Source organism: Coffea eugenioides, chromosome 10, assembly GCF_003713205.1.
Source record: "Coffea eugenioides isolate CCC68of chromosome 10, Ceug_1.0, whole genome shotgun sequence".
Taxonomy (NCBI): Eukaryota; Viridiplantae; Streptophyta; class Magnoliopsida; order Gentianales; family Rubiaceae; genus Coffea; species Coffea eugenioides.
In genome coordinates this window covers 36,400,559-36,465,934 of record NC_040044.1, presented here as the reverse complement: position 1 = coordinate 36,465,934, position 65,376 = coordinate 36,400,559, and the positions used below count along the sequence as shown (strand labels likewise).

Here is a 65,376-nt window from a genome sequence, read left to right as displayed (position 1 = left end):
AATAGAGCCAGCATAATCAGAGCTGAATTCACGAAAGGGAAGGCTTAGAACAAAATAATGGCAAACCAAACATGACAAAACAACGGAAACAAATCAGTTTGATTCTGCTATCTAATCTATATAGCATACATATGATAGTAAATAATTTTTCTGTGAATGGGTACATAAATTTGAGGTTTTACCTCGCAAGTCAGGCTTATAAATCGTGCAGGGTACTGGAGTTGGAGGAGCGAAGAGGAAATAGGATCAACCACAAAAGCAAACTAGACAACTTAGCTGAAGAAGAAGAATCCTTGTTCAGGGGACCAACACATCAGTCGAGCCCCAAAGGCAACCAATCCTTAATGTCACAGGAGAACAAATCGCGTCTCAGATGCCCAAAAATATATTGCTGCCATGTTAATCTAATTGCAAGCTATGCGTTACGAGACATCTAACAACATTCTACTAGGAAAATTGCTGCAACAGGAAATCGAAGACCAAAAGAATACTATCTGACTTTTCACCCCAAAAAGACAGGTGTGTGTTATTTCTTTCAAAAGTAGGCTTCTGTAATACAGTCAACCATCAATTTTTACCTACATGCATGTGTAGGACTGACATAAGGACTAACATTTTCTTTAAAATTTTGGACAGAGTTCAAAAAAAGTGTGTTGATCAATGTGTTAGCAATAGACACTAACTTAGCAAATGTAAATATTTGAAACAATAAATATACACATCAAGACGACAACCTACAAAGATATAATAACTTTTGCGTCTATTATAAGTTCCACAATAAATTTTAGGGATAATTGCAGAAACATCCCTTAAGGTTTCTGACAGTTGTATTTACCTCTCCTCAGATTTGGAAAATAGCACTAATCTCCCATGAACTTAAGATTTTGATAGCAATTTCAGCCCATGTTAGAGAAAGTGCCATTAAAAAAGTCTTTTGGAAAGTGAGATAATAATTTTGTTCCATTTGTACCCTTTTTGCCTCTTATGAGGTAGTATTAGTAAAAGAATGAAAAATATTAGGAGATGGAAACAATTAGTGAGACTCAAAAATATATGTGTAAAGAGAACAAGGGCAATAGTAAAATTTGGAAGAAACAACAAACATATGTTCAAAAATATGAGATTCTAAAGCATATAAAGAGATTGTTGATCAAGCAAGAAAATTCTCTCATGATCGACATAGCAATTTCATCATACTATAACTAACACCACAATTTTGTGTATTGAGTTGAGATGTTAAAAAATTGTTTACCCATCATCTTTTGATTGTCACAGATTTTAAAAAAAAACTTAAATTTTGAATTAATTTCTGCTTTCTTTCTCATTTTGTTTCATAAATGCATAAGATAAAATAAATTCAACCAAAACCACCAAAACTTATTTTTCTATGAAAGTTTACTTGGAGGTTTCTTTCTTCTACATTTTCTTGCTTCTACTTCTATTCTATGTAGAAAATATATGCTTTGCATTGTCCTCTCAAATGTTGTCAATCACAAAATGGCATCATGTTGGAGCATCAAAATGACACCATTTTCTAAGTGCACTTATAGTGCCTAATAAAATAAAAAATAACTGTTCATCTTGTTTGATTATTTATTTTAGACTTGTTTATTGCCCTAATTTTTTTTTTGCCCCAAATTTGTTTACTAACAACCTTAAACTCTTAAGGTATAGAAGTAAATTTATCCTATCTTATGTCAACTATAGGACCCAAATTCATGCTAGGGGAGGTTAGTGCCATTTTTCAAACTTCAAGGAAGATGAGTGCAATTGTCAGAAAACTCAGGGGATGTTTCTGCAATTATCCCTAAATTTAATTCATTCGATTTCAATTTAAACCATTCCTCACTATTAATCATAAACTACAATTATCTCTTGATCCGAATTTTAAAGGTCCATTCTCTATCTTCCCTCCTCCCCCCACCCCTTCCCTCCCCCGCGGCCCCCGTCTTCTTTCCTTTGTGGTATTGCTCCTCGAACTGTATCCCTCTTTGGATATCTCCACCTAGTCGATTAAAACAACTCTTCAACTAATCATTTCCTCTTTGCTAAGTTGAAGTAGCTCTTTGACGAAGGAGCGAAATTTTAATGCTTCAAATTATAAGGTAAAAATTCAATTACTGCAACCTTCAAATCGCCCTTTAGGCCTCCATTAACAATTTTGTTTTGTTTCTTTCGATGCTTAGTCCAGTAGTTCAGCCCATGTATTTAATGTTCCTTCAGCAGTGAAAATAACATGGATCCTAATTGATGGGTCCTTAGTAATTGATTCAGTGGGCTTAACTTGTTCTGATTGGAGATTAGAAGCAAGGTACACACCAGCTAGATGGAGAGCATTTTCTCTTCCTTTTCTCCTCAATCTCTCTTTCTGGGTACCGAGGAAAGAAAAAGATAGTAAATAATTAGAAGGAAAAATTAGAAAGAGGAGAAGTAATACAAAATGCCAAAATGGTAGATGTTGGAGAAAAAACAGATTAAAAGTTTTCAACCCATAATTGGAGAAAAAAAATATGCTAAATGAACTGGAAACGTGGAATTTTCTGAAAATCAGCTACAAAATCATCTTAAAATCTGTGTAAGAAAACAGTGAATAATACTATCTAACTTCAAGATGCTTCTTGTACGAAGGTCATCTTATTGCAATTCTGTTATTCCAATGCTTAGCTGCTTGTATTTACTGACGTCCTTAGCATGATTAATCCTTAACAAATCAGTCAATCAAACATCCTTCTTCTACCAAAGGGCATCTCCTTATAAAAATAAGGTCAATCCTCGACAAATCCTTGAATTTGTGTAATTTCAACAATTTTATTCTTGCTATAAGTACCTTGGATCCTCTCTCCAAACCCCCCTCCAAAACTGACCTTGTGGCTTTATGGACTCGGATTACCCTTTCCTTTTTTTTTTTTAACTATACTATTTGGTTAATACATCAACTATGTATACAATATCACTATTGAATGTTTAATAACTAATCTGAATTTTAAATTGAAATTCAAATTTTGTATAATTATCAAATGTCTAATCGTGATAGTATATAAATGTAAGTGTATATAAGATTAACTCTTAGTTAAAATATCAAAAATATATTGCTATTCTTTTCCACTAATTCGTTTTGTCAATCTCTTATGAAAATTTCATCAACTGAAAGAGAAACATGTATGTCTCTATAAAAATTCACTCTTGGGTTTGTTGCTGTTTTTTCTTATATGAAATATTTGACTTAACATCATTTATACTCCCCTCTATTCACAAAATTTACAATTTCTGGAAAATTCCAAGCACAAGTTTTAATTTTCAAAGGTTTAGGGGAGCAATGGCCCACCCTCATGACAATGTAGCTTTGCTACTTGTAATAAGGATGAAAATTTTAGGAATATTTTCACATGATATGGAGATTTAATCATACTGTCTTGTCTTGTTCCTTACATCCCTACATACGGGTGATTTTTATAAGACCAATTTGTCTTCAAAAATCTTCTTATTGTCCTTTTCAACCAATTTTTGTTAATTTTATTTAAAAGAAAAAAGAAACTTGAAATGAAAGCTCATACTTTTTTTTTTTTTTACTTTTTATAATAGTAATTAAACTTGCTCAACTTTTATAAGCATTTTATTATGCCTTTAACGGTTTGATGTCCCGCCCCCCTCCCCCTCTTTCTTTTTTTTTTTTTTTTCTTGTTTTTGCTCTGCTTCCTGACTGTTGAACATGAAATGATTAGGATGGCAACGGGGGGGGGGGCGGGGACCCCTCCCCATCCCCCCGCCCGTTGCCTATTAGTTCCCCCGTCCCCCGCCCCGCCCCCGCCTCTTGCTCCCCCGCCCCGCCCCGCCCCCGCCCCGCTTCCCCCGCGGGTGCCCCCGCGGGGTTAATAAAATTTTATTATATAATTTTATTATAATTAAATTTTAATAAATAATCAAGTACTAAAATATCAACACATCACCAAATTATTATTCATTGTAATTTTGCAATTGAAACTCATAAAAACAATCAAACAGAAGTTATTTGAATACAATCCAATATGATGAAATAAATATAACTAAAATAGTCAAGTTTTCACTTTTAGTACAAATGCAATCACTAATTCATTATTGTGTTTGTGGTTTTTTTTGAGAAAAAAGTGTTATTCTATTAAGTGTAATTAGAAATTTAGTATAAATATATTAGTAAATTTAGTATAACTAATTAATAAATTCTATTAGTAGACATGTAGAATTATTCATATAATTGATAATATCAATTATATTACATAAACTAATATACATTATATAATACATCTAACTAATAATATCATTATCATAAGTTTATAACTAATTAACTTACATGTTATATATAATTATATATATACTTTTTTTTGTTTTGCGGGGGGCGGGGCGGGGGATGGGGCGGGGGTATACTCCCCCGCCCCCCGCCCCGTTTCTAAGCGGGGGGAAAAAATTCCCCCCCGCCCCCGCCCCACCCCGCCCCCCATCCCCCCCCCGAGAGCCCCCCGCGGGGCGTTGCCCGCGGGCACCCCCGCCCATTGCCATCCTAGAAATGATGTATAATCTCCGTTTTGGATTGAAGATGCAAATTAATTATAACTTATAAGGTTGGCCATTATTTTGCTGCATTTGTGCAAGGGAATGTACATATGATCAAAGGTCTTATTTTCGCACCAAGAAATTAATTTAGGGCTTGGTTTTCACATTTCCTTTTGAAGATAGAAAAAAATTGGAAGAAAATTAAATCGGTTACAAAAGTATCTAGAAAACCATTTTGATTTTATTAGAATTAATAAAGTATTCTGTCACACAAAAATTGTCTTGGTCTAAACTCTAAATTTCTACAAATAAACTTTCTTTCTTGATTGTCTGGCCAATGAGGAGAAAGAAACTGCCTTTGATTGACCGTTTCAGAGCTCCTTGAAATTCCGGTAGTACCAACCCAAATTCAGTTGTTTTTACTGACTTCCGTGGGCTCGTCATAATCATAGCTATATTCCTCATCTTTGAAGAAAATCACCCTGGCTCTTGCTTTTATCTCGTCCACCAACAATATTACATTTATTCTCACCCTTTAGGCCTTTACAGGCCTTGTAACGTATGCAACCTTGAAGCCTCCTGAGGGCATTAATGAGATTGATTTAGATGAAGCAAGGGAAACTATACTGTGGTCAAAGGCATGAAAATCCAGAATTTTGTTGTACAATTTTCAACATTAGCTATGAAAACTGGAAAAATGATCTTGGACATATTCTACTCAGTCAGCATTTAGAAATTTTTTTATTTTTGAGACAGTCAACAAGAGTTGGATTAGGTTGCGAGGAACATCCATATAAACCCAACTAAAACAACCCAAATTCAGATCATCCAACCATATACATCTTGTCATTTCTAGCGTCATTCATTTAATTCGAATACAGGAGAAAGAAAAAAGAAAAAATAGAGATGGCCATCAGTTTTGGTAAAGGATTACTTGTTCTCCTCCTAACCTTAATAGCCCCATTGGCAATTAGCAAAGCTGAAACAGTTGTTGTTGGGGAGTCCGAGGGATGGCGCTATGGCTACAAATATACTGATTGGGCATTGAATCACGGTGCCTTTTTTCTCAAGGACACACTAGGTTAGCCTTGTATTAGTATTCAAAACTTTTATACGTCCGAATTAAGGCTAGAGCACTAACTTCTCAGTTGAGTCACAATATATGATTCAATTCAATTTTGCTAAGCACTTTTTTCCTCATTCTAGGCTATGCAACCTAATTCGATAATTTGGAACGAACATTCCAAATATATTAGCGCCCTTCCTGGGTAGCTCAACCAGTGACCACATGCGGTAGTATCCCGTAGGTCACCGGTTCGAGTCCCAGTAACGAAAATGGGGTAACCCAACAACCCGAATAAGGGTTGGGGCCTGAAGTGGGGCCAGGTCCTTTATTTTGACAAAAAAAAAAAAAAAAATTCCAAATATATTAGCAAACTGGTGCACATTAATATGCTTGGAACCTTCTTTAGGGCTTGTTCTTGATTAATTATTTTACCTGATTATAGATTTTAATTTTAAATAATCATTTTTTAAAGAATTTCTTAAAGGGTAGTTTTAACCGATTCTCATTATTTTGATAATCATTTTTCATAATTGGCTTTTACTAAATTAAAATAGACGAGAACAAGCCCTAACTTATCAAAATTAATGTTAATTTAATATGGTCTAACGTTTATTGTCGTGCTGGTGTACCAGTGTTCAAGTATCCTCCTCCTAGCGACACCGTGCAGCCTCATAGCGTGTACCTGCTGCCAAACCTGTACAGCTTCTTGACATGTGACTTCAGCGGCGCAACCCTGTTGGCAGGCCCGAATCAAGGAGGTGGAGATGGCTTTTCATACCAGCTAACTCAAGTCAGACCTAACTACTTTGCTAGCGGAGAGGGAAGCGGTGATGACTGCAACAAAGGACTGATGAAATTCGTTGTCATTCCTCTGTATCGTCCTCCTTTCCCCTGAAAGCAACAATCTGCAGCATGCGTAATGAAACAGTTATCTCGCATCTGCAACATGCTCAATCGAACAGTTATCTCGCTTGAGTTTTAATTTTTTGTATGTAATGGCATGAATACATGCTACTATAATAATGTGGCAGAATACAATGGAAAAGAGTGGATACACTTATTAATTCAATTTTTATAATCGTGTGATATTGTAATAAACTAGAAAGATTTACACATAAATGCAATAGATTGCCTGTGGTCTTTCTTTTAAGTAAGCCTGTTACATGCATTTGTTGTTATTCACAGATATGGCCACGGAATTTCAGTTTTCATTTTTTCCCCATCCCCTCGAACCGGTAATCACTGGGACTCGATCTTTGGTGGGGAAGAATGGACAACGGTTCCTAAGAAGGTTCCCGTGACCAACCGAGCTGTCCAGGAGGGGCAGTTTTCATTCTTTCTTTACGTTACATGCTTTTCACACTTGAGATCCTATTCTTGGATGTATCTAAAGTATTCTGTTTAATACTAGTGTCATCGTTTGATTGCTTATTGGCTATATAATTGAAAGATAGGGACAGTAATATGTCATCAATGGCGGAGTCAAAATTTTAATTTGGGGGAAAAATTAAGTACATAAGTTTAGAGAGCACGGACTAAATATCAAACCAATTGTTTATATTATTTGCAAATAGGTCTGTCGGATGAATCAAGCTACTTAAAGCTCGAACTGATATTGGATTTTCAAGAACTCTTTTGAGCTTAGTTGCTCAACTAATCAATCAAGTTTGGCTCGATAAAAGTTCCTTTAAATTCAACTTGATAAATAAATAAGTCAAATTTGAATAAAATTGGATGAAAGCACAATCATTCCTGTCCCACATTCCAATTTTCAAATAAAAACATCTCAACCATAAATAGTTTGGATGCAATTGCACCTTATAATTTTTGAAACAAGGACATTAAGAAAGGGACTCATGCATCTATAAGCATTTTTATCTCTTAGATATTTTGCGAATTTTACAGTGTAGTATTCTTTGAATTTTCAAATTTGTACCATTTAACTTTGTTCTTTAGATTTGTTTGTATTTCTATATGGTTGATGCAATTTCTACCATTATTACAGATTTAATGAATGATGATATATTTTTTTTTTTAAAAAGTAGGGATGCGTTTCGAGGGCAGGCTTCAAAACCTTCTCACTAGGATTTAGGCACCGTTTGGATTGAAGAAAAGAGAAGGAAAGGAAAGAATCAGCTCACAGATTTTGGTGCAAAAACTAAAAAATCAAACCAATATCACCACCCAAGTCTGGTTGAAAGTGTAGAAGATATTTTCTTGTCCTTGTCTGCCGAGGCCATTTGTTAGACCAAGATGGAAACAAAGCCAGTGCAGTTGGATTGTTGTTCAAACAATTTGGTTCGATTGTTGTACTTTTTATATTATTGGATATACAATTATATCCCATTATCGTACTTATGAAAAAATTGATATATATGAATAAAATATTCAATATAATATTATGATGTAATTGTACATTACAAATTTGAATATGTACAATAACTGCACCGAATTGTATTAATCACAATAGCACTGAGTCCTAGTCCGACGAAGACTACTAGCTAATAGTATTGGTTTCCAAGGGCACATTAAACTGCCAAGAACGCTTTAGTTTATAGTTAAGGTTAAAATTCCAGAACTTAGAAGTCTCGTATTAAATCTCCCCTATCTTCTTCCTGCTTCTCAAATTCCAACTTTCCCTTATTCGAAAAAAAATTAAAAAAGCACATTAAATCAACTTTTTGTAGGCGACGCATGATATTTTTGAAGTAATCAAATATCAAATACTGGGGTGAGATGGAAATTGAAGCTCGGGGTTCATTGGGACATCAGAATTCCCTGGATAATTTCGCTTCTAAAGATACAGTAACATTGATGAAAAGAAGTTGTTAAGTGCTGAGCTCCCCGAGATTCAAAAAATTAAATCTCTGTACTCTAAAAAATTTTCTTCTAAATTCTATTGCAAAATGATATTCTCCCCAGAAGTTTGTATAACATTTTTTATCAAATTTTAATACACCGGTAAATATATTTGGTCTCACGTCTATTATCTTTATAGCACAGCATCAGTCGCCTATGTCAAATTAGACATACTTTGAAGGGAAATTTTTTATAAGTAAGATTGGTTCGGTATGGAATTTCAACGTTGATCCAGGTAGTATTTTATTTGGGAGATATTTAGTTTTGGACTTCCCTAATGTTACCATCAAAACAAATTTGATCCTCAAAATTTTTAATTTTAAGTAAATTTAGGATAATTGATAGAATAGTTTTGACTTTACATTTTGTTCCACAATATGAGTTTCAATTATTATGGTCCTTTAAATATTAAATAGCGACGTTAAAAGTACAATGCAAATTGAATTGGAATTACGTTAGACTCTGTACTTAGCATTGAATTGGCTTCCTAGGAATGTAAATGTGCCTGCACATTTATTAGCTAGAAATGCTAGTTCTATTTCAGATATTTGTAGTTGGAGATATTCTCCATCACCTTTTCTTTCTTCTGCAATTTCTACGGACCTATCCTCACCTTAATGAAATTTTCTAGTTTTTCTATCAAAAAAAAAAAGAGCATAGTCTTAATTTTTTTAAAAAAAGTCTTCATTAAGACCATCAAAAGTTGTAACATGACAACAATGTACCATTGAAAGCAAACACATAAAATATCAAACGATTAAGAAGGAAATCAAACTTCACTTAGATTGGGGGAGGGATGGGTTGGGTGGCACGATGGGAGAAAGTGTGAGATTTTTTGATTCAAAACTTTCCATTTACGCTGAAAAAAAATTAAACAAAAATCCGACTTCACCTAGAGATTTACAAATCATGATAACAAGGATGGAGTTGCGACTCGTGAGTACCTTAGTTAACCATCATCGTTTTCTGCATCAGGCATCATAAAATTAAGCCAATCAGAGTTCCAATTCTCAACCTCTTGGACAAATTGAAGTCTGCATAACTTCCATTTGGGAGAGTAGAAATCAATTACAGTTTCCTACTTTCCTGTAACCAGGAAAACTGCAAGTATTTAAATTTAAATTGAGATGATGTAATATACATCCAAATCCGTACTGACAATATAACAAAGATTAATTCTTTATTAATTACCTCGCACAACTTGAGATAGGGTTTTTGGGTTGGAGGGGACTAATTTTGGGTGGCAATGGCTTACTAGAGGACACGGGGATTCCGATTGGACTGAATGGTTTTGTTTGTTTAACTCGCCGGTCTTGATTTAAATAAGATATGTGTCCCACACTAAAAAGAGCAAATTATTAATAACTCTCATGTGGTTTCATTTTTTGCCACATAACTCCCTTAACGTTTCAAAATATTCATTTCACCTTTTATGGTTTAATGTAAACTGCAAATTTAATGAAAAATAATTTATGAGAAAAATGCAGTTTCGGTACCCAAACTTTGACACATGAGCAGTTTTAGTCCCCAAATTTTGGGCAAAAAAAATTTGGTACCCAAAATTTCAAATTTCAAGCACATTTAGTACCCTTGACTATTTTTTCCCAAATTGCTACCGGAAAAAGTCATGTGACAGTCACATGTCCGGCCACTATTGTATAAAAAAATGTCAAAAAAAATGTCAAATGCCATTCTAATACTAAGTATTAAGTTTAAGGACTAATAATGTAATTAAAAAAAACCTAAGGGCTAAATAACATCACATGAGTCATTTAAAAAATAAAAGAAGAAGAAAACGATGTAAAACTCTGCCAAACTCATTTCTATCTGTGCTCCATCTCTCTCTCTCTCACTCTCTCCAAAAGGAAACCTATGAAATGAGTTTGGCAGAGTTTTACATCATTTTCTTCTTCTTTTATTTTTTAAATGACTCATGTGATGTTATTTAGTCCTTAGTTTTTTTAATTACATTATTAGTCCTTAAAATACTTAGTATTAGAATGGCATTTGACATTTTTTTGGCATTTTTTTATACAATAATGGCCGGACATGTGACTGTCACATGACTTTTTCCGGTAGCAATTTGGGAAAAAATCGTCAAGGGTACTAAATGTGCTCAAAATTTGAAAGTTTGGGCACCAAATTTGTTTTTGCCCAAAATTTGGAGACTAAAACAGCTCATGTGTCAAAGTTTGGGTATCAAAACTGCATTTTTCTCATAATTTATATAACGTCATTAGCTGAAATACCACTAGTGCTCTTATATAAATGTTAAATCAAACAACAACTTACCACCATGTACAAAACCATAGGAGGATTACGTGAATAAATGAAATAATCACAGGAGAATAAAATGGATATTTATGCAAACCATAGGGGAGGTTAAGTGGATGTTATTATTTCATCACACGTACTTTTAGACTGCTTCTAGTCTAATTCCACTAAATGGGAGTTATGTGGCTGTTTTGAAACTTTAGAGCAGCATCTGGCATTGTGCAAAACTATAGGATGGTTATATGTAATTTACCCATGGATAATTTATGTTAGGATAAAATACAAAAAAATCCCCTGTGGTAAATCTAATACACAGAAAAGCCCCTCATGGTTTCAAAATATACAACATGACACCCCGTACTTTGAACTAAATTGTAAAGGTGACGGAATCCGTTAAACTTAATAGAAATGACTTATTCGAACCTAAAAAAAAATTTTATACTTAATTTTTAACAAATATACATGTTCTACCCCTTAACCCTCAATTCTCTCTATCTAAAGAATAAAACAAATAATTTTTTTGAGCTGTCTTTTGCTTAATTATATCAGGGCATTTTGGTAATTTCATCCAATTCCTTTAACTTTAACGGATTTCGTCACCTTTACAATTTAGTTCAAAGTACGGGGTGTCGTGTTGTATATTTTGAAATCACGGAGGGCTTTTATGTATATTAGATTTATCACAGGAGTTTTTTTATTTTTTACCCTTTATGTTAAAATGGGACTACAAAATGGGTTTTGGGCTTTCATTAAGATGCCAATGTTACTTGATCCCAAAGTCCGCTTGGTTGAGAACATTGAAAGATTCCTTTTTTTCGGAAAAATTCAAAATTCTTAGGCAGAACAAATAATACATCCTAGCTAGGCTTCTTCTTCTTCTTCAGAAATGCAAAATATTCCTATTCGAGAAGTCGGCGGTAATTTCTTGAGATAAATTTTCACCACATGCCCAAACGTATAGGATTCACCACACATGAGTCATGCATCAACAATTAAAAGACCAATGTTTATTCAAAATCTTCTTATATTGTACCTCTTCAATCAATCCTTTTTCACTTCTTAATTCAAGATATAAAAAGAATCTTGAAAATGGAAACTCATACCCATTTTCTTTTGCATAACAGTAGTGGACTTGCTCAACTTCTATAATCATTAATATCATGTCCTTTACGAGTGGTATTACTATTTTCCTCCCATCACGTCTTTTTTGCATTAATTTATGCAAGCAAGAGAGATGAACATAGACCATCATCAAAGGTCTTATTTTCTCACCAAGAAATTAATTTAGCGGCTTGCTGTCACATTTTCCTCCTTCTATATCTTTCTTACTTTTCAAAATAAAAGAGAATTGGAGGCAAGTAAACCAAATTGTCAACATAAGTTAACAGAAAGCCATTTTGATTTTTTTATTTTTTGTTATAAAGTTTTCTAGATGCACTTCCTTTCTCCATTGTCTGACCAATGAGAAAGAAACTGCCTTTGCTATACCGTTTCAAAACTTCGTTGAAATTCACGTATCTATCAACCCAAATTCAGTTGCTTTTACTGACTTCCAGAGCTCCTCATAAAGTCATAATTGGATGGCCATTTTTTATATAATTTTTTTTGTAACATCATAAACATATTCTTTTAATCTTTATTAAATTTCTTAATCACCTTTTTATATCACATCCTACATCATGATTCCAAAAAAGTTTTTCAAATAATCTTCTTTCCCAACAGACATAGTCTTCATCTTTGAAAAAACTTAATCATGCATCCTGGCTCTTAAATTTTCCTCGTCAACCAACAACATTACATTTATGCCCAGCCTTTAGGCCTTCACAATTCTTGTAACGTATGCAACCTTAATTTGCTAGAATTTCAACCGAGGGTGCAACTCAATCGAGTAGTTCGACTCTTGTTCGTGAGTGCTCGGTCAATAGTTCGACTCAAGTTCGGTCAATAATTCGAGTCAAACTCGGTTAATGTCGAGCTCGAGTCGAGGCCGAGTTACTTGATTGAGTCTTCAAGTCAAGCTCGAGTATGTATATCATACACTCAAGAGCTCATCAAGCTCTATCGAGTACTTGGTGTAATATTAATTAATATATTATAAATAATTAAATTACTCTTTTAAATGGATTATTTGTAATATTTACGACCATAACCATATATTGAGTTTGGGGACTCGAACTCGATATTGAGCTCACCAACTTCTCGAGTTTTATCGATTTGAGTTTGAGCCCTCCAAATATTACGTCAAGTCGAGTTTGAACTTTGTTCAAACAACTTGCTCAAACTTGAGTTCAAATTCAAATTCTGCTATTAGGCATAAAGTTTGTGCTTTGAGTATGGCAATACTGGAGTTCGATACGATTCAATAACACCCCTAATATCAACCTTGAAGCCTCCTCACGGTATTAATGAGTTGTAGACGAATTAAACCATACTGCGGTCAAGGGCATGAAAATCTAGAAATTCTGCTGTATAATTTTCAACATAGCCTAAGAAAACCGGCAACATGATGACCTTACACATTCTATCAAGTCGACATCTGGATATTTTTTGATCTTGAGAACCAGTCAACAAGAGTTGGATCTGGTTGCCAGGAACATCTATATAAACCCAGAAATGGCATCCCAAATTCATATCATCCGTCTGCCTATACATCTTATCATTTCTAGCTTCATTTGATTCGATTACAAACAATAGAGATGGCCGTCAGCTTCGGTAAAGGATTGCTTGTCCTCCTCCTAACCTTAGTAGCCACCTTAGCAATTAGCCAAGCTGAAACAGTTGTTGTTGGAGGGTCTCAGGGATGGCGCTACGGCTACAATTACAATAATTGGGCATCGAATCACGGTGCCTTTTTCCTCGGCGACACACTAGGTTGGCCTTGTATTTATTGTCCGAAATTTTTATAGCTACAAAGGCTAGACTGGCGTCTCAGTTGAATTAGAAAATCTGATTCGATTCAATTTTGATATATACTTGTTGATTATCGTACTTTGATTATATATATTCTAATTTTTAATAATCATTTTTTAATGATTTTGTTTGCTTTTACATCTAAATTTTAGATTTTTTTTAATAGCTAAAAAAGTTAAAATACAGAATCTATCAAAGAATAGCTTTAACTAATTAATTTTGATTATTCTTTATAATTATTTTGTATAATCAGCTTTTGCAAAATATAAAGCGCACGAGAACAATAAGTAGAAAAGTTTATGAGTATTAGTGTTAACTTGGTTTGGTCTAACCTTAGTTGTTTTGCTGGTGCATCAGTGTTCAAGTATGGTCCTCCTAGCAAAATCTCGAGGCCTCACAGCGTGTACCTGCTGCCAAACCTGTACAGCTTCTTGACATGCGATTTTAGGGGCGCAACCCGGTTGGCAGGTCTGAATCAAGGACGTGGAAATGGCTTCTCGTACGTGCTAAATCAGGTCAGACCTAACTACTTTGCCAGCGGAGAGGGCGACGACTGCAAGAAAGGATTGATGAAATTCGTTGCCATACCTCTGTATCGTCCTCCATTCCCCTGATGTGTTTCGCCAAAGCCACAATCGATCTGCAACATGCTTCTTGCTCAAGTATTGATTTTATGTGCGTAGCATGATTACGTGCTACTATTCAAAAATAAAAAAAAATTATATTGCAGATGAAAATTAAGATTGGATACGCTTCATTATTTGGTTGTTTCATGTGATATTGTAATAAACTGGAAAAAGTAACAAATAAATGCAATTTATTTAGTTGTGGTTTTTCTTCTACGTAAGCCTGTTACATGCACTTGTTACTCATAAATTCGTGGTCATGGGTTTTCAGTTTTCACTCGTTATTTTATTTTACATAATTTTTTCTTTTGGAGAAATGATTTTGCATAGTTTGCACACTTGAGATCCTATTCTTGGATGCATCTTGTATTCCGGGTAATACCAGTGTCTCGTTCAGTTGCTCACTGGCTAAATAAATGAGAGATAGGGAGACCATAATGTCCAATGGCGGGGACAATGATGTCCAATTTGGGTTGGGGGCAAAATAAGTACAAGTTTAGATGGAACAGACTTAATATCTGTCCAGTTGTTTATATTAAAATCTTATTTGCAAAATCGAGTTGTAAAATGAGTTAAACTATTTAAAATTCAAACTGAGATCGGATTGCTAAAAGCTTATTTGAGCTTGGTTGCTCAACTATCAATGTATCAAAATCAAGCACGAATAAGCCAGTCTCGAGTTTGGCTGAATAAAAGTTCATTTATATTCAACTTGACGAATAAATCATTCAAATTTGAATACAACTTTAAACTCGTTAAAATAATAGACTTATGTTGGTTCAGTTTGTTGCGTGAATTGGTTCGCTAGTTTTTTGACACCATTCAGCATACACTAATAGCCAAGATTATTTGTAAATCAACGTTTTATAAGTATGGAATAGCTTTAGACTCGAACACCGGAAAGCCGGCAATTGTAATTGATTTCTACTCTCCCAAATGCTAGCTATGCAGTTCTTTACCTAATTTTGTCCAGGAAGTCGAGAACAGGAACTCTGATTGGCTTAATATATAATGGCTGTTGCAGAAAATGATGATGGTTACTTGAGGTAGGGGCAGCTGCAAGCGCTCTCTGCTCAGCCTCCCCTTGCTCTTGCGAAGTCAAAATCTTCTTCTTTTCGATACCCTTTACGTTGGTTCCAGCCTATATCTGGAAAGGGATTTTAATCATTGGATTTGGCGTTTGTGATATGTTATTGACGAAATCAAATGCCGCGAAGCCAAGATTGTGCACTACAATGGAGAATAAAAGGAGGTACCTTGAATTACCAAATTAAGTCGTCCGGAAAACAAGAAGTAACAGAAAGAAGAAAATATACATTCAACATTGAAATATCCTAAACATAAAGTTGCTAAGTTCAACTGATTATGATTACCAAGAAAATCTCTACCTAATTGCCTATCATCTTAAATTTAAAAAATTCTAGGAAGTAATATATTTGGATTAAGCATGTAGAACACTTCAATGAATTGATTTTTCCAAAAAAAAAAATGCAATTTATTAATTACCTAGCACAATCTAAGATAGGGTTGTTGGGGTGGAGGAGATTAATTTTGGCAATGTTTCGAAAACTCAACTAGACCGGCCGGTTCCCGACCGGCCATGACACTGGTTTGGTTTTATATTAAAGTTGACCTTGTCAAAAAATTGGTCAAGAACCGGTAAATCCGAGCTTCAGTTTTTCGATTTTTTCCTCAATATTTTTTTAAGTTTTGCAAAATGTGGCTACCAAGGATCAAATTCAGGACCTCTGTGATACGAAGCCAGCATAGTAGCCATTGCACTATCACATCCGATTACTATCTTTTGATAACACATTTATATAAGATAAACGTCTATCTTTCTTTCCTCCATTTTCTCTACAAAATCTCATTCTCTCATGACTCTTTTTTTATAATCTTCAACTCTCTCTCTCTCTCTCTCTCTCTCCTCTTTTCTTTAGTCACCTTCTTTTTAATCAAATCTCTTTAGTTTTAATTTATTGATATTTTCTTCTCTCTTTTAATTTTATTTTCGTCTATTAAATTGAAAAAAATTAAAAAAGAATTTTTTTTCTATAACCCTAAAGATTAATTATTAAATGCCACCATCACTCACTTTCATCTCATTTTTTGCTTCTTATCAAGTTTGCATCTCTATTTTCGATTCTCCTGACTTTCTTCAAACTCCAAACTTTATTTTTTTTTAAGTTGCAATCTCTAAATCCCAAAAACGTGAATTAAAATTTAAACTCACAATGTCTAATTCCCATAGACATGAATTTTGTATAATTTCAAAATATAGTGATATTTTTGGGTTGGATCTAAGATTATTTTTTGGTAGATATAATTGAAATTGAGATGAACTTTATTTGTTTCAACTTATAATTTAAAAAATTTATTTTTGAAAATCCAAGTTCGTCGAAAATATTAAACTTTTCATCATATAAAGTTTTAAATTAGTACATTGCATGTCTTATTTTGTGCATATATATATATATTATTTTTAAAAAAATTCATTGAACCAGGGTTGAATCGGTCCAAACGGTTGAATCTTGACTCGAACACCTCATCGATTCAATTAACTATCCGAGTTTTAAAACATTGAATTTTGGGTGGCAATGGCTTACTAGAGGAGATGGGGATTCCAATTGAGCTGGATGGTTTTGTTTGTTTTAACTCACCAGTATTGATTTAAATAGAGCAAATTACCTGAACACCTACTAAACTTTTCAAAGAGTAGAGTTTTAACCATTCAACTTTTATGTGTATATGCTTACCCACTAAATAATCAAAAGTATAAATTTTGGATCATTCTATCTATTTCCACAGTTAAGTTTGTCATATCTAAGGATTGCACGATAGTTTAGTGAATAAATAAATAAATATATATTTGTACGATAGTTTAGTGGGTAAGTACATACTCGCGCAATAATTTAATAGGTAGATACATTTTGTGCTTCCTAAATTGCCCCTCGACTATGTCTCATGAGTTGTGCGAGTCCATGGTAGAAATAAACTAAATGGCCCAAACATTATATTTTTGATAGTTTAGCGGGTAAATGCATACTTTTAAAAATTGAATGACCAAAACTCTATTATTCGAAAAGTTTAGTGGGTAGCCAAGTAATTTGCTCATTTAAGTAAAATACGTGTCCCAAACTAAAATGGGTAATTTATGTCAAAATGGGATTACAAAATGGGTTTTGGGCTAATTAAGAGGCCAAGGTTCCTTGATCGCAAAGTCTGCTTGGTTGAGAACATTGAAAGATTCTTCTTCTTTTTTTTTTTTTTGGGAAATATTCAAAAGTCTTAAGTAGAAAAAAAATACATCCTAGATAGGCTACTTCTTCTTCTTCAAATAGGCAAAATATTCTTATTTGAGAAGTTGGCGGTAATTTCTTGAGATAAAATTTCACAACATGTCCAAACCAAACGTATAGGATTCACCAAACATGAGTCCTGCATCAACAATTAAAAGACCAATATTTATTCAAAATCTTCTTCAACCAATTCTTTTTCACTTCTTAATTCAAGAAATAAAAAGAAACTTGAAAATGGAAACTCATACCCATTTTCTTTTTCATAACAGTAGTCAACTTGATCAACTTCAATGATCATTAATAATCATGTCCTTTAAGAGTGGTAATTCTATTTTCCTGCCATCATGTCTTTGTTGCATTAATTTTTGCAAGCAAGAGAGATGCGCATAGCCCATCATCAAAGGTCTTATTTTCTCACAGAGAAATTGATTTAGCGGCTTGCTGTCACATTTTCCTTCGTCTATGCCTTTATCCTTCCTTTTCAAGATGGAAGAAAATTGGAGGCAAGCAAACGAAATCGTCAATATAGGTTTACAGAAACCCATTTTGACTTGTTTGTTATAAAGTTTTCTGCATGCACATCCTTTCTCGATTGTCAGACCAATGAGAAAGAAAATGTCTTCGATGGAGCGTCTTAAAACTTCGTTGACATTCCCGTGCCTGTCAACACAAGTGCAGTTGCTTTTACTGACTTCCGGAGCTCCTCATAAAGTCATAATTGAATAGCCATTTTTATATAATTTTTTTTTTACATCATAAACACATTTTTAATATTTTTTCTTATTTTTTTCTAATCATCTTTTTATACCCCATCCCAAAAACGTAATATATCATCATTCCAAAAAAATATTTCTTCCAAACAGACATATATATATATGTGTTTGGACAGCCAATTATTTGGCCAAATATATTTGCTGACATCACCATTACAATTTCCAATACACCTTTTTATCTTCCCAATTACTTTTTTATCTCACATACATCACATCACAAAAAGTGCTACAGTAAAAATATCTCAAATAACTTACAATCCAAACACACTATTTTAGGGATGGCAACGGGGGCAGGCATCCGCGGGGGGGTCATTGGGGCGGGGGGAATTTTTCCCCCCGTTTAGAAATGGGGCGGGGGGTGGGGGTATACTCCCCCGCCCCGCCACCCGTTTGAAATATATATATATACACATAATTATATATATAATGATATTATCAATTATACTACTAATTATACATGTCTATTAATAAAAATTATTAATTATTTATACTAAATTTATTAATAATACATTTATGTTAAATTCCTAACTACACTTAATACAATAACACTTTTTTCTAAAAAAAACACAATAATAATTTAGTGATTATATTTGTATCAAAAGTGAAAACTTTATTATTTTAGTTATATTTGTTTTATCATATTAGATTGTATTCAAATAACCTTTGTTTAACTATTTTTATGAGTTTCAATTGTGAAATTACAATGAATAATAATTTGGTGATGTGTTGATATTTTAGTACTTGATTACTTGCTCAAATTTAATTATAATGAAATTATATAATAAATTTTTTTTAATCCCACGGGGGAAGCGAGGCGGGGCGGGGGAAGTCGGGGGCGTGGGGAATTAAAATGCAACGGGGCGGTGGTTGGGGGAGGTATCCCCTGCCCCATTGCCATCCCTAATAATATTCTTCATCTTTGAGAAAAACTAAATCATGCACCCTGGCCCTTAAATTTTCCTTGCCAACCAACAACATTACATTTATGCCCACCCTTCCGGCCTTCACAATTCTTGTAACTATGCAACCTAATTTGCTAGAATTTCAACCTTGAAGCCTCCTCAGGGCATTAATGAGATTTAGACGAATTAAAGTAGACCATATTGCTGTCAAAGGCATGAAAATCTAGAAATTCTGTTGTGCAATTCTCTCAACGTTACGTAAGAAAACCGGCAAAATGATGATCTTACACATTCTATCCTCCGGTCAACAGCTGGGTTTTTTTTTTTTTAATCTTGAGAAACAGTCAACAAGAGTTGGATCAGATTACCAGGAACATCTATATAAACCGAACTAAAGCATCCCAAATTCATATCATCCATCTGCCTATACATCTTATCACTTCTAGCCAGGGACGGAGCCAGAAATTTATTTTTGGGGGGCTGAAGTGTATTAAAAAATTTTTTTTGTGACGAAATAAATATATTTAATAAGTAAAATTTAGAATCAATAATTATAAAAATAATAAAAACATATAATTATACATATCCAAAAATTTGTTCTGAATTTTTGGGTATGTAACTTACCCAAATCTACAAAAGAAACAACGAAAACAGAAGGCCTATCAAGATATGTATAGTACTCGGAGGCATAAACCGCTCAAAAAAATAGTTTAAGAATTGCCCATCGCATACTAAAATAGTTTAAAAATTGCCCCTTTCATATGAATTTGATAAGTTCTTGGAAATCTCAAAATGCTCCAAAAAAATACTCTAAACTATCAATAATCTATCACTCACCCTGCTTATTGATTTCATGATCAGAATTCGAAATAAAATAAAAAACTAAGGCGGTCAAAAAGCGAAATAGCAGGAAAACTTTGATAGTAATTGCAAATTTAATTCTTCTTGAAGTGCAAGGGATGTCATAAGCGTTAAATCAAGAACTTTTCTAAATTCCAGGAAATACATTTACAGCATTCTTTGTTCCAGAACATACATTTAAAACAGCACCAACAACTATTGTTGGCAAGCTTCTTGATCAACAAAAGAAAGCCCACTCCACCATATAGTTCATGACAGCGATGCACAAAAAATACTTTGCCAACAACCAAACATCTGAAATAAAAAAAAAAGGCTATGTTTCCCAGGCTCTATGTTTCCGAGTCTCACAGGCTCTAACAAAGTCCAGAATATATGATGAATAACTACAGAGTTCAGACCTGCTCAAAACATTTTAGGAAAATCCAAGTTATTACATCACCAGCAGGTGAAAACATAAATAACTATTGAAAATTTCAGACAATAATACCAGTATCCTAAGAGACACATAGGAAGAGAAAGGTAGTACCTACCTACCTACCTAGTTACCTACTGCATTTTAGAAGCAAGCATTTGGAATCCCCTATATATAGGGGGTTTTCCGGCGGCTTGGGGGGGGGCTTAAGCCCCCACCAGCCCCCCCTTAAATCCGTGCCTGCTTCTAGCTTCATTTGATTCGATTACAAACAATAGAGATGGCCGTCAGCTTTGGCAAAGGATTGCTTGTCCTCCTCCTAACCTTAGTAGCCACCTTGGCAATTAGCCAAGCTGAAACAGTTGTTGTTGGAGGGTCTCAGGGATGGCGCTACGGCTACAATTACAATAATTGGGCAAAGAATCACGGTGCCTTTTTCCTCGGCGACACACTAGGTTAGCCTTGTATTTATTGTCCGAAATTTTTATAGCTACAAAGGCTAGACTGGCGTCTCAGTTGAATTAGAAAATCTGATTCGATTCAATTTTGATATATACTTGTTTTTTCATTCTAGCATAGGCAAGATAAATTGGATATACTTTTGATTGGACATTCCAAATCTACTAACAAACTGGTTAATATTATTAATCTGCTGGAAACCTTTTCTAAGGCTTGTTCTCGGTTGATTATCTTACTTTGATTATATATTCTAATTTTTAATAATCAATTTTTAATGCTTTTGTTTGCTTTTACATCTAAACTTTAGATTTTTTTAATGGCTAAAAAAGTTAAAACACAGAATCTACCAAAGAGTAGCTTTAACTAATTTTGATTATTAGAAAAATTTATGAGTATTAGTGTTGGTTTGGTCTAACCTTAGTTGTTTTGCTGGTGAATCAGTGTTCAAGTATGGTCCTCCTAGCAAAATCTCGAGGCCTCACAGCGTGTACCTGCTGCCAAACCTGTACAGCTTCTTGACATGCGATTTTAGGGGCGCAACCCGGTTGGCAGGTCTGAATCAAGGACGTGGAAATGGCTTCTCCTACGTGCTAAATCAGGTCAGACCTAACTACTTTGCTAGCGGAGAGGGCGACGACTGCGAGAAAGGATTGATGAAATTCGTTGCCATACCTCTGTATCGTCCTCCATTCCCCTGATGTGTTTCGCCAAAGCCACAATCGATCTGCAACATGCTTCTGAAAAATAAGATTGGATACGCTTCATTATTTGGTTTTTCGTGTGATATGTATTGTAATAAACTGGAAACAGTAACAAATAAATGCTTGTGATTTTTCTTGTACGTAAGCCTGTTGCAAAATAATTATAGCCTCCTTTTGGGCACCAATGATTCTCTCTATCTCTCACTCAGTTTCTTTCTCTCTTGTGTTCTTTAAAGTAAACTATGTAATCAATTAGAAGACCAAGTCAAATTGTGAGAAGCTCTTCTATCAAATAGTGAATCCGACATACAAAACAAATGTAATCTCCACTTGTCTAAATTGTTCATTTAAAGTTCCTTCCAAAATTGTGAAATTTACATAAGGAATGCTATACAATTTCACAGAAAATCTATTTTAAAGGATAGGGATAAAAACAAAAAAGTCTCATCTAGTATACCTAATACACAGAAAAATCCCCTGTGGTTTCAAAATATACAAAATAACACCTTATGTTTTGAACTAAATTGTAAACTAACAGAATTCGTTAAACTTAACGAAAATGATGGTCTCGGCCGTTAAACTTATCGGATTCCGTTAAGTTTACCGTTAAATTTACTGGATTCTATTAAATTTTCCGTTAAATTTACCGGATTCCGTTAAGTTTAACGAATTTTGTTAGTTTACAATTTAGTTCAAAACATGAGGTATATATGTTTTGAAATCACGGGAGGCTTTTCTATGTATTAGACATACCATAAGGGGCTTTTTTTTTTTAACCCTAAAGGATAGGACCTTTAATATAGATGTCAGTATTTCCCACCAAATTTTGAGACTTTGCCATCATAGCCAGTGATGCAAGTATATCAGTTTTGTACTCCAATAACAAAAGAGAGATTTATAAAAAAATTTTAAGATTTCTTTTTATTTTTCTATTAAAACACCCCTTTTATTAGCAATTAGCAATAAGGTCGTTACAATGAGCAAGAACTCAAAAAAATATGCAAGAAACTGCCAATCAAGCTGCTGACGAATACAAAAACGCTAAAAACAAAGGCAATGTTAGATTTCGCTTTTTTTACTATTGGTTTCTTTTCTTTTGAGCCAAAAAAAATAAAAAGCCAATAATAAAAAAAAGAGAAATCTAACATTGCCTTTGTTATTAGTTTCCGCATTTCTAGTTACTCATTAGAATTACAAAATCATTACTGAGATTCAGAGGATTTTAATCACCAAAAAAAGTTAAATAATGTGCACGTACTTATGCATTTGAAAATATACAGTACCATTATATATATATATATTTTTTTTGTCGACATAGGGGGTGTCTGGATCAATCCTTACGGGGCCCGACTAATCCCCCTGTGCTCCGGGAGAGGAGGCCCCACTCCACACCGAAGATGTAAGCCACGGGACTCGAACCCTGGTTGCCAGGTAAGTGGCCATACCCTAAAGAAGGGGAGCACACCGTCCAAGTTACCCCGTGGGGGCTTACAGTACCAGTATACAACTTAGAATCTTCTGATATAATTTGTCCTTATCGACCATGATAACAGATAAGACGTAAAGACTTTTGGTGAAGACCTATGAAAGGACGACTAAGATTTAATTAATGGTGGAGAATTTAGTACCCATGCAATTGACTTTAAAACTAGTTGAAAACAATAGAGTAACGATTGATGCATAAAGTATATTCATCAAGTGTGCTTCATAATCCCCGGTTTAGTACTGTAACTAAGTGCTAAAATCTAAATAGAAAAAATAATTTATCTTGATTTTTCTGGAAAGGACCAAAACGAAGTTCAAGTTTTAAAAAAAAAAGTTGCAATATTATTGTATAGCAGTATTTTAATCAAATTGAGTTTTTCATAGTTTTATTTAAATCAAATTATGGTAGTTTTATTGTTTAAAAATTAGTATTTTATTAAGTAATTTCTTATAGCTGTCAAACAACACATATAATCTACAAATGAGGAGTCTTATTATTATGGTCAGTTAAAAAGTGAAAGGTTGAGGGTATTATTAATTATTCTGTGTGATTAATGATATGTGATTGATTTATTTATCTTTTCTCACACATATTTTATTAATTACGGCGTACATTTGTCTCCCCCTTATATATTTGTGAGTGTTTTAACATGAACAAATTGTATTAAATATCAGTTTAGAAAGAGATGGTCATGTTTTTCATTTCTTTATCGACCTCTTTATTCCTCTTGCAGAAAATGGTGGCTTCTCCTCTTGATGTTGATGAATGTTACATACTCATCATTTCGGTTAATTTTATCGGTGGAGGAGACCAAGTTGGTGGTCCTCTAAAATTATGTGAACAAAATCACTAGTTATATGGATGTTAATTAATAAGAAGGAATGACTTAAGAAACCTCTCCTGTGGGTTTTTGAGAATTACAGCCACTTCTTTGAGGTTTAAAAGATTACATAAACCTTTCTTAAAAATTATATTTTTGTAATAATTGATGATGTAAGCACAAAAAAACTAACGAAATTGGATAAAAGAATTTAAATGCCATCGTTACCCGTTTAGATAAAGAATTTCGTGGTACACAAATTGGAGCCATGCTTTGAAGCATCCTTTTCGATCGGCTGCTTGAGCATCATTTTTCTTTTTAAAGTAATTTGTAAAGCAACTCCTTTAAACAAATGCATCCGTAGTGGATGGTTAGCTCTTTATTGAACTGATCAAGAATTCCATGTACTGTGTGAGACGAGTTTAGAATTTTCGGATAAAAAGGTATTAGTGTGAAAGAGTTTTATTTATTATTTTTTAAACCGAATTTTCATTTAGGGTTTGTAGATTGTGTGAAGGCCAGAAATAGTCTTTTCATAATATCAAAGAAAATAAATTTATAATTTTTCAAACATCAAAGGAGGTGCCCCCAATTGTCAGAATAATAAGAAAGTAATTTAATTAGGTAATTTGGTTAGCTCTAGTGTCTCACAATTCCTAGTTTTGAATATAGTCTATGCTTTGATTAGAGAATTTTTAGAATATAGGTTTTTATTTTTGAAATCTAAAGTAACACAATCTAAAAACACTCCAAATACAAACAATTTCAAATATACCTAACAAAAAATACAAATATAATTAATAAATTCTATCACCTCTTTCTTTTTCTACCCACCACCCACCATCCCTCCTCCACCGCCACCTCTGCCTCTCCCTCCTCCTCTGTCCTCCCTTTTTCCCTTTCTCTCTTTCCTTCCTTCCTCCTTTTTCTCCTTCTTCCTCTTCCTTCTTTTCCCTCCGTCTCCCTTGGCAGCCTCCCTCCTCTCACTCCTCCTTTTTCAACAACCCCCTTACCTTTCCCTTCTGTAGAAGAGGAAGAAAGTAAGTGATATTTTGAAAATCTCAAAAATATTAAAAGTGTTATTAAGAGAAACTTCATGCGAGGTTTCTGATATTATCCTATACTACAATGGATAACAAAAGATCAAGATTTGAAAACAACCAGAAATATAAGGTACCCCTTTGTACCAAAATCAATTCCTCCAGAAAAAACAAGAAGTAACAGGAAAATGAATAGATACAATCGAGATCTTTTTTACTTCTCGATGCAATCAAGATTGAATTGTCCCAAAAAAAATTTCAACCTGAATAAACTTATGAGTTAAGGGTGGCACAAGACTGACAACAGAACAGGACACAAACTGTTTACAATTTATTAATTACCTCGCACAATCATAGATTGGGCTGTTGGGATGGAGGACGCTGATGTGGGGCGGTAATGGCTGACTGGAGGAGATGGGGAGTCAAAGTAAAACTGGGTACTTTATGTCGAACTATACGGGAGCCCGAAAAGCAAACATTGAGGAATAGGATAACAAAGGAGGACTTAGGTTAATTTGCCAACTTGACTTGCTCACAAAGTCCGCTTGGTTGAGGACCCTGAAAGTTCTGTTTTTTTTTTCCCTGAAAAGTTGAAAATTTTTAAACAATACAAACACATAATAAACATCCTGGACACCCCCCCCCCCCCCCTTCTTTTTTGTCTTTTTTGCTTATTAAGCAAGGAAAGATTTACTGAAATGCTGCAAACAAGTGATCACTGATAGTTGGAACTTGAAAGGTTCAAATATGCAAGAATTATTCATTGAGAAGCTGAAAATAAACTCCATAAATTTTCACATGTCCAAAATATAGGATTTTCCACACAGATGCATAACCACATGCATTTGGATACGCGTCAACAATATACAACCAATACGTATCTAATGTCTTCATATTATACCTTTTCAACCATTTCTTTTTAATTTTTATTTAAAAGAAAAAAGAAAAACTTTACTTTTGTAATGGTAGTTATACACTTATACTTGCTCAACTTCTATAATCATGATTTATTTATGTCTTTTAAGAGTCTGTTGCTTTCCTCCCCTTTTTTTTTTTGTCTCTAGTTTCCTGGGTCGTTGAACATAAAGAGATGTATAATCTGCGTTTTGGATTATGATCAAGAGATGTATATTCTCCATTTTCCCACATTTACGCAAGTAACAAATTGAACATATCCCATGATCAAAGGTCTTTATTTCTCACCAAGCAATTGATTCAGCGTTTGGTGTCGAATTTCCTTATCCTTCCTTTTCAAGATAGAAGAAAAATTGGAGGCAAGCAAACCAAATCGGCAACATAATTATCTAGAAGACCATTTTGATTTTGTTGGAATCAATAAAGTATTTCGTTTTCTGCAAAGAAAAAATGGCAAAGATTTTGTTGGTGTAGAATTTTCCAGATGCACTCCCATTCTCGACTGTCTGGCCAAAAGAAAATGCCTTTGATGGACCATTTCAAAACTTCGTGAAATTCAAACTCAGTTGTTTTAACTGACTTCCGAGCTTGTCCCAAAAATAGTACCATAACCATATTTTTCGTCTCTGTAGAGACTTAATCACCCTTGCTCTTTGTAGCATTGATGGCTTGTTCCATGTAATTTAATAGAAGCAAATGAGTTTGTAGTTAATTTCATAACCACGAAAATAGGTATGAATTAGTCATAGATATAGTTGATACACCTGTGAAAGTGGGTATCACGAGCATTAGGAAATTACGCCATAAATTAACCAATATTTTGATACTCAATTAGTCAGGAAGTAGCACTAACATGAGTAAATAGAGATTCCATTACATGGGAAACTTCATTTGTATTTTTCTGCCCATTAGTAACATAAGTTTATTAGTTTTAATTTGTTGATAGTCTAAATAATAGAGAAGCTTTAGTAATACCAGTAATTATCCATCTTCCCTGTAGACTCGACTCTTAATATTCTATATTCAAATACGACCTGTATATTTGTAGTTGTGTGTGGGGTATTTATAAATTTATAAATTTAAAATTTGCAACGAAGCAAGAGTATATTTTTATATACATGACAGGCGTCAAACCTGTGCAATAATAAATACCTGCTTAAATAAAATACAAATTCTGTATATAGCGGTAAGCAGGGTCGAATCCACAGGGACTGGGGATAATTTAATTTCTTCTCAAGTTCCAGATATGGGGGGTTTTGAAAATGATAGTAACTAAATTACTTGGAATAAATTAATTAAAATAAAATAACTACAACTCAAATAACTAATTATCACAATAAAAATAATAATGGACGAACTCTAGCCAAGAGACAACTTCGGAGATGGTTCACTTAATTCGATCACAGATGCAAGGATTATTCCAGTTACTATCTGATAAATTAGTTATAGTTGTCATACACGCGATAAACAACCAACTCTTCCTCAATTTGTCGATAGCCAAGGTACGACCGTTGACTATTTCTCTAATCAGGAAATAACCCTAGGTACGACCATAGAAGTTCAATTCCCTAATTGCATGAATAATTAGAAGAGCCTAATTCTAACCAATTAACACGCTACGAGGGTCTCTTTAAGTTAGCCTGCCTATCTCCCTGACACAAACCCAATCATGCCAGTTGCCACCAGTTTAGAATAATTAAACAATTACGGATTTAACTATCCTAATTGGCTTCAGGTTATTGAATTAATCTAGAATCCGGGCCCTGGATAATCGAATAATAAAACAACCATATGAACATAAAGCAGAAGATAGACAAATACCAGTGAATAATGAAAATAAATAAAAACTAATTCGATCTCACAAATTTAGTAGAACCAAGTCCTTCGTTGTTCTTGGCCAGACAAACTTAGCCACGCCTCATGAGAAAATCTTCAAGTAATTTCATTGAGGTCCAGGCCATCAAAAGAGCCAAGAAAGAAACGAAACTAAAACTATGCTAAAAACTGTCTAAACTAAAACTATTGATTGATAAGAGTTCTCTGCACGTTTGTCTCCCTTTTTAAAGCCAAAAGGAAGTCTAATGCTATCTCTAGTGGTCCCCACACCAAATTCAAAGTCTTGTACGTTTCTTTTCCTAGAGTCCAGATGACTCATGCTTCTTATCCGTGGTCCCCGCACATGTGGACAAAGCCTCCCAAGTACTTGTTGTTCCAAGTCTCTCTACGTTGCTTTCTTTGAAAAGCCCAAATGACTAAATGCCTTGCACTAGCTTGTGGTCCCCACCAACTCAAGGACCTAAAGGTTGAAGCCCTTAGAAGTCTGCATTTTTCCATACAAGTCCCTCCTTTTTGGTAATTTTCTGCTTCACTCCTGAAATTGATTCCAAATACCAAATATGAGTAAATATCAGCAATTAACACAATATTTGTCAGGGATAGAAGGGGAAATCAATAATAAATTTACTAACAAATTATACCCTATCAATACACACCCCGCACCTATCAATAATCATTTATTATGCCTTTTTTTTCCCATTTTTACTTTTTTTTTCTTTTTGTCGTTGTTCTCCATTTCCTGAACTGTTGTTTATTTTTTGTTTCTTTTTGTCGTTGTTCTCCGTTTCTTGAACTGTTGTACATGAAGTGATGTATAATCTCCATTTTGGATAAAAGATGCAATTATAGGGTATGAACATAGCCAATGATCAAAGGTTTTAATTTTCTCACCCTGAAATTGATCTAGTGCTTGGTGTCACATTTCCTTGATGCCCTTATCCTTCATTTTCAAGATAGAAGAAAATTGGAGGCAAGAAAACCTAATAGACAACATAAGCATCTATGTAGAGAAATTAAACCAAGTTAACGTTATTTGGTTAGTAGTGAGAATTATATTATTTAGTTAGTATAATGGCCACGCGGCTTCAATTCCATTCCAGGATGTATTAGTGCTAGTCTTAGTCAGTTTGTAAGTTAGTCGCATAGGGCTTAGTAAGTGCATAGCCTCGTGTTTCATATATTGTCAGTAGCCTCAATTCCGTTTGTATATGGTGAGCAGTCGCAGCTTGTTTCATCATCAACATAGAAAATTTCCCTTTACCTCGTATATCAATTTCTTGAACATTTTCTTACGGGTTTACGCTTGATTATTGTTTTGTGTCCATCAATCTAGAAAGCCATTTTGATTTTGTTGGAATTAATAAAGTATTCTGTTTTCTACCATAAGAAAAAAAAAACAAAGATTTTTCTGTTAAAAAAGTTTTCCAAATGCACTTCTTTTTTCGATTGCCTGGCCAATGAGGAAAAAGAAAATGCCTATAATTTGATGCACCGGACCGTTTCAGAGCTTCGTGTGAAATTCCGGTGCGTACCAACCCAAACTTCTGTTGCCTTTTACTGACTTCCGGGGCTCGTCATAATCATAGGAACATTATCGTTTTTCGCCTTTGAAAAAACTTAGTCACCCTGGCTCTTACATTTTCCTCGTCGACCAACACTATTACATTTTACGCCCACCCTTTGGGACTTCACAAGTCTTGCAACGTATGCAACCTTGAAGCCATTCTGCGGTCAAAGGCATGGAAATGTAGAATTTTGTTGTATGATTTTCAAACATCACCCAAGAAAACTGGAAAAATGATCTTGTACATGTTCATTTTAGTCAGCATTTGGAAATTTTTTTCATTTTGAGAACCAGTTAACAAGATTTGGATCAGCTTGCCAGGAACGTCTATATAAACCCAACTACAACATCCCAAATTCATATCATCCAACTACCCATATCTTATCTTTTCTACCTGCATTTGATCCCAATACATACAATAGAGATGGCCATCAGCTTTGGTAAAGGATTGCTTGTCCTCCTCCTAACCTTAGGAGCCACCTTGGCAATTAGCCAAGCTGAAACAGTTGTTGTTGGAGGATCCGAGGGATGGCGTTATGGCTACAATTACACTGAGTGGGCCTTCAACCACGGTGCCTTTTTCCGCGGTGACATACTAGGTTAGCATTGTATTATCATTCGAAATTTTCATAGCTAGATACAAAGGCTAGACTAACGTCTGAGCTGAGTTAGGAAATCTGATTCAATTCAATTTTCGTACACTTGTTTCTAATTCTAGTCTAGGCAGGTAATTGGATAATTTGGAGTGGATATTCCAAATCTACTAGCAATATTGAGATAAATTAATCACCTTGGAATGTTATTAAGCTTGTTCTCGATTGATTGTTTTTCTTGACTATATATAGATTCTAATTTGAATAACCAAATTTTCTTGATGTTCACGTTTTGCTTTTAGTACCGAAGTTTTAGGTTTTTTAATAGCTAAAAAGGTTAAAATTCCAAAAAATACCAACCAAGAGTAACTTTAACTGATTCTGATTATTCTCTACGATCACTATCTATAATCAGATTTTGTGAAATCTAGAGCAAACGTGATTAAGCACTCAATAGAATGTAAAAGTTCTAAATTATTTTGGTCTAACCTTAATTGTTGTTGGTGGTGCATCAGTGTTCAAGTATCCTCCTCCTAGCGACACCGTGAAGCCTCACAGCGTGTACCTGCTACCAAACCTATACAGCTTCCTAACATGCGATTTTAGCCACGCAACTCTATTGGCAGGACCTAATCAAGGAGGTGGAGATGGATTCTCGTACGTGCTAACTAAGATCAGCCCTAACTACTTTGCTAGCGGAGAGGGAAATGGCGATGACTGCAACAAAGGATTGATGAAATTCGATGCCATTCCTCTGTATCGTCCTCCTACATCCCCTTGAAGAGTTTCGCTAAAGAAAAATCTCTGCTACATGATTAATAAAGCAGGGATCTCGCTTAAACATTATATATATTTCTTTTGTGTAATGGCATGAATACATGCTACTAAATTGATATGGCAGAACACGATGGAAATTAAGATTAAGAGTGGATACACTTCTTTATTTGATTTTTATAATCGTGTGATATTGTAATAAACTAGAATGATGAAACAATAAATGCAATACATGTGCTTGTGGTTTTTCTTGTACATAAGCCTGTTTCATGCACTTGATATTGTTCATAAGTATGGTCAATGCGTTTTCAGTTTTCACCATTTCTTTATGTTACTCGATTTTCACACATGAGGTCCTGTTCTTGGATGCATCTAAAGGAGTAGTAGTATTCCATTACGAATGATTATTTCCATCACTTTGACACTTTAATCTAAATCATGAGAAAATTATGTATAATTTTTGAAATCACAGGAAAATTATGTAAAAAAATGTTAAACCACGTGGGAGTAAAATGTAATTTGCCCAATGAACTAAGAGATAGGGATAGTACTCCACCTCAAGCTTTTTAAATCTTATCCCTTTTCTGTTGAATTTTTTTTTTTTTTAAAAAAAGGAGAGAGTACTATGTCACTTGTATTGGTAAGAGAATATCTGTTTTAAGAGTAAAATATTCAGATTGCTCAAGATATGGACCCGACAAAAAAAAAAAAAGATATGGACCCGACAAGCTATATTTCTGCGCAAAGTTTGTGAGATGGATACCCGTGAAGCTGCTTTTTCATATTTTCTTTTCCAAGAAAGATAAGTTTTTTTTTTCAAATAGTTTAAACAACTCTCTTAATAATAATTTACTTTAAACACTTCTAAAAGAAAAAAAAAACCAATTAAAAGCCAAGAAAATGAGCAGGATGTAACTAGATAGAAATGCGGCTTTACAAGTTCAAAGTACAGGATGTGTGACCAGATAGAATTGCGATATTTTAAGATATTCTGGCTTTGTTCCTCCTTTGGCTATGAAGTAGGAGATTTGCAAAATAATTTTCACGCCCTTGTGTTTCTCAAAAGTAGTGCAAGTTTTTTCTTTTCTTTTTTTTCGATAACGATAACATTTGTATAATTTATCTATCATATTCTATAAGGAGGGAAAGATTATATTTATATAATCTAATCTATTCTATTCTGCAGGGAGAGAGATACAGACCTGACTAGACCAAAAAGACAAAGAGACGTTCTGACACCTTTTTAAAATTTTTTTGATTGCAGATAGGGTTCAAATCCCTAACTTACAGTTCAAAGAAAAATTTAATCATTTTCTCGTGACTAATGAGCCAAAATTCAATGGTTAAGTTTTTTCTTTTCTAAGTTGGTCATTTTGTTGAATGACAACTATCATGCTCCAATTTCGTCCTGACACTATGTGGACATGATTGAAGAACGCTACGTGGACACGATTGAAGCGTATCATTTTGTCTTGGAAGATGATACTATGTAAACATATGTGAACATAATTTTGTCCTAACACAACTGTGTAAACATTTCTAGAAATTTAATGATGAATAATAAATCAGCCCACTTTGTATATCATTTAAAAAGTCCTGATACGTAATCAAAATTTTCAAACTCAATTTTACAAAAGAAATGAATTAATAGTAAAAGTTAAAAGGCCAAAAATGTGCCGATAGGTTGATAACTTGTACTAGTCTTGAGATGAGATATCTTCCTCTCTTTCCAAACTTTTCACAGTGAAGTTAAAAAGCAAAAAGATTGAGAAGATATATCTTACCTCTAGTTTTTGTTTTTGTTCTTTTTTTTTTTTGCTACATAGTGAACTCCAAAAGTTTACTGTATTTAGTCTTCTTTTCGGGCAAATCTCTACCCTAGATTTTTGTTTTTTTGCTCTGAAGATACTGCAGAGCTTCTGAGAATAGCACTGTCTGCCCTATGGGAAGCAAGCGTTGAAACTGTTGAAATCATTAAACTGGCACGACTGTGACTGACGACACCGGCGAAGGTTTGGAGCTTCAAAATCCGAAGAATATTTTGGCTAAAGCTAGAAGAGTAGACTACGGAGCAATGATTTCCTTAAAAAATAAAATAAAAAGACTACGGAGAAATGATGCCGTACTAAGGAATCGCGAATGAGGGGCAAGACGTTTGCAGGTTAACCGTACTCAAGATTAAAGGTCCATATTGGAAAAAAAAAAAAAAAACTCGAACGCCGTATTATTAATGTTATATTTTTACTTTATTGAAACAGATGCTTTTCAATCTTAACGTTTAAAAAAATAATTTTTTTTAAAATTTCAATGCACCTTTAATAAGAAAATATTTTGAATCCAAAGAATACATATGTAAATTCACTAATGATACATTATTTAGATATAATGATTACTATATTTTTATAAAAAGTTGAATTTTCAAAAAGCCATTTTAATATTGGGATGAAGGGAGTACAATTCAAATCATGCGATGTATATCATTTTTAACATTATATGTGAAATTTATATAAAATTTTTTTTATGTTTATCTAAAGTTAAAAATTATTTACATACTGAATAAACCAACTTGCATTTTGTTGTTTTGAACATAACTATTTGAAAACAGTTATGCCGGAAACCATCAGTGCCCCAAGTTCAAGGATCGCTTGGACGTGATGCTTTGGCTTTCTTTAACCCCTAAATGGGTAGATTGACATCCATTTATCCAAAAAAAGAAAAGTATTTGACTTCTAAGTGGTGATTAGAATTTACTTAAACACTAGTTAAGCAGATACTCTCAAGCTGATTTCAATTTGTTGGGTGAATTCCTTTGCTCTTGGACACCATTTAACATAAACTATAGCAAGATTATTTGTAAGTCAACGTCTCGTAAGAAAGGATTAGTTTTACTCAAAAAAAAAAAAGAAGGAATAGAAAAAGTGTGTTGCTATTCAAGCCTTTGCAATTGGCCAAAGTTTTCTTAATGCATAAAGAAATATTTTTCTATTTTTTCATTTACATTTTTTGATGACGATGAAAAACATCCAATTACAGTTTAACATTTTCGTATAATTGAAGATTACTTCCGAAAAAATAATTGAAAAATGTATCCATATAATAATAGTTAAAAATTTGATTTAAGCCTTCTTTGTGAATCAATATGCTCTCCTGGTTGTTTGTGAATTAATTTTTCGCTTTTTACTCTGGAGGCATGGACCAAGGCATGTCATTGAAGTATGATGAAATACTTATCATCAGTAGGATACCATTTTAATTTAGGCATTGTTTGGCAAAATTTAATACTTAAATTTAGTGAGTTCAAACCTTAATATGTTCTGACATGTTTGATAAAAAAAAATAAAATATCTTAATTAATTAAGTGGTTCTATATTTTCTAAGCAAAACTTATTCCAAAAATAAATGAAAAACAGTTCACTTATTACTTAATGTAGAATACAATCAAATATTAAGATTTCAGTATTTAATAAATCAATAGCTTAACAAGTCTAGATTTCACATTCCATATTTTAGATTTCAATTCCATCGCATGTACCCTAAGTCTTGATGATTCTAAAAAAAGAATTGCTTGAAAAGTTGCAAATAAATTGGGAGTTTCGGCCTCATTTGGGCCCATTGATTCTCTCTCTCTCTAAAGTAAATTTTGTACTCAAATCAATCAGAAGACCTTGTCAAATTCAGTGACACTCTTCTCTTTAATAATCACTACTTGGCTAATTTGTTCATTTAAAGTTTCTTTTAAAATTGTAAAGGGATAATTGCAGAAACCTCCCCTGAGGTTTCTAACACTTGCACTGACCTTCCCTGTGATTTGAAAAATTGCACTGACCTCCCCTGAACTTACTAATCCTTTGCAAATTCAGTCCAAATGATTAAAATATTATTTTAAGGAGTGAAATTAGAATTTTGTACCATATTTCCCCTTTGTGCTACATGTTTAATGAATGACAAAGTACTACAAATCAATTAACAATTAATAAACTTTAAAGAGTGTAGTTTATGGGCAAATACGCATTAACCATTTAAAATACCGGCTCTTTATGGATATTTTACTTTCAAACATTTAATGTATGATAAATATATCAATGTTTGTAAGTAAAATTCAAAAAGTGTTACAGTAATATTCTTACAAAAAGGAAATCGGTAAGTTATCTATTTAATATAAATTAAATATTTAAAAAAAAAAAGAAATGGCCCATAAAGTATTAATTCTTTGTGGCTTTCATCCATTAGATGAGTAAAGTTTTGGCTCTTTATGCGCATTTTATTTTTAATCATTTAATTTATGTTAAATACATAAATGTTTGTAACTAAAATTGAAAAAGTGTTACATTAATATTTTTACGGAAGGGAAACTGGTAGGTTTTGTATTTAACAAAAACTTTTAGTAAAATTCAAAAAGCCTATATTTCCATTGCACAAAATCTTATAGTACAAAGCCTACAAGATTTGTATTTAACATAAATTTTAGTAAAATGCCCTTCCGTTTTGTACTCTCATATTTTTACGAAAGGACATTTTACTAAAAAGTCTCGTTAGTACAAAGCCTACCAGTTTTTTGTTATAGTACAAAGCCTACAAAGTCTCATATTAACTTTTAGTAAAATTCAAAAAGCCTATATTTCCATTGCACAAAATCTTATAGTACAAAGCCTACAAGATTTGTATTTAACATAAATTTTAGTAAAATGCCCTTCCGTTTTGTACTCTCAGATTTTTACGAAAGGGCATTTTACTAAAAAGTACCGTTAGTACAAAGCCTACCAGTTTTTTGTTATAGTACAAAGCCTACAAAGTCTCATATTTTTGTTAAATACAAAACCTACCAGTTTTTCTTCCATAAAAATATTAATGTAACACTTTTGCAATTTTAGTTACAAACATTTATGTTTTTAACATAAATTAAATGATTCAGAATAAAATGCCCATAAAGAGCCAATACTTTACTTATCTATTGGATGAAAGCCATAAAGAATTAATACTTTATAGGCCATTTCTTTTTTTAAAAAATATTTAATTTATATTAAATAGATAGCCTACTGGTTTCCTTTTTGTAAGAATATTACTGTAACACTTTTTGAATTTTACTTACAAACATTGATATATTATCATAAATTAAATGTTTGAAAGTAAAATATCCATAAAGATCCGGTATTTTAAATGGGTAATGCGTATTTGCCCATAAACTACACCCCTTAAAGTTTATTAATTGTTAATTGATTTGTAGTACTTTGTCATTCATTAGACATGTAGCACAAAGGGCAAATTCTAATTTCACTCCCTAAAACAATATTTTAAGGGAAAATTGCAGAAACCTCCCCTGAGATTTCTGACATTTGCACTGATCTCCCCTATCAATTTTGAAATAGCATTAACCTCCCCTAGAAAAAGTTGAAGCCAATTTAAAAGGTAAAAGTGTGTGAATTTACTAGAGTACCTCCAATTGTATTTGACTTTACTAGATGAAAGGTTTGAGTACTTTCATCAAAACCAAGGTTTAATTTGTTAAACAAATTAAACTAATCAAACTATTTCTGCATAGTTAAATTAATTAACTAATTATCTAATTATCTAATTAACTAATTAACTAATTAACTAATCAAACTATTTCAACATAGTTAAACTAAATTAACTAATTAACTATTAACTAATTATCTAATTAACTATTAACTATTAACTAATTATCTAATTAATTAATTAACTAATTTCTGTTTATCTAATTAACTAATTATCTAATTAACTAATTAACTAAAACTGTTGTCTGTCCGAAACTAACAAACTATTTGCATGTTAAACTAATTAACTAATTAACTGCTTAACTAATTAACTAACTAATTATCTAATTAACTAATTTCTATTTATGTAATTATCTAATTAACTAATCAAACTATTTCTGCATAGTTAAACTAATTAACTAATTAACTATTAACTAATTATCTAATTAACTATTATCTAATTAACTATTAACTAATTAACTAATTATCTAATTAATTAATTAATTAACTAATTTCTGTTTATCTAATTAACTAATTATCTAATTAACTAATTAACTAAAGCTGTTGTCTGTCTGAAACTAACAAACTATTTGCATGTTAAACTAATTAACTAATTAACTGCTTAACTAATTAACTAATTAATTATCTAATTAATTAATTAACTAATTAACTAACCAATTATCTAATTAATTAATTAACTAATTTCTGTTTATCTAATTATCTAATTAGTTAATGAGCTAATTGGTTAATTAGCTCCACAGGCCAACGAAATTGGTTAAATAGCGCATTAAATATAAAACCTGCCAGTTTTCCATAAAAAACTGGTATGTTATGGGCAATTTTTTTTTTAACTTTCACATATTTAATTTATATTAAATACAAAACATACTAGTTATCCTTTGGGCGCTATTTAACCAATTTTTCCCATAAAGAGCTGGTATGTTTTCCATAAAGAACTGGTATAAAATATACTACAAAACCTGTCAGTTTCCCATAAAGAGCTGGTATGTTATGCGTTATTTAACTAATTTTTCATATTTAAACAAATTTATGAAAATTAAAATAACGTATTTGAAAGTTACATTTTTATTTGGAAGAACACATTCCTTCGATGCGTTTTTCACCCTTTGGGAAGAGACTCAAAAATCTTCATCCTTTAGAAAGTTAGTTTAAAAACTCTCTCTTTTTGGGAATTTACTCCTTATTAATACAGCCACTATATTTATTTTCTAGTATTAATTTTTGTTATGGTTTATGATTTTCTTATATTTTATCAAAAAAGTTAATAACTATTGTAGTTACAATTATGGAGATGTTAATTTGTCGTATGTGTAATTCTTTTGTTTTATAAGAATTATTATATCATGGGTAATTTTGAAATTTAATTGCATTTAATTCCGAAACACTCATCAAACCAAGCTAGATATTGGAATGAAAAATATGTTGCATTTATATCCCCTGAACTTGCTTGATCCTTAATGCCTTTGCCCCTCCCTTGTTAATACTAATTGTCAAGCAAGATCAGGGCAAAATTGGAAGAAATTTCTTATCTCACTTCCACAAATAATTTTTTAATGGCACATCAAGCCTCAGGGGAGGTTTCTGCAACGAATTGTTCCTGTTCAGGAGTGCTGAATGCCATTTCTAAACCTAGAACGGAGGTCAGTGCAAGTGTCAGAAACCTCAGGGGAGGTTTCTGCAATTATCCCATATTTTAATCATTTGGACTGAATTTGCAAAGGCTTAGTAAGTTTAGGGGAGGTCAGTGCAATTTTTCAAATCACAGAGTAGGTTAGTGCAAGTGTTAGAAACCTCAAGGGAGGTTTCTGCAATTATCCCAATTGTAAAACGTACATAAGGAACGGTATATTTCACAGCAACTCTATAATAGCGGATACTAATGTATGGATGTCTGTATTTGCCCATAGTGTAATTGTGTTGAATTTTGAGACTTTACCATCATAGCCATGTAAGTATCTGTTTTCTACTCCGATAAGAATTGAGAGATATATATATTTTTTTTCAAGATTTTTCCCCCTAGCAAAACACCCCTTTTATTAGCAGTAAGCAACAGGGTGGGTATGATGGGCAAGAACTCAAACACAAAAGCAAGAATCTACCAATCAATCAAGCAACTAACACAGAACCAACTCCCACTAGAGGAGTTGGCCACCACATTAATTGTGGGGTAAGAGATCACGGCTTCAAGCCTTTCCCATCAATGCGCCTCTCTATAAGAATTGTTCTAAATCCATACGGGTGCGTGGTGCACCTAAACAACATCGTTGGGTTTCTTTCTTTCTTTTTTTCTTTCAAGTATTGGTTTCTTTTATTAGTTCTCGCAAATCTATTGGGTTTCGTTTGAATTGAGTAATTTGATGAATGATTTGATTAGGACTATCAATAGGGGTGGGCCAGCCCAAGCTCGACTCGTTCGACCAGACAAAAAATCCGATGAGCCCGACCTTTTAATGAGCCGGTCTAAGTTTGAGCCTAAAAATTAGGCCCGAATTAAATATAAGCCGAGTTTGAGCCTTATTAGACTTAAACCCGATATAGGTCCGGCCCTTTAATTACCTATATATATAATATTTATATTTTGATATTATGTATAATTATATATCCAAATATATTATTACTAAATACTAAATATATATAAATTATAAAATACAAAATACATCTAAAGACTCTTACATGAGTTTTCTTGAGAGCCAATATTAGTAATACATAACTAACTTTTCTTATTAGTTGAGTAAATTTTTGTGTTGGCATAATATTGGTTAATTTCTTTTTGGTTTACAAACACAAATCATCAAAACATATTTGGATTTAAATCACAAGATTATAAAAAAAGTTTCAACTTTTAAAGATGTATTGGCTTATGATCGCATGTTTTATTACTATTTTTCATTCATTTTGAACGAATTAAATATAAATATTGTTGAAAAATTTTTGGTTTATATACTTTTTAAGAACTATTATTTGTTCATATTTAGTTTTAATATTATATTCTTATAAATGTTATATTAGTTTTACAACTCAATAGTTATAGTAATTATATTTAAAAAATTAAGGAGTAATAAGTGAACTTAGGTTACGCCCGATTAAGGCTCATAACTCAAATATTATGTGAGTTGAGTATGAGGTTCACATTTATGAACCCGAAACTCATAACCTGAAGCGCGAAAATGTTTCAAATTAAATGAGTTGAGTTTGAACTTATGAAAGTTCGGCTCATTAGGCCCGATTGACAGGTCTAGATTTGATAAAATCGCTCTAATCGTTTGAATTTCTTAACAGGCATTTGAGTTTGTAATGCATCAACAATTAAAATATTTTTTAAATGTTAGAATAATTGATAATTTATAAATATAAATATATTCTAAATAATGTAAACAATAAAAGGAATTTTAGAGGATTTCAAATCTTTTGTCAAATTTCTCAATCCTATCAGCTTACTTAATTCATTAGATTTAGAAAATCAAATTTCTCAATCCTATCAGCCTATCTATTCGGAAGATTTTGATCACCAGAAAACGTTCTACAATGGCACGTACTTAACCGTGCTTGAAAATATGCAATACTATTATACAATTTCCAGGTTTAGAATCTTATGATATAATTTGTCCTTATCGATCATGATAACGGATAAGATAGTAGTACATCAAAAGAAAGACTTTTGGGGCAGACTTACTGAGAAAGGTCGAATAATAATGATTTAAGTAATGGAGGAGAATTTTTTTGACAAAAAAAAAAAAGGAATGGAGGAGAATTTAGTGCCCATGCAATTGACTTTACAATTAGTCGAAAACGACATAGTAATGATTGATGCATAAAATATCTTCATCAAGTGTACTTCATGAAAAAAGAAAGAAAAAAAAATATCAATCTTAATTTTGTTAGACTTAGAAAGGACAAAAATGTATTGTTAAAATTAACCTCATCTGAACGGCATTTGATAACTGGATTTAAAACTAGAAAGCTTGATGATTGAACTTGAACAAGTCGTATTAAATATGAGTTGAGAAAGTGATGGTCATCGTTTTATTTCTTTGACGACCTCTTTATTTCTCTTTGTGGAAAATGGTGGCACCTCTTGCTTTAATGTTGATGAATGTCATGTTCTCATCATTGATGTGCTATTTTTATGGGCTGAGGAGGCCAAGCTGGTGGTCTTCCAAAATTATGAGAACAAAATCAAGTAAAATCACCTAGTTATGTAGATAGAGATAAGCAGGTGGATGCCGGGGACGTTATAGTGTAACAGTTGAGATTGAAACTTGAGAACTTAGAAATCCTGAGTTCTAATCTTCCTACTCTCTTTCCACTTTTTTAATTTCACCCTTCCCTTATTATTAAGAGAAAAAAAGTGATAATTTTAATAGTTGAAATTGAGACTCTAGAACGTAGGGACCTTAGGTAATTCTTTGAGTTCCAATATCTATAGTTGTAAAATCTGATCCGATAGTTGAATCGATCAACTCGGTGAACCATTCATGGGGTCGAGTTGGATTACTAATTAGATCGATTAAACAACAAATTCATTAATCAGTCAATGATCCAACGGTTTAACTGGTAAATTGAGAAAAAGCTACCAGTTGAACTGTCAGTTGAACCACCAATTTAAAAATATATTATTTTTATAATTTAAGACATATTGTTATATTATATAATATAGCTATTGTGCCGTCTGCAATTCAACTGCCTAACCTACAATTGAACCGGTGAGTTGGTCACCTCTCTAAGCGGTGCTCAAAGTCGATTTAATAATTATGCTAGTATCCCACGATTCCCTAACTTTATAGATAAAACACTACCTCTTTTTTTTTTTTTTTTTTAACAAAGCACTACCTTTTTTGATTATTAAAGTTAAATGGGAGTGAGGTCTCTGTGGCCCCTGATCAAGCTGTTCTTACTAGATTTCTATAATGCACTTTTATCCTAAAGTCCTATTTGGATTGTTAGTTTCTGTAGAAAAATTTTGAGAATATTTTTTGATACATTTTTTAATCGTCTTTTTTATTTCACATACATTAAATCATTATAGTACTTTTTTCCAAAACTCCAAAAAATTGCAATTTCCTCTTTTCTCCATAAAAGAAAAAAGAAAAACGTGCTTCTATACTGAGTAATGTGACTCACGCACGATCCATAGCCTATACTGGTCAAAACAATCTACATGTGAATCTCATGTCTGCCTAGTTTTAATTCTAACTTTTATGTTTGTGTATAGTACCTTTTACAATCTCATGTTTATGAAACTCTCAATGTCTTTCCTACTTAATTCGTCCATGGCCTATTTGCTAGCGTGTTATTGCTTTTTATTTGAACCAAAAAAAAAAAAAAACCAATTTTGGATATGTTAGCCAAAGGTGCATGACATGTTATTGGAAAATTACAAAAAAAAAAAAAAAAAACTCTCAAAAGTTTCAATCCAAACGAGCTCTAAAGATTATGACTAAGCTAATTGGGGATGGAATCAAATTGGTTGCTTTTGTCGATAAAATAGTAGTTAACCTCACGCCAAGTGTTCTTTGTTCCCTGCCTGTCTACTTACTCCAGGTGCTACAACCGCCGAAGGCGGTGCTGCTTCAGTTAGGCCGAGTGTGCAATGCATTTTTGTGGGATAGCTCTATTGACAGCAAGCGGATCCACTGGGCGGCGTGGAATAAGGCTTGCCGTCCGGTAGAGGAAGGGGGTCTGGGGTTTCGCTCCTTTGAAGACGTCATAAAGGCTTTCTCTTGTAAGCTATGGTGGAAGTTACGGGAACGGGCTTCCATTTGGGCAGAGTTTATGCACGTCAAGTATGTCAGAGGGGGGCATCCTCGTCTAGTTTCAGTTGACCGCCCGTCCCCTGTTTGGCGACGGTTGGTAGAGGTGAGGGATCTTGCAGAGGGGAATATCCGGTGGTGTCTGGGGGAGGGCTTAGTTGACTTCTGGCAGGACAGGTGGTGTACGGATGTCCCGCTTGCCACTCTGGTGCCAGGCCCTAAGGCTCACAGGTTGGTAGGGGAATTTTTCCTTTCTGATGGTTGGGATGAGCAGTGGCTCAGACGGCTTCTGCCGGGGCACTTAGTGTCGAAGGTCATGGAGCTGCGTATATTTCCTAATCTGCAAGACCAGATGATTTGGGCGGCGTCACCGTCGGGGAGCTTTACTGTGTCTTCAGCTTGGGACGATCTTCGTTCACCGCACAATCGATCTATTATTCACTCATTGGTCTGGAGCTCGGTGGTCCCTCTGAAGGTATCTTTCTTGGCGTGGAGGTTGTTGCGTGGGTGGCTCCCCTTGGATGATCTCCTTCAAGGGAGAGGATTGAGGTTAGCGTCAAAGTGTTACTGTTGTGGCCAAGCTCCAGAATCGGGAGACCATCTATTTGCCTCGGGTCCTTTGGCGAGCAGGATCTGGCGGCACTTCTCCCGCCGGTTTGGGCTGGTACTCCACGGGAGTGGGGTGGCATCGAGGTTATCATGTTGGTTCTTGTCTCACAGGTTTGTCTCCCAGAATCATATTCGTGTCATTCTCCCTCTCTTAATCTTGTGGTTTATTTGGAAGGGCCGTAACAAGGCTCGCTTTGAGGGGAAGAGTATGTCGCCAGATCAGGTAATCGACCAGGTGTGTGCATTTGTCGAGCAGTTGGGCAGGGGGGGATTGCTCAAGTTGGAGTTTTTTAAAGGGGACATGGATTGTGAATGGGTGAAATTCGGTAAGGTCCAGAGGAAATTGGTACAGCTGCGTGCCTTCTCTTGGGTAAAACCTACAGGGCAGGCGGTGAAACTCAACACGGATGCCAGTGTGGTAAGGGGACGTTCAAGGGGTGGAGGAGTGGTGCGCTCGGCTGAGGGTAATTTGGTTTTTGCCTTTTATAAGGAGTTTGGAGAGAAAGACGTTCTCTCCTCAGAGGCGTTGGCTCTGCTGGAGGGCCTTCGGTATTGCCAGGATAGCAATCTCACGGGAATCTTAGCGGAGGTGGATTCTAGTACTTTAGTGCATCTCGTGTCCTCTGACATGACGTCTTGCTGGCCGTTATGTAACACGATTAGGCATATTCGATGCTTGGTGACGAAATTGGGGGTGTCTTTGGTTCATACGTTCAGAGAAGCAAATGCGGTTGCCGACGCGTTGGCCTCCTCGGATCTAGGGGCGGATGGTCGCTTCTGGAGTGAAATAGCTCTCCCTGTTAAAGTTCGGTCTCTTTTGCATTTAGATAGGTTGTCAACTCCGTATGTGAGGGTATGTTCGGTTTCAGGGTAGGTTAGTCACACGGTCTCTGTAATTTCTCTTTTCTGTGTTAATAAAGATCAGATTTATTTAAAAAAAAAAAAAAAAAAAACCTCACGCCAAGTGTGGAGAAAGGGTTAGACGTGTTGTTATGTAAAAGAAAGAAAATGTAATATAGGACAAGACACCAATAAAATGATGTGGGTGAACTAGAACATGAACATTACCCAAAAAGAATTACAACCTAATTATGATGGAAGAAACGTGTTCATCACCGGTTGAAAATGAAGCTTGTAATTCGAAACTACTAAATTTTAAAAGGTTTTTCTAACGGTGCTTTATGGACACTCGTTAACACACTTACATTTCATCCAATGTATCATGCATATGTACACATTAACAATTATTACTTTCTCTTGTATTTATATACTTTTCCTAATTAATTTCCTTGCATATATATACTTTCTTTAATTAATCTTATATTTCTAAAAATCTAAAACTTGAAATACATCTTAATGAATGCTTTATGGACACCCATTAGACAGATCGAATTTTAAAATACTCCCATCAATTAAAAGTACGTAATTACAAAATAGTTCATTTATGTCTCCCAAAGGAACTAGTAACTTGGAAGCCAAGTAATCCGGTCTCCAAAACTACAAAATCTGTTTGATAGAGTTCGGGTGTGTTTGGATTGCAAATTTTCAAAGAAAAATTACTATGTTTTCCATAGACACATTTTTCCATCACCTTTTTACCTCATATATATCAAATCGTTACAGTAATTTTTCAACAAAAAAAGTTCAGAAAAATGCAATCCTTTTTACCTCACATATAGTCTACATTGGTGTTAGATATGCTATTAATGATATTGATTGCTTGTACCATTCAGAATGTAGGACTGTAGTGTATGTAAATATTCAAAATTATGTTTATTTGGACATAATTTGCAAAACCAGTTATGTCTAATTAATGCTCTTTGAAAGAAAATAATAGAAATGAATGATTATAACTGCTAACTTAGCATAATATATTGTGTTATTAAAAAAAAATATTGTGTTATTAACTACTTACCTCTAGCTTATGAAAAATTGCTGAATGTGGAAGAAAAATCAAGTCAAGTTGTTGCATGAAACACATTGCAAATTATCTTTCTTGTCACGGTCATCAATGAAGACATCATGTACACCAAGGTATTACACTTACTACTCACATCAATTTTTTGCCGAAATATTTCAGGCCTGTAGCCTTTCAAATTCACACTAGGTGAAGACGAAAATATGACATGTAATCAATGTTTTGAAAACCGGATCGGACTGGCCGGTTCGACCAGTTGAACCGTAAACCGGCCATGGCATCGGTCCGGTTCTATGTCAGGGTTGATCATGCTAGAAAACCGGTCCAACCGTCCGTCGAAATCGGATTGAATCGGTTTTTTTCCGATTTTCAAGTTTTTTTTTTTTTTTGACGTTTTGCAAAATGTAACTTTCAAGATTTGAACTCATGACCTTTATAATAGAAGACCAATATAGTAACCATTGCACTATCACATCTTATTAATTTTTTTTATAACTTATTTATATAAAACAAACACTCATATTTCTTTTTTCCATTTTTCTTACAAAATCTCATCCTCTCATGGCTCTTTCTTTTTAATCTTCAATTCTCTCTCTCTATCCTCTTTTCTTTTGTCACTCCCTTTTTAATCAAACATCTTTATTTTTAATTTATTGATGTTTTCTTACATCTTTTAATTTAATTTTTGTCCATTAAATTAAAAAAGTTAAAAAAGAATTATTTTTTTTAACCCAAATTATTTAATGCCACAACCACTTACTTTTATTTCATTTTTTGTTTCTTATCAAGTTTGCATTTCTAATTTCGATTCTCTTGACTTCTTTCGAACTCCAAACTTTCTTTTTTAAATTGCAATCTCTAAATCCCAAAACGTAAATTAAAATTTAAGTTCACAATGTCTAAATTCTCATAGACGTGAATTTTGTATAATTTCAAAATATTGTGATATTTTTGGATTGGATTTAAGATTTTTTGGTAAATATAATTGAAATTGAGATGAAATTTATTTGTTTTAACTTATAATTCAAAAAAAATAATTTATTTTTAAAAATCCAAGTTATTCAAAAATAGTAAACTTTTCATCATGTAAAGTATTAAATTAGTCCATTACATGTCTTATTTTGTGCATATATATATTTATATAAATTATTTTTTAAAAAATTCATTGAACCAAGGTTGAACCGATCCGATCGGTTGAATCTCAACCCTTTCACTTCACCGGTTCAATTAACGGTCCGATTTTTAAAACATTGCATGTAATTCCTTTATAGAAAACGCACAAAGATAAACGCACAATTTTGGATAAAAAAAACACAATTTTGGATCCAAAAAACAGCAAAAAAAAAAAAAGGGAACACAAAGTATACGTCTTTTCTTTTTCTTTTTTACTATCTAAACTGACTCATTGAACACGATAGACATATGGTAGGTAAAAGACATGATTGCCGTAGTTTCGTACAACAAGGTGAAAACTGAAGGCAATCCTCGACAACTCAGGAGTTTTTGCGAAAAAATACAGCGTAATACTTTGACATACGCAAGATAAAGGTATAATTAAAAATATATTTATAAAAAGCGTAAAATTTTTTTTGGTAGAGATCACATTCCAAACAAGGTCTAGGCATTAGTAACATCTTCGAATATCTTTTTCCTTAGATAAACAAAAAACTTATCCGCATTTGTAGCCAAAACAGTTTGGGAGTCTACAAAACTCAAACAAAATGTATGGACGCCCAAAAAGGACCACTTTTTCTTCCCTAAATGAAGTGATCCTTCATAGCTGCAGATTCCTTTTGCTAAATTTGGCAAACCCACAAAAAAAAAGTTGCCAAATTAGATTGTCCCAAGCTCTGGGAATGAGATCTTTTTGCAATTTTCAGAGAGCCACTTGGAGTGCATGTAACTAGCTTTTCTCCATGGAGGAACGTGAAGACCCCTTTCTCTTAAAGACTCTTTTGCAGCTGAACAAACCAAAGAGATGATCTTTTCAAGTTTTAATTCTGTCCCAACAAAAATTGAAGGCAGAGAATTTGAGAGCTCTTCATATTCTGGTGTAGGCCTTGCCAGCTCAAACTGAGACCTAAAATCAATGTCTACAATCAATCTCACAGCACCATCACTTGTAGCATCATTCTTCATCATCACATCAATGTACTCGTATTCACCTGTAAATTCAAAAACTATCAACCCACAAAGGAAAGAATAAGAAAAAGAAGAATATATCATTATTCCGTGAAATTTAGTTTACATTTTGATTACTTGACTATACATACTAGAAAATCCACATTAACACACACAAAGTTTGGTGATGGAAATACCTGAAGAGCGATTAAATTTTGTGACCCAAGAAGTCCTACAAAGACTAGCGTCGTAATAGTCCTTTCCCAAATTCATAACAACCCATTTTCTTAGCTTGCTGGGCTCTAAATCTTTCCAGTACAAAAAGATTTTTCTAAGAATTTCAGACTCGGCAACAGTTACACGCTCAAGAATTTCCTGAAAAAACCAATCATACAAAACGATTAATATTAGCCAAAAAAGGAACAAAACCCCCTTTTTTTTTTTTGGCAACAGCAGGTATATGTCAAGACTAGAAGTATCTTGATACTGTAAACAAACCTGTAAGTACACGAACGATGACTTTTGATCGACTTGGAGGGATTTTGAAGAAGAAATAGGAGATGATGGATCCAACTCAATGTAGTCTCTGATCATCTGGGATAGTTTTTCATCATCTGAGCTGGACATATCTTTTGCTTCTTTAGCCAAAAGACTGAAATCATTTAACAATGGTCTGTTTCTATATTTATACGTATAAAATATATAGTGTGGAGTCTGGACTCTGGAAAATGCCGTGGTCTTGTCCTGGAAGTTTTGCTAGGTTGCTTATAGCAATGGGCAAGCAACAGTGGAATTCATTAGTAGACCAATCAGATGAAAGTGGAAAAAGTTAAAATATATAAGGAAATTAAAAAAAAAAAAAAGGCTGCCAAGAATCCCAAGATTGAGAGAGGTTTTTGGATAGAGTGCGGGATTGACGTCAAGTAATGGAGAAAGAATGTCACCATCGTCTACTCATTCAGGCTCTGCCAAAGTTTAGTTGCCTGTAGAGAATTAAAACATAGACACTGGGCTCGATGGTCATTATTAATTATTCTTCTTATCCTTTTGTTCTCTAGACTTTTATGGTCTGCTCCTTCTAGTACTAAAACGCGTTTGCTGCAGGGACCGATTTGGGCTGTAGTAAAGTACTAGTATGGTGGTAGTATCAATGAGAATTCAATGAGGGAAGAAGCTGTTATCAATTGTGAAGGGAAATTTATTGAGAATTTTCAATCACTATTAGTATTTGATTTCTTTTATTTTCTTTTGGTAGGAAAAAAATTAGAAATAATGGATGTTTAGATTAGCTTTTACGTATTGCATTTCGATTAAAAAAGTGCTAGTTAGCTACTTCAAAATTGAAGGGAATGTTTGGATAGAAGATTTTTTCAAATAATATAATATTTTGCTTGTATCATAAACATATTTTTCAATCTAATTTTTTATATTCTTAATCACTTTTTTATCTCACATACATCACATCACAAAAAATGCTATTGTAATTATTCTAAATAATATTTTAAATAATACGACTATGTCCGAATTACTTTTAGTCAAAGTATTAGCTGAGTCAACCGTACTTGGCAGCATTGCAATATTGGCTGAGTCAACCCTACTTGGCAGTATTGTGATGGTTCAGGAAAGATAACTTAATAGTTAATACTACAGAACCAATCATGCTACTAGCTTTTGTCAAGGGTGAAAGTGGAAGATGCTCAAGATAAGTATATGTTTTGCAGAAATTTAAGCAATTCGGGCAACATGGGCCGTTCTTGTCACTATAATGTGCTAGAGCTTGACACTGAATTTCTAGTGTGAAAGTGAGTGTTGTTGAAAGTGTTCAAATAATACAAACCTAATTGATAAGCTCAAGGTATTTCATGGCAAGAGATGGACCAGAAACTTCAAGATTTACCAAAACATGAGAGCCATCCACCGCCAGACGTTCAAGATATGGACAATTATGCAATGCAGAACTCAAATTTAGGGTTCTAATAATAATTGATGCGTGCAGTGTTACAGAATTAAAGGAATAAAACAAATATTCAAAATATTTATGTGGAAGAGAAGAGAAATAAATAACTCACAAAATATTATTGATATCTTAAAATAGTCAACAAAATCACAAAACAATAAAAAATCTTACAAACTTTTTTGAAAAAACACTCTAAATAATATGGTATTTATAACCCACCAGACTTGTTTGAAAAGAAACCACTTGTATAAAAAAATTATCAAATAAAATAAAATTTCTAAATCACACAACTACTAAAACTCTGACTCCAATAAAACTAGTAAATAAATAAATAGAAACTCTTAAGTTTGGTTTATATTGCCAACATTCGAGAAGTGTCCAAGAACTTCCACGGCCAAAATTGACACATCTCAAGATCAATGTTCTTACAATGAAGTGAGAACATATGTATATCAAAATCTGTAAAGATGACAACATGTATGGAAATTAAGGAATAAATTGACGAATACCGAAGCTTAAACCCCCCCCCCCCCCCCAAAAAAAAAAAAGGCTCCTGCACAATGTAAACAATTTTCAAAAAATAAAAGCTAAAGAATCACTAAGTTAATACGTGAAGGGATTTTTCCCTCGAGCTGTTCTTGAGCAAAACTTCTTGCTACTTCTTCATGCATGGACCGAGACCGGTACGTCAACTCTTCATGAGGGTCGACTATAATATTCTCAAGGGCTATAGCATTTTCTAAGAAATAATTGATAAGTTCAACTTCACTTTTCCGACCATAGTATCCGGATATTTTCACCACTTTAAGATGTTGATGAGGATAATTTTTGGCTTTCTTAAACTCTCTGTTGCTTCTTTTGATATCAGAATACAACTGCAACTGCAAAACATGAAAGGTTGATAATAATCATCAAGCCATGTTGATACAAAACAGAAAAAAATGGTGGGAAAGAAAAGTTTTTTCTAGAATAAAAGCACGGTATTGTTACTTTTAAGAATCTATCATAGTACTATATCGAAACTGAATGGAAGGGAATGGACTGGGGAAGGTGCCTTCTGAAATCTTTAGACTTGTGCCATTTTCCCCCTTGTGAACGGAAGAAAATAAAATATATCGAGTTCCTCAATCAAGAATTAGGTAATTTTTCCCTGATATATTTTCAGGAGAATATCAATTACTGCCAATCAAAACTTCTATAGACAAAACTTTTGATATATTCAAAGTTCAATGTTGCTGAATGCCATAGTTAGAAGCAAATGCAGAGATTACAAATCACAGTAACTTTAAATTTAGTTAAAGTTGACTGAAAATTACATACCTTTAAGACGAACTTCTCCAAGTTGGGTGAAGCCTTAATCAAAGAAGTACATCCAATCAGGCCGCGATCTTTCGATGCATAAACCAGCAAGGTCAACTGCTTCAAACTCGATAGTTGAGGAAGCTCGAGAATCTGCTCATGAGGCTAGGATGACCAAAACACCAAAAGGCAAAATCAACAAGCAATATGCAAATCAGAAATAAGTATAAGCAAATTATAAACAAAAGACTAATCACAATTTGCACCTCCAATGTTTCCACCACTCCTCAATTTGGATCTTATTTAAACTTTAAATTTGGTCCATCCACGGCATGAAGTTGCTAAGCATACTCATTTAGCAAGGTCATAACGGTACAAAACTATTTGAAATCGCCTGAATCTCCAAAACCATTAATCAAGGTGAAAGTTCTATATGTATTCAAACATGCTACTAGCTCTTCTAAAGGATGAAAGTGGTATTACTGCATAAGATATTCAAAATACAAGTTTAGATCATATCTTTTTGATCTCCTTCTACTGAAGTTTTTAGCAATTCAGGAAATTTGGGACCTTTTAACAACGGTAATGCGTTAAGTGTATATTTAGAATAAAAGTTCCAGGTGTAAAAAAGAGCATGCTCGAAAATAATGAAAGGAGCATAGGCCATATAAGTTCAGGGAGACCTGATCCGAAGGCGAAGACAAGTCAAATAAGGTAAGGACCTCCAGTTTCGACAGGCAGCTGGAAAGCCAAGAAACAGCTACGTCTCTTACAAAGTTGTATGACCTTGACCATCCCGTAATGTTTACATCAAGAAGCATGGGAACATCCTTAAGCACTAGCCTTTCTGCTTGAGCCATTTTAAGTGATACAAGATTTGTTGTACTGCTCACTTTTGACAGATTTCAAGCTTGTTAAATAGTGAAGCTTCAGGTGCTTCAAGGCAAGAGATGGTCCAGAATTTCAAGGTTCACCAAATCATGAGAACCATGAACTACCAGACGTTCAAGTAATGGACAGTTATGCAAGAAGGATTGGAGAACTTCCTCGGTCATGTTGACACGTCTCAAGATCAACGCTCTTAGGGACTTGAAATCAAACGACGAAGCAGGATGTTTTTCTGTTGATTTTCCACTTCTGAGACCAACTAGTCCCCGGGGAAAAGTATAAGTTCTACTGTAATCACCTGGAAACCCTTGAGCAACTAACAAATTCAACTCTAGCCATTGCACTTTCCTAGCAAAAACGTACCCAAGCCATTCATCAATGTGCTTTTGATGGGAGTTGTCCAAATCAAAACAAATTCTGAATTCATCCAACGCCAAAGAGTTATGCAATTTCAACACTGCATCCACCCACCTAATATATTTATGCCTTTCCCTGTTTCATAGTATCTGACGCTCCTTCCGTGTAATATCTGATTTTCCTAACTCCTCTTACACTTCTGTAGCATCAAAATTAAGATTAGTAGTACCCATCCAAAGATGTATCCATCGTTTTGATAGAACACTTGTTCTTCCTGCTTCCTTGAGCATTGGAAAAGATAGTTCATCAGGTAGAGACCTGATCCGATCCTCGGACAATTCCTGCTGGCTAGTCTTCACTAGCTGTGTTTTAGGAAGGAAGACGTCAAGAGGGAATTTGTGTTGAGTAAACCGGTAAAAACACAGACTTTTTAAATTAAAAACAAAACCAACAAATATTTTTCACAAAAATCAAATATAAGAAACCCTGAATGTGAATATTCCGCTCGTACAATATTCCAGAGGATTTACTAAAGAGACAATTAGTGTTGATTATTACCTCTTTTGCTTTTGCCATTGAGTTCAAAGCTTTCAGTTCATAGCTCTTATCGTTGTACTCCGAACGTGCCAAAAACAGAAGAACTCTTTGGGCCTAAAACATGTAAAATTTTTCTTAAGAGTTCTTGGAAAGGGGGGGAAAACGGAATAGAAAGACAGGCCGAATTAAACAGGCCTAAGGTTTCAACATATAGCTGAAGAACAGCTTGTCAAAGTTTAAACCCGTTTCCTGAATTGTTTTGGATTTGTTTAATAATTGGATGGATTTATCTTTAACACGATTTCTTACTTCACGTACAAGTTCCTTGTTCGTCTGCCTTCGGTCCCTTCCAAAGCTTAAAAACATAGAAATTTCGAAATTGTCCAAGAGAAAAAAAGAGAATATTTCCAACTGGGGAAATAATTCCACTTGCTATTTCATTGTTAAAAATAAGGACAATCCAACTTTTGTTATTTGGGTTCAATTAATGACTGTTCAATGGATACTCTTCAAAAGAGACTTTAATAACTTTTGAAAAAAATAAAATTTATTTGGAAAAATATTGAACTATGGCGAGGGCAATAAATATGAAGATATGCATTAACAAGTGCTCATTGAATAACTATTAGAAAAAAATCTTTTGATGTAATTTGAAAATTCTGTTAATATATTACTACTGGTTAAGGATGAGATTAAGGTGTTATTTGTTTGGTCCTATTTCATTTCTAGATGAGCAATTCGAGTAATTTGAGTCACTGATGTTATATTACAAAGCACATATCCTTCTTATGAAACTTAATTAACTTTCCAATGAGAACATATATTTGAAAGGCTTCGATTTTTCGGTTAAGAATTTGCCATAATCTTAGTACGAATCAATAGATAAGCCTAAGTGGTAACTGGACTAGAGGCATATGAACAATTTCTAGAAAACAAACAGCGGCCACTAAGGGTCTGTTTGGTTGGAAGTAAAATGTTTTCCTTGGGAAAATATTTTCCGTGGAAGTAATTTTTCATGAAAATCATTTCCCTTTCATCATTTTCAGGTGTTTGGTTAACTTATTGAAAATATTTTCTTACTTCATTTTTCTGGTGTTTGTTTAACTTTTGAAATATTTTCACTTTTATCTCTATTTTTACTTTCTACACATTATAACTACATACTTCTTCCCATGCAAAATAAGAAAATTTATCTCATTGTTTAACTTTAAAAAATCTTGGAGAAATGTATATATGAATAAAAAATATCTCCTTAAGTAATAAACAAATTGCTGGCCATTTAGTGTCAAAAATCAATCATATGCAATGCTTATTGTGACATATATCTTGCACTCTCACTGCTGAAAGTTTCTCTAGAAAAGAATATTCCCTATTATACATAATTAATTACTAGCATAGGATGAGCAGGATGAGGTTTTTTTTTATTTTGAATATACTAGGGGGAGGGTTGGGTTGGGTTGGGTTGGGTGGTACGGGGGAGGGAGTGTAAGGAAGAGGTTTTGGGTTCGAATCCTCCTGTTTACACTAAAAAAAAAAAAGAACATACTACAAGATGTTTTCAGTAAGTTTGGAACATACTACAGGCGGGATGCATGCATTTCGGAAAACAACTTCAGTAAGTTTGGAAGGGAAGTTGTTTTCCATAAGATGAGTGAAAATATTTTACATAGGAAAATGTTTTCAGTAACTTTTGTGCAACCAAACACGGAAAATTAGGAAAATATTTTCCTGGAAAACATTTTCACCCGAAACAAACGGACCCTAAATGTAAGCAGTTTTCCAGGATAAAAGCTAAAGAATCACCAATTTAATATGTGAAGGAATTTTTCCATCTAGCTGTTCTTTGGCCAAACTTCTTGCAATTCCTCCCTGTTCAATTTTCTCCATGCATGGACGAAATCGATATGCCAAGTCTTCACGAGGGTCGACTGCAATATTCTCAAGAGCTATAGCATTTTTCAAGAAATAATTGATAAGTGGTGGATGACTTGTGGCTTTCTTAAATTTTCTGTCGCTTCTCTTCATATAAAAACTCCATTGCAGCTGCAAAACGGGAAAGGTGCAAAAAATGAGCAAACCATGTTAGATACACTATAGTGCCATTCCCACGGCCCCACAGAAATTTTTTTGCCAGAATGATAGAGGAAAGGGAAAAAAAAAAAGCAGTATTGTAGTAAAAGTATATACTATAGTGCCATTCCCTCAATGCTACTTGCTTACAGTAACTTAGTGAGAACCAAGGCTGCATTCCAAGTAAAGGTAATTTCCGAAACTATCATAGTTTCTGAAAGATGTTTTCAAACCAAGTAGTGAGACTGTTAAAAAAAAAAAGTCATTAACGAAATTTATTTTTCTTTCATTGGCAGAATTTTTGATAGATATTTCCAATTTGAAACTTTTTTCCAAAACTCCCACCCTTAAGGAACTATTTGTTTCCAAAAATCCCACTATTTGGGAAGTTACTCTATATGAAACTTGAAGTCTAAACGCACGAACCCAAATGGCAGAGATTCAGGGAATGGACACAGGAGAGAGCTTTTGGTAATCTTCAAGTTTATGTCATTCTCCCCATTCCCAAAAAAAAAAAAAAAAATCAAATATATATGTAAGAGGTTTTCCGGGCTAGTATTTTCTCCCTGTGTCATAGGTAAGAGGTCAAGAAAGAATTACCATTAAAAAACTGGTAAACAAGGATTTGTTAGAAGAAGGGGGAAATAAAGCAAAAAAACCATCAATTATTTACGATCATCTAATATAGGCTAAATAGGACAAGAAAAAATAAGTCAACTAATACTGGATTTACCTGAAAGAGAGATTCTTTAAGTTAGGACTTTGGAGTTACTCAGATAGAACACAAGATAGCACACAAGCAGAAGTACATGATGAGTGATGAATGCTATTATTCATCATACTCTGAAAAAAGTGCTATTTAAAGCAATATTTAATCAAAAGTTATTTGTACAATTTTCGAGGAATATAAATTATGAGTTATGACAATAAATTCAACAAAGTGAAAGACCGAGTTGAGTATTACCGCTCAAAGAAAAAAAAAGAGTTGAGTTGGGTCCAAAGCTTTCAGCTCATCCGCCTGTTTCTTGATAGTCATAAACCAAAACAGAAGAAGTCTATGGGATTAAAGCATATCAAATCTATGTATTAAACGATTTCATTTGAGCTTTTGAAATGTTCTACACAAAAGAAAAAAGGAAAAAGGGAATAAAAAAGAGAAAGAAGGGACGAATTAAACAGGTGTAAGGTTTCGCCATATACCCTGAAAACATCTTTTCGAAATTTAACCAAATTAGAAATCCCTTTCAAGATTTGCTTCGGATTTAATTAAGAGTCGTGTAAGGTATACTATGGTCTTTTACCACGATTTGATAGTTCATCTAATTTTTTACTTAATGCAGTAAACTTTTGTACCCAAAAAAGGAAGTTCCTTGTTCGTGTGCCTTCTATCCCTTTCAAGATGTCCAAATTAACAAAGACCAAAAAAAAAAAGAAGCATATTCCGATTGGGGAAATATGTCTGTGATTGCCATTTTATTGTTGAAAACAAAAGGCCAGTGCCTTTTGGCATATCAGCATAGGATTGCCTATGTAATTGCGGTGTTATAATAGTAGTCAGACTACAGATCCTGTCATATTTTATTACAAATCATTGGATTTTGGTCTAATGATTTGAACATTTTCTCATATACTAAGTTGGGGTTCAAATCCCACCTAGTATATTACAAGAAAGTATTGTACTTCCTTTGTTCAAAAAAATCCAGAGGGTGACATTGGACAAAAAGAAAAAAGTATTTCATTACAAGAATGAGCAATTCTGAGCCATTTGAATCAATTACATTATATTCAAATTTACTAGTTTATAAGGATTAGGTTAAATTTAATTACCAATTATGGACAAGCGTCGCACTAAATACTAGTAGGAATTTAGACATGACAAGGAATTAAATTCAATAAATAAATTGATAGTTATAAATTTGAATGCTAAGATCAAAGCAACATGAAATTATAGACACTAGCACTAAAGGTACACTCAATAAGTGTGTTATGTAGAAATAAATAATTTTTTATATACTTTAATTTTATATAAGTTCTGCTTACTATAAAATTTTGATCTTTAACATTTTTTATATAAGGCTATAGTTTTCTTGGTAGTTACAAAGTACCATGGATTGTTACGTATTGTAGAAAACATATGTAGGTAATTCGGGTGAAAATTAGTTCGGGTTACGTTAGCAAAACGTGAATAGGAAAAAGAGCAAAACATTAGCTTTATTGCTGATAAAATTGGAAAGCTCCCAATTTCTATATTATATAGATAAAGAGTGTAAAAAAGAATTAACACAAAAAAAAGAATAATAGAAGTACTTCAGCACCTCATGCCTGATAGACTTATAGGAATAAAAGAATTAAATTGAAAGGGAAAGAAGAAAAATTGTCACTATTTTGCTAAGGAAAGAGAGCACATCTAATTGTTCAAGTTCCAATTTTAAGACTTTAAAGTGCCACTTAGAAGAAACTTTTCCTTTTCATAGAATTTTTAGGCATTGTGTAAAAGTATGTGTGCCATTCATGAAAAGTACTATTTTTGTGGTATACTATAACTTCAGAATTGCTGCATTTGAGTTATCAGTACATAGACTAACAACTGAAGAAACCAAAGAAAGTAGGCCAGATTTGTAGGATAGATCAATTTCCAGCAAGTTTTAGGTGAAGTTCTCGATTACAGTTGATACCACAGAGCCATTACTGGAAAATCAAATAGCAGGAACAAATATTTGTTCTCATTGGCTCCCTGGCATGGTGGATTTTGGAAAACTAGTATTGGCTGCTGTATAAGAGACATTCCTTAGCTACTCTATGGAATGACTCTGGCTATTCATCAAAAGCTTGCTCTGATCAAAGCCAGAGCTGAAGGATGGATCAATGTTGGAGTGCAATCAGAACAAGGGTTACCATCATTCAATCCATGCTTCCATCTGCGAAGACATGTTTGTCTACGTACTTCATTTCTTTTGTTGATTAAATAGGTTGGGAAGGTACTGAGTACTGTAGTTTCAGAATATGCATTGTACCTTGATTATGGTGTTGAGTGGAAGCTTACCATCCTACTGGATATCACAGGCAGCTTAGAAGGAATCTGGATATTTGCCCGGCATATTGTTAAAACGTTGGAACTTTTGGAAAGTGAAATGGAAATGCTTCCGTTTCAACACAGGAGAAAAGCAAGTTAATTTTCCTACTTGGTAAATTCATAAACTGAAGAAACATCAGGAAGCGAAATCATGTCGATGCTACAGTTCATTGTACTGCACAATTGAACTCTTAATTAGTACCTCATTCAGTTTGTTGAAGCTAACTCACTTAAAAACATATCTAGTTGCTGGAACTTGCCCCATAATGAGGCTACAGAAATTTCAATGGTACTGATGTTGATTGGACTCTGGGAAGTCAAGCAGAGTAAGGAAAATTAAAAGTATATTAAACCAACAAGAAACGTCTTACAGATGCTCAAAATCAACAAAACCTACTGGTCATGCATAAACCTAATGAGCGGAGCCACGCATTGCTGCTTGGAGCTACTTGATCACAAGTTCAATATGTGGAGGTATTAATTCCTTGAGCTGTTTCTTGGCATAAACTTTAGCAACTTTTTCCTTCTTAATTTCCTCAAGTTTTTTAGGACGACCAACCATCGTCTGATCACGAGGATCAACGATAATTTTCTCAAGGACAACTGCATTTTCTAGGAAATACTCAACGAGTTCAAGTTCACTTCTGCGACCATAATATCCAAGCGACTCAACCACTCTAAGATGCTGGAGCAGAAAGCTAAGAGCTTTCTTAGACTCTCTATCTTCATGAACAATATCATTGCCTCGCCATTGCAACTGCAAACACAATGAGTTGACAACAGTCAATTACGTGCTGATCAAAAGAAGAGGGTTTTTTTCTTTTTGGGTTGGGGGGGGGGGGGGAAGTGAACAAACTATGCACCTCTACACACATAAAAGTTCTATATACATTATATAAAAGGATTAGCAGCAGCAACAACAGAAGCAGCAAACAAAACAACTGTATGGTACACAGGAAAGCTGTCATATACTTTGAAGACCAAGGATCAGTAATGACATAGATCTCTTGCTTCCAATAGTTGGTTAGGCACATAAACCACACTTAAAAGTACAAAAAATTTGAGGCATGGCTTATGATGCTCAATGGCATGGCATAAAGCAAATGCACAAATGACAGACAAGAGGAGTAACTCGAGTCAGGACAAGAGAACGAAGGACAACACCAAAATTTTGTGTAAATATTAGGAAAATAATATCCTACCTTCAGTACAAACTTCTCCAAGTTGGGTGAAGCCCTTATAAAAGAAGTAAATCCAATCAAACTGTCATCTTTTGATGCACAAGCAACTAAGATGAACTGCTTCAAATTAGTTAGTTGACGAAGATAATCAAGGATTCCTTCTTCCTGGGACTATCAAACAAGAAGTAAAAATCAAGCAAGTCAGGAACACCTGAGAAGTAATTATAGATAATACTCAAAAGAAATTCTATCCAAAATTCCTATTAATAAGTTGAGTTAACCTCTGAAATAGCAAGCTTTGAGGCATATAAACTAAGAAACTCTAGTTTCGCCAAGCAGCAGGAAATCCCAGAAATAACATTCCTGATTGAGTTACGGAACCACGCAGAGAGCAATACTTCCACAAGCATGGGGACATTCTGAAGAACCACACTATCTACTTCAGTAATTTTAAGAGAGACTAGATTTGTATCCCGGATAGTGATTGATTTTAATGTGAAACACTGGCATATCTCCAGAAATTTCAATGCAAGAGATGGACCACAAACTTCAAAATTTACCAAACTTGAACACTGACGCAACACTAGGTGCTCAAGGAATGGGCAATTGCATATGAAGCATTCAAGAACATCCCCAGTCACTTTCAGACTTTTCAAGCTCAATGTTTGCAGGGACTTGAAGTCAGTCAGAGAACAAGGATGATATCACCATAACCAGGTTGAGATTTCTGTGAAGCTTTCCCACTGCTCAGGTCAAGGGGTTGATAAGAAAAAGGATAAGCTTTCAAGAGAGGAGTAGGAGTCTGTCATGTGACAAGTTCAGTTCTAGTCTTTGCACCCTCCTTGCAAATGCATACTGAAGCCACTTGTCGATCTCATTTTGACAAGATATGTCCAAATCAAAAGCAATCCTAAATTCATCCAACATATCTGTGCCTTTCCCTTTTGCGAAAACTGTCATGCTTTTCGAAGTTGCATGTTCTTATCATCATCTTCTTTAACACTTCGGAACTATCAAAATTGAGGCGAGCAACATACATCCACACATCCATCCAACGCTTTGAAAGTACACTTGTTCTAGCAGCTTCTTTAAGTGTTACAAAAGATAGGATATGAACAAGAATTTCATCTGGTAGCTGACAAATCTTACTCTTGAGGGTTTTCTGTCTCTTGGCACACTATTAAGAAAGAAAGTTACCAGTAAACACATCTTTCCTTGTATCTCCGCAAATAGCTACTGTAATCAATGTAAAATCAATCAGGAAAACAACAGAACTCAAGTAATGAATCTGATCCTGAAGGGACAGTAATAGGTATGCAGCGAAATCGAGTAGCTTGACGTGAGCTCGCGAGTAGCCTGGTCAGCTACTCAGCTTGAGCTTGGTCAAAGTCGAGTTCAAGTCGAGTCCGGGCTACTTGCTTGAGCTAACGAGTTAAGGTCGAGTAGTTACTAGGGAAGATTGAAAGCTCGACGCATAGCTCGAGCTCGGTAGGCATTTATTTAATATATATTTTAATTATTAATTTACTCTTTTAGGTTTGTTAGTAATAATATTTATGATCTTAACCAGTTATGTTACAATATTAATGAAGGGTGAATAAGTAATTTCTGCTGGAGAAATATGATGAAATGATGAAAACCAAAAAACAGAAGCTCATTCTTCTTCGTTCTTCTTCACTCTTTAGTTCATCCTCTCTCAAGTCTCAACTCTCACAAATCACAAAAACAACAATATCCCCAACACTTCGAGCTTCAACTTCAGCTAATCTTCTTCTTCCTTCTCCTGGATTGGAGGCTGCAAGCTCAGAATCGAGTAGGTTGCAGCGGCCGACCTTCGAGCTAGGGTTTGAAATCAAATCAAAACCCACCAATTTCAGCAGCTGCATTTGACAAATTGAGGCATTTATTGTGTATTTGTGTAGTAAATATGCATATTATTAGGTTAAATTTTCTAAACTCGGTATTAATTGTTACCCCAAACCCTAACCAAAAAAATAATTGGGGGCTGCAATTGAATAGACTTAATTTGCATATCATCTGAGCTCACTAGGACTTTGAAGAAATGGAGGGTAGCTCGATTCCTTCAACAAGTGATTCACTAGTTGGTGCGACAGCAGCGAGAGTTGGTAAGTTTGTTGGAATTGGCTCTAAACATGCCTTCTGTTTGTTCGTTGATGTGAATGTGCACTGACTTCAAAATTTGCTTATATATCTCAGTTGCAATGGTAAACAAGCTTGTATAATTAGATGTTGTCGTGTTTATGTGCCTGTTGGGTCATGGTTCTATGATTAAGACAAGTTGCTCACTTACTATAAGTGCATTAACGTACTCTTGACATAAAGAAGAAACATGATGAGCAGATTACTAATTTCTGCAGACATGCTACGCAAATCATGTTGGTTTCTGGTTCTGCATTCTAAGCCAAATTGCTTATAAAGAAATAGTAACAAGTTGGTTATTAACGTGCTGTACTTGAATCCATACTCTAATCCAATTTGGCAACTAAATGCAACAGACGTTTTGTACTTTCATACATAAATGAACTGCCTAAGTTATCAAAACAAAATTGCATAAAGAGAAAAGCCAATCAGGCAATGCAAGATAAGTTTTCAGCCACAGGGCTCATAGCAGGATTCATGGGCAGCTTAAGGAAACAAAAACAGAAAATATCACAAGGAAATGAATATCAAGAACAGTGCCTTGGTACAAGTATGAGCACAAATGAGATGTGGATAACAGACCAGAGTAGAATTTTGATACTTTACCGTATGATCTGTATCTCCACAAAAGTTTAATGTTCCATATTTTGTTGAGTTTCTGCTGGATGTAGTGAAGCTAAGCTGCTGGAAACTTGAATTCTAGATGTAATTGTCCTTCAAAGTTCAAAGAAGCAACTACATGCTTCTAAGTCTTGTCCATTTGCTTGGATTTTTCTCTTTAATTGGCTGCACATCTTGTTTCACATTGTGTTGCATTGCAATTCTACTTGTTCGATCGGTGTTAATGTACTTTAATTAGAATGTTTAGTGCAACTTAGTTTAATGTTTAGTACAATTATTGGCGCTGGAATTCATATTCAAAGTTCACATTCTTCAGAATATTAGTAATTATGCAGGAAAGGGTCGAATTAATAAGGGAATGATTCATCGAGCTCGAGTGCTCGAGCTTGATATTGAGCTCGAATGGCATCTCGAGCTCGATAGTTCCAGCCGATAACCACAGCGAATAGATACAGTGAAATTCAGAGCAAAATCGTTTGTCTTGAGTAAAAATGCAAAAGAGTTTATCTTAGGTAGGATGAGCCCTGGTCTTACCTTTCCCATGAGTCCAGAATCAGAGGCAATGCTCGCCATTTTATCCATCAAGATTAAAAGCTTTCTGCTACTTTGCCCTCTTTCTGCTTATTAAATTTCCATCCTAAACAAGAAACCCAACTCACAAACAAGAAAAGGAACTGAAAATCAAAGAACGCCATGTCTTGAAAAGCAAGAAAATTGATCATTCAAAGAAAAATGGACAAACTAAAACTTACTTGCGTTACAGAAAAGAATCACACATGGGAGTGAGGCAGCTGAAATATCATACAAATAAAACAAAGAGAAGAAGTTTGAAACTGACAGCAGGCAGCGGCCGTCGAGCTGGGAAGCCGAGTCGTTGTCACCACCAGTCTGAACTGCTGTTCTCAGCCTAGTACGGGCGAGTGCAAGTGACGAAAAGCTTTGACATCAGAAAGGTATCAGAGAATTATCAAAATGATGCTTAGAAAAAAAAAATCTTTTGTGTTAAATAATGTAATTAATTACTTTAATCATCACTCAACTTTTAGCAATTGAGTTATTTGGCCTCTTTTAGCAATTGAGTTATTTAGCAATTCAGTTTACCCAGAAGTCAGCAATTGCCTTTTGGGTAAACTGGTGTAATTACCTTAGATTATGTGCGTGTGTTTCTTTGCGTTGTTGAAAGAAAAAGGAAAAACAGGAGAGGAGTGTCAGTGTGAGTATGGGTCCTTCGTCAAGGCTCTTAAGCTTCCTGCGTTCCCTTTCCCCCAACTCCTTGTTTCCACATCGGTTATGAGAGATGTGTGTGTAGGATTTAAGGTCCGTGAATTTACCCAGAAGTCAGCAATTGCCTTTTGGGTAAACTGGTAAAATTACCTTAGATTCTGTATGTGTGTGTTTCTTTGCGCTGTTGAAAGTTATTTGGCCTCTTTTTTAACTTGGAAGGGGTCAAACTAAAATTAAACAAAGTCATAGTTAATGGAGGAAAAAAATGAAAAATTTCTCAATTGGATGTAGCAACCAATTAAATAAGATTTAGAACTACTAAAAGACACTTCCTTTTACAAGTTGAGTTACCTAATAAAACTTCAACATGTTGAGGACCAAATAAATAAGTTAACAAACCATGAATTTTAAGTGAAAGTTTCAAAAGAAGAACTATCACCTTTTTTTTTTTTTTGGTACAGATAGAAACATATCTAAATGTTTAAGTTCTCAAGTGCCACTTAAAATAGGAGAGGGACGGATAAGATGGTTAAATGGGAGAGCAACGGATTAGATGGTTCAAGGAAAAGAGTATAAGTGAGAAATTTTATATTCAATTCCTCCCACTTATTAAAAAAAAAGTGCCACTTAAAATGGCATTTTTCTCTTCATAGATTTTTCAAGCATTTATCTGATATTGCTTTTGAAGCTATATGCGCCACTTATAGGAAGTGCTATATTTGTAATATATAATAGGATTACTCTTTTATACACTCACAGTGTATACACACTATTAGATGTACGACACATAATCCAAATTTGAATTTGAAAGTCAAATTTTGTTATGTAAAAAAAAATTCAAATTTTACATATGTGTCGTATATCCAACCGTGATAATGTAGGCATCGTTGTGTAGAAAAGATTAATTCATATAATAGTACAGAATTGCTGCATTTGAATTAGTTTCCTTGGCTTTTTAATTTTGATCACTACCATGAGGATTTATATGAATAGCAAGAAAATGTATTGAACACCAAGTTAAACTCAAACAAAATCCTTAGAGTGAGCAGTAACCTTAACCTTTCTTGTTGGCACCATCAGCAGTCCCAACATTGTGGGGTTCTTTCCAAAGTGATCGAATCTGGGTTGTCCATGGTTGCACTAGGCTGTTTAGCGTTGCATGTGCAACCAATGACAACAGTTGACGGCTTAGATTTTTTGTCATTAGGGTCCGAAGGAAATCTGAGCCATCCGGACAAATCGGAGAGCCCAGGTTTCTTGCGGACCATCGAAATTTCTTCCGGATCCAGGAGCCAAATCAGGAGGATCAACTGTATGGTACTTTAACTAGTAGTTATAAGTAAGCTTCGACAATGTTTAACTCTCTCGGATTCTTAGTCCCACCATAGAGCTCCCTTATCAAGGCTCACTCCTCAAATCCTAACATGTGTAATAATCATGTCATAAGAAATGATCTAAATAACCTCACGTGCCGTGTTGAAAAGTGAGGCTTAATAATAGAGCTCCACAGTGAAACTAAGGATCCAAAGTGCCTAGAAACACAGCTAGGTGCTACGACTTTGCCTCATAATGCGGCCATAGAAAGAATACCTTTTATTCACATTGATTATGTTCTGGGAATATGAACATTACAAGAACAAATTATGCCAACAAAATATATTTACGGATAACCAAAAAATTCAGTCTACCTGGTAAAATATATATATATATATATATATCAGTAGCTTAGCACCAGAAAATAACTTGTACTAGTTGGCTAATTACTTAGAATATTGTAAAAAAAAAAAAAAATTGGACACTTACGGTTCTGACAGGGTTGTAGTATCAAACTATTATCACCCCGGCACCTGATACAAATTTTTTTTTTTAAAAAAAAGATCACTGCCCGACAGCCGGTTGTGTCAGTGCAAAAAGTTAAAAAAAAAAAGTCATTAGTAGCTACATAAGTCGACAAAAAAAAAAAAAAGGCCGGCAGAATCTAGGGTTTAGGAATTCTTAGTGTACATTAACAATAACACCTCTTGACTCCAACTTTCCCACTACAAAATTCCTAGTCTTGATACCAAAATCAACAGGGGATTTTGGTGAATCAACAGGGGAAATAACAGCAGTTGGAGGCAGGGGAGGAATATGAACCTTTTAACTGCGAACTAAAGATAACCTTTCTGTTCTCGGGTTTACACGCATTTGAATCAGCTTTCTCATCAACAAGATCAAGAGTCTCAAGACCAACAAGGTCAAGACAACCCGTGAAAAACATTTGCTCACAGAATGCTGAAACTAAACCAAATTCACTTTAGTTAGATTCCTCCAACCTTTTTTTTTTGTCGGCTTATGTAGTTAGGCCAGGCTTTTTTTTTTTTTTTTTGCAGGTGGTGCTGAGCTGACAGTCAAAGAAAACTTTTGACTGGCTGCTAGACTGTAAAAAAAAAAAAATTTGTGTCAGATGCAGGACTGACAATAATTTGATACCATACCCCTATCAGAGCCCTAAGTGTCCGATTTTTCTTTTTTTTAAAAAAAATATTCTAAGTAATTAGCCGTATTAGTTGCACATAACCTAAAGAGAGAAGCCACACATTGCCGCTTGGAGCTATAGCATCCCTCGAGCTTTTGCCTTGGCATAAATTCGGGCAACATGCTCCTTAATTTCCTTGGTCATTTTAGGGTGACCGGTCTCCTCCTTGTCACGAGGATCAATTACAATTATCTCCAGGGCAACTGCATTTTCTAAGGAAGTACTCGACAAGTTCAAGTTCACATCTGCGACCATGATATCCAAGCAACTCGACCACTCTAAGATGTTGGAGTGGAAAGCTTACAGCTTTCTCAGACTCTCTTATCTTTCCTAGCCATATCACTAACAACTCAGAAACATAACACCTCTATATACACTACAGTTATAGACAAAAACATCATATCAACCTTGCGAGAAGAATTAGCTACAGCAATGCCAAACATAAATCACATGGCATTAAACTGAAGCTGTCATGTTTTGAAGACCAAGGATTAACATTGTAACTGATTTCTTGTTTCTGAGAATGAACTGGGGCCTAGAGTGCATTCAAAACATTTTATAAGAATATTTTAAGACTCAGTTTATAATGCCATGGCATGAAGCAAAAGCAGAAATAACAGAGAAGAGGATTAACTCAGCTACATTAGTAGTATGAAATATCCTACCTTCAATACAAACTTCTTTAAGTTGGGTGAAGCCTGAATCAAAGAAGTAAAATCCAATCGAACTGTCATATTTTGATGCAGAAGCAACAAAGATAAACTGCTTTAAATGAGTAAGTTGAGGAAGATCATGAAGCCTTCCTTTTTCCCAGGATGATCAAACAACGACAAGGTAGGTAAAATCAAGCAAATATGGAACATCCTATTGCTAAATATAACAG

At 34.1% G+C, this 65,376-nt stretch overlaps 6 protein-coding genes across 7 annotated transcripts; 3 read left to right on the top strand and 3 right to left on the bottom strand.

Moving 5' to 3' along the window:
* The first annotated feature begins 5,433 nt into the window (after window positions 1–5,433).
* Window positions 5,434–6,488, top strand: LOC113750788. Its single transcript, XM_027294731.1, has 2 exons — window positions 5,434–5,608; window positions 6,226–6,488. The coding sequence occupies exons 1-2, from the start codon at window positions 5,434–5,436 to the stop codon at window positions 6,486–6,488; spliced, it is 438 nt and encodes a 145-aa protein (XP_027150532.1).
* A 14,270-nt stretch (window positions 6,489–20,758) lies between these two features.
* On the top strand, window positions 20,759–21,866 carry LOC113749609. Its single transcript, XM_027293405.1, has 2 exons — window positions 20,759–20,964; window positions 21,410–21,866. Exons 1-2 carry the CDS (start codon window positions 20,790–20,792, stop codon window positions 21,664–21,666), a joined length of 432 nt encoding a protein of 143 aa, XP_027149206.1. The 5' UTR covers window positions 20,759–20,789; the 3' UTR covers window positions 21,667–21,866.
* Window positions 21,867–29,707: 7,841 nt separating this feature from the next.
* Window positions 29,708–30,971, top strand: LOC113749822. Its single transcript, XM_027293686.1, has 2 exons — window positions 29,708–29,929; window positions 30,439–30,971. The coding sequence occupies exons 1-2, from the start codon at window positions 29,755–29,757 to the stop codon at window positions 30,702–30,704; spliced, it is 441 nt and encodes a 146-aa protein (XP_027149487.1). The 5' UTR covers window positions 29,708–29,754; the 3' UTR covers window positions 30,705–30,971.
* Window positions 30,972–46,031: 15,060 nt separating this feature from the next.
* LOC113749891 lies at window positions 46,032–47,296 on the bottom strand. 2 transcript variants are annotated; one of them, XM_027293766.1, is made up of 3 exons: window positions 47,107–47,296; window positions 46,806–46,983; window positions 46,032–46,667 (listed from the first exon to the last, which is right to left on the bottom strand). In XM_027293766.1, exons 1-3 carry the CDS (start codon window positions 47,233–47,235, stop codon window positions 46,321–46,323), a joined length of 654 nt encoding a protein of 217 aa, XP_027149567.1. In that variant the 5' UTR covers window positions 47,236–47,296; the 3' UTR covers window positions 46,032–46,320. The 2 variants fall into 2 exon arrangements, with proteins under 2 accessions (XP_027149567.1, XP_027149568.1); XM_027293767.1 differs by having other exon boundaries at window positions 46,032–46,652.
* A 1,856-nt stretch (window positions 47,297–49,152) lies between these two features.
* On the bottom strand, window positions 49,153–50,724 carry LOC113750787. The gene is made up of 3 exons (XM_027294730.1): window positions 50,548–50,724; window positions 49,886–50,029; window positions 49,153–49,446 (listed from the first exon to the last, which is right to left on the bottom strand). Exons 1-3 carry the CDS (start codon window positions 50,722–50,724, stop codon window positions 49,153–49,155), a joined length of 615 nt encoding a protein of 204 aa, XP_027150531.1.
* A 6,238-nt stretch (window positions 50,725–56,962) lies between these two features.
* On the bottom strand, window positions 56,963–61,684 carry LOC113749926 (putative FBD-associated F-box protein At1g61330). The gene is made up of 5 exons (XM_027293805.1): window positions 61,504–61,684; window positions 61,286–61,425; window positions 58,252–59,147; window positions 57,992–58,141; window positions 56,963–57,546 (listed from the first exon to the last, which is right to left on the bottom strand). The coding sequence occupies exons 3-5, from the start codon at window positions 58,378–58,380 to the stop codon at window positions 57,235–57,237; spliced, it is 591 nt and encodes a 196-aa protein (XP_027149606.1). The 5' UTR covers window positions 58,381–59,147; window positions 61,286–61,425; window positions 61,504–61,684; the 3' UTR covers window positions 56,963–57,234.
* Between the last annotated feature and the right edge of the window lie 3,692 nt (window positions 61,685–65,376).

Coding starts and splice junctions, on each gene's coding strand:
- LOC113750788 (XM_027294731.1), top strand. CDS start 5,434: ATGGCCATCAGTTTTGGTAAAGGATTACTTGTTCTCCTCCTAACCTTA. Junction 5,609..6,225: donor TTTTCTCAAGGACACACTAG/GTTAGCCTTGTA, acceptor CTGGTGTACCAG/TGTTCAAGTATCCTCCTCCT.
- LOC113749609 (XM_027293405.1), top strand. CDS start 20,790: ATGGCCGTCAGCTTTGGCAAAGGATTGCTTGTCCTCCTCCTAACCTTA. Junction 20,965..21,409: donor TTTCCTCGGCGACACACTAG/GTTAGCCTTGTA, acceptor CTGGTGAATCAG/TGTTCAAGTATGGTCCTCCT.
- LOC113749822 (XM_027293686.1), top strand. CDS start 29,755: ATGGCCATCAGCTTTGGTAAAGGATTGCTTGTCCTCCTCCTAACCTTA. Junction 29,930..30,438: donor TTTCCGCGGTGACATACTAG/GTTAGCATTGTA, acceptor GTGGTGCATCAG/TGTTCAAGTATCCTCCTCCT.
- LOC113749891 (XM_027293766.1), bottom strand. CDS start 47,235: ATGTCCAGCTCAGATGATGAAAAACTATCCCAGATGATCAGAGACTAC. Junction 46,984..47,106: donor CATCGTTCGTGTACTTACAG/GTTTGTTTACAG, acceptor TGGTTTTTTCAG/GAAATTCTTGAGCGTGTAAC. Junction 46,668..46,805: donor AAAATTTAATCGCTCTTCAG/GTATTTCCATCA, acceptor GTGGGTTGATAG/TTTTTGAATTTACAGGTGAA.
- LOC113750787 (XM_027294730.1), bottom strand. CDS start 50,724: ATGGCTCAAGCAGAAAGGCTAGTGCTTAAGGATGTTCCCATGCTTCTT. Junction 50,030..50,547: donor TGTCTTCGCCTTCGGATCAG/GTCTCCCTGAAC, acceptor TGGTCATCCTAG/CCTCATGAGCAGATTCTCGA. Junction 49,447..49,885: donor TGGAGAAGTTCGTCTTAAAG/GTATGTAATTTT, acceptor CATGTTTTGCAG/TTGCAGTTGTATTCTGATAT.
- LOC113749926 (XM_027293805.1), bottom strand. CDS start 58,380: ATGCTTGTGGAAGTATTGCTCTCTGCGTGGTTCCGTAACTCAATCAGG. Junction 58,142..58,251: donor CAAAGCTTGCTATTTCAGAG/GTTAACTCAACT, acceptor CTTGTTTGATAG/TCCCAGGAAGAAGGAATCCT. Junction 57,547..57,991: donor TGGAGAAGTTTGTACTGAAG/GTAGGATATTAT, acceptor TTGTGTTTGCAG/TTGCAATGGCGAGGCAATGA.